The 72089-nt window shown below is 33.5% G+C and overlaps 1 protein-coding gene across 1 annotated transcript; it reads right to left on the bottom strand.

Annotated features, from left to right (window-relative positions):
* Positions 1-18657: 18657 nt before the first annotated feature.
* On the bottom strand, positions 18658-53791 carry Arp6 (Actin-related protein 6). Its single transcript, XM_076467679.1, has 11 exons — positions 53602-53791; positions 48389-48506; positions 42504-42572; positions 41612-41735; positions 40683-40818; positions 39280-39435; positions 38396-38516; positions 25450-25573; positions 24899-24974; positions 23628-23690; positions 18658-21988 (listed from the first exon to the last, which is right to left on the bottom strand). Exons 1-11 carry the CDS (start codon positions 53682-53684, stop codon positions 21859-21861), a joined length of 1200 nt encoding a protein of 399 aa, XP_076323794.1. The 5' UTR covers positions 53685-53791; the 3' UTR covers positions 18658-21858.
* Positions 53792-72089: the final 18298 nt, after the last annotated feature.

Raw genomic sequence — 72089 nt, 5'->3', positions numbered from 1 at the left:
AGATATCACCCGATCAAATCTCTCTGTAGACTCATTTCAAGTTGTAGTCCAATTGATTCTTTGTGACAAGTGAATGGACTAAAACAACTTAGTTTAGAAATACGTATATTTCAGCTTAGGTGACACTAAACATTTTTACTAAAGATGTGACTCGTATCGTATCGTGTAGCTGTGATACGAATGTATCCATACATCAACCTATACGATTTATGTATCTTCACGAAATTTGGAAAGCTTTCGGAAAACATAATAAGTCTTTTGTACAAAACAAAAATAAAATTTTTAATAAAGTGTTTTTGCTAAAAACTAATGACTCAATAACGGAGAATAAGTAGTAAGTACTCATGTTGTCTTTGTTTATTTTATCAAAATCGTTACACGCAACGTAACTTAACAAAGAAATTAAAAATAGATATACAGCAATTAACTTAGCGATGGTGACACCGTCCACCTTAGAAATGTTTTTACTTTTTTAAAGGCCATTAATCCTTTTCATGCTATTTAAGTTTTTTAATTTATAAGTTAGATGTTTTTTACTGTGATTCCCTTTTAAGAATCAAAGTACATCTAGTTCGGTACGAAATTAAAAAGTGGCTATAACTCGAAACCAGGACCGGAAAGCCCAACTTCAGGTGTCTAACGCTGATGTTTGAGCTACCCGCTAGTCATCCTGACGAGTTATAATAATTAAACATTTGCTACAAGTCTGGGTTTGTTTTGAATTTCGCGCAAAGCCACACGAGGGCTATCTGCGCTAGCTCTCTCTAATTCAGCAGTGTAAAAACCAGGGAGAAGACAGTTAGTCATCGCTACTCGCCGCTCCCTCTTGGATTACTCTTTTTTACCATTATAACACCCGCACGGATAAGATGGCGAACATGTTTGGACTTAGGGGGATTCGAACCCGCGTTTCTCTGATTACGAGTCAAGTGCCTTAATCAAATGACCATGCCAAGCCGCTGAAAGTCTTTTAAAACCTTTCTTACTTTATTTTCTGAAAACGGCCATAACGTCAAATAACTTAAAACCAGGACGGGAGGGGCCAACTTCAGGCTGATTTTTGAACTTACCCATTAGTCATCCTGGTTAGTTCTGATAATTACTGCTATGCTACAGAAAGTCCTTTACAACTTGTATTACTGTAGTTTTTCTCCTACCACTGTAGACGAGATGTAAAAATTGGATTTAATGTTATTTATGATTTTAATTCAAAAATTAAACTATGTTTTGTTTTAAATTAATTTCTTTTTATGAATTTTAATAATTTTAACTTTTTACCGGAGGTTTGGCGCAGATAGTCTTGTTGCTTTGCGCCATAAAACACCAAACCAACCAACCAGCTATTAACTTTTTTATTTTATAATTTGAAAACACACTGTAAACTGTTAAGTACTTAAATAAGGCAGTGTTAGTAATATAGATAATAAATTACAGACAAGTGTAACGGGATTTATGGTTATGCGTTGATTTTAATACTTACGTTTGTTTCAGCTTGATGCATCTGACGTATATAGTAGGATGTGTATTTCGCAAGTCCCACCTGTTCTCTAAATTTGTAGAAGATTCTCGAGAGTAAGAATCAACAATATTTTTTTACGAAAATGCTATCGTGTTTTCGAACATTGTTGAGCATTCAAGAATCTCGCCTTAAAGTATATAAACCGACGCTACAAGAAACAAAGACAGAATATTATTGGTCAGCTACAGTCAGTGTACTATAAGCCTCGAAAGCTATAATTGTAATAAACGCTTATTATTCGCAAAGCTACAGAATTTGATCAGGAACGTTTACAGATTTCGAAGATTACGAACCGTTTAACTTTAGAGAAATAACTTCGTATGAAGATATTAGATATCTATCTTCCCCTCTAAAAAGAAATCTTGTAAACTGCGCTAGGCCAAACAAGAAGAAAGCTAGCTAGCATTTCTGTCAAGCTAAGTGTTTCGGTGTTTCAACATAAAAGTAATTTGCGCCTCATGGAACTGGACCGTCGATACAATATTAAATACCAGACCAGGTAGAAGATTGAATATTGTTTGTGAGTTGGTAATTTTATATATATATAAATAACTATTTATATTAGTTACTTGTAATAACTGTTATTATAAATTATATTTGTGTTAAGAAAGAAAATTATGGGTATCAACCTTGTTAGCAAATATCATAAATTTCACATATATATTAACATTTAATTAATTTCTAAATGAAAATTAAAATTTCCGGTTATTTGAAATCTTAATATGTAACGCACGTAACATAATAAATTGAAGTCTCGTCTGAGTTTAATTATGATACGTAACACACTATTGTTAAGCGTTCTAATAAACAGTTGGTAAAACTTATATATCTGGATACGTATCGTATAGCGACATCAATACCAAAGATACATATTTTACCTACTACTCTAATGAGCCCTAGTTTTCACATACTTTGGTATTTTGTGTTCGTAATAGTTTAATGGGAAATAAAGAGAAATATTTTAGATTTAGCTTCGAAAATTTTATTTAGGGTCGTAAGTATGGTAAATAAACAAATAAATATTAGTGTTTATAGTAAAACACCTTTGTCATAATGTTGCCTTCCCTCTAGTCTTACACTGCTAAATTAGGGACGGCTAGCGCAGATAGCCCTTGAGTATCTTTGCGCGAAATTAAAAAAACAAAACAAACAAATACAAACTAATTATATTTTTCTGCTATTCATGTGCCGTCACCGAAAGTGGCGTCACCCACGTTTTTTTATGACGAACCAAACCAGAGGCGCCACTAGGCATTGATGCAGGAGACCCGTGCCCCGATTCTGTTTGTAAGTGCCTAAATCTTCAGTTGACATCTTGAAAAATCAAAATAGGAAACCATATCGATATAATACTGAAACGCTAAAAACTCCCGCGCTTTTGATCCCGATCCGCAAATCGTTTAAGCACCTAACTACTCCTCTCAATCAGACTTGCTTCGATTAGACTTCTGATCATTCTTTCAAAAATATTCGATTGAGATTATCAAGCCAACACACGTTTTAGTCAAAACGTGGCAGCTTCACTGTGACTTGAGGTCAGCTTCATCAGTATCGTTCGTGCTGTGTAACTGATAGTCTTATTAATGATAACAATCATTATTTGCACAATAAGAAACTGAAGACAAATTTTAGATACCTATTGTTTTAGTTATTATAAACAAGTGGAATTATAATAAGTTTTCACACGTAACTCAGCAACTTTGTAATATATGTACAAACATTGTTTTATCCATCTACTCCCGCTTTTCCTAATGACTAAATAAACTAATGATTATATTATGTTCCAGCATGTTAGACCTTAACTTATAACATACCAAAATGAGGTTTAGTTTTCAATATTTATTAGAGGGATACAATTTTAAACAATTTAATTAATTGTAGTGAAAGAAAAGTGAAAGAATATAGTAAATCCAAATTAGTTAGATCATCAGTTCCATTAATGTTTTTCTAGAAGTTAGAGCCTCTGTAACGTAGTATAAAAGCCCACACATTCAGGAGTTGATCCAGAGTTTTATGTAGGCAAATGGCTACTTATGACGTCTGAGACCTGTTTTCCCGGAAAAATTTTAGCCACTCAAAGTGACTGGTTAAATTATAAATATAGCTGGGGTGAGACTTAGTCTTTTACTTCGGCTAATTACCTATCTAGTCTCTGGGAGTAGTCCCTTACATTATATGTTTCATGTTTTAATATGGTTAGCCCCATCCGCCTGGATTAATGCCTGCCATTGTGTGTTTTATGTTCTAGTATGGCTACTCCCATTTACCTGGGTCAATCCCTGATATTCTATATTCCATATTTTGTTATGATTAGCTCCCCTATCAACCTGGATTAGTCTCTAACATTCCATATTTGATGTTTAGGTAGGATTATTCCCTTATTTACCTGACATTCTATATGTTTCCTTGAATCCATTGTGATCTGGATTCATCAATATATACGAAAACGCCAATTATGATAATATGTTAACTTGTGTATCGTCATCGCTTGTCACAGAATGTAACGTAAGCTTCTGCAGTATAACACTAAATACTGTACAATAGTTTACAAACCCTTCAACGTGCAGCTGTTATTCCAATAGTTCAGCTGTTTTAAAATCCCAAAAATTTAAAACCTCACTTCTCTCCTCCCTGCCCGAAAAACACCAGTCATTTCTCTACTTGGAAAACAATCAACAGATCCACCAAACTGACTTACTGACATAGAATTTTAGCATAAAAAGAGCACTGTTGTTGTTTTTTTCAATATTTAAACTATTCAATCTGTCACATTAGATATTGTAAAATTGGCATGTAGTGGAAACACTGATGTAGTTAAGGTGGTAATAGCCTGATATGTTATGCATGTCATGCTACTTACACCCTCTGGAATTATGTAACAGGGAATATTTTAGAGGAATATAAAAATTAGTCCTAACTGAGGAGAATATTAAATGGAATAAAAACGGGTTGAAGAACAAATAACTAAAATCTGAATTAAAAAATGAAGAAAAACAGTGACAACTGAAGACAGCTGGCAGTATTCACTTATTTAAACAGCCAAACTTATTTTCATTGCCATATAACCTGTCTGGTAGGTTCAAATAATCTATTGATCAAATGTGTTTTCTTTACAGGTTGACTAAACTGGCCGGGGTGAGTGACACACAAACTTGTAGATTTAGCCGGAGGTGCTGATTGGGAAGCCAAGAGCAAAGTGACAGATACGTAAGCTTTTGACTTGCCGTCTTCTGTGTTATCTATGTGGCATATTATATGGCTCATTTCATTGAAACACCACACGCTAGGGTTTTTTCGAATAACATACTTGTAACCGAACCATAAACTTATTTTAAAGAGTAAACCACTTCTGCTCATAATATAAATGGGGTACTGAGTATGACTAAGCCGTAACTATTCATGTTCCTGTGAGCATATCTAAGAATACAATCAAAATGTATTAGTTGAGCAAACACCTTAACACGCAATGTCACCTGATTAGACAGGGCATGTACAGTAAAGTGTAATGAGTGCTGCCTACCCTGCCATGGCGTAAATCCGAACAGGCCAAGAAACACTGATAGCTAGATAAATTACTCTGTTCATCTGAAAAATTATTTTGGCTCATCCAACACTTATCAATGACTTGTATGTTAAAGAAAAGTAAAATTATTTTCATCGTTACTTCGTAACTGAATGTTTATGTAATTGTGTTAAGTAAAAGTGGTGAATGTAGGTATATATAGGTGTCCTAAAATGGATATACCAAAAATAAAGTTGAATAACTTTATTGTTATTTGAAACAACAACAACAACATTTAAATATAAATGCAAGAAGTAGGTTTGCAGGTTTTATTTTATTTATGTTTGTTGTATCTACACATGTTACAAGAGTTCTTTATTCTACGACTCTTGGCTCGTTACAAAGAGCTATATTCCAACCGGATGGAACACCATCCCACTTTACTCGAATTGTTAAAATGGTTTTAAACCAAACTTTTTCATACATTTCGATTGGTAGGAGAGGACCTAACAAATGGCTTATTGGTTCGTCCAATTAAAACCCTCTTAGATTTTCATATCTGGGTTGTTTTTTTTAAATCAAAAGTCTGCCATAACAAACCAAAGACCTTGAAGAACTGAAACATAAGATTCGTGATGCTATCTTTTCAATCCCTACTGACGTGTTGGAAAATGTTTCATCAGAATTTGAACACAGAATTAGGTTAATTAAATCGAATGATGGAACACATATAGAGGTCAATTTATTATTACAATTAAAAATTACAAGCCTTTTAATTGTATTTATATTCAAGTTTTATTGTTACCTCATACCTCAAATAACAATAAAGTTATTCAACTTTTGTTTTGGCATATTCACTTTCTGACACCATGTATACACGTATTCGTTCATAGCGTATTGCATTAGGTTAATTGAACCTAATTAACATGCATGTCCGAAAATAATAATGACACTACATTTACCAAAATCATACCCCATGACGAACCTTCGGTGAATATATTACTGTATCCAATCGAACTTGATTAAATCTAGTGAGAACAATAACTTGAAAAATGTATGTAATTTCGAATGAACTTGTCCAATGCTGGGACAGCGGCAAGTCTTCGGATTTACAATGCTAAAATCAGGGACTCAATTCTCTTCGGTGGACATAGCAGATAGCCCCACGTGGCTTTGTTATAAGAAAAATACAAACACGCCGAGTGAACTTAAAAAAAACAACAACACGTTATCTGTGTGGGCAAGCGACATAGTATGAAAAAAAAATTCGACTTCATCAACCAGCTTATGTACTAAACACCAACATGTCTCAAACGATACATGGACATCTCTAAGACATGTTTAAACCTGTTGTAGTTCATTTTTCTTGTGCACTTTATGAAATATTGACATCTGAATGATACTTCATCAAAAAAAATTCACAAATGCTTTTTAGAATCAGAGGATATAAATTGTACTATCCACGCATAGGGTGGCTAATAAGAATAAACCAAAAGTTACTCAATACTTATATATTTCAAGGTAACCATAGCTTGTATATAACAAAAATGGGCTAAAGTTTTTTACATTACAGAATTAGTATAACACACACATGTATATATGTAATGGCTATTAAGAGAAATCACTCATCGTATATATTGATAATTTTAGCATTAGCATGTCAAGTTCTTATCTCTCCCTACTCCAAAAATAAACCTAACTTGAAATAACCTTGTACTAGTTTCTTCTTAAGCAATATACCTTTACCACATCACAAGTTACTTCAATCAATATACTTGAGGTATGTATAACAACTCTTCAGCACAAACTTTCTGGCACCATTTACATCAAAACCAAAAATAGAAAAGTGTACGAATAAATAATTTTTATGCAAATATGTAGTAAGTAATATTTAATGAACATGCATTTTACAAGTAGCAACTTGACTTGCTGTTCAATGATCACCATCATTGTTGCTCTCATTGTTACCATCATGAGACTCTTCGTTACCACACAATCTCTCACTGCTTGCACACAGACACTTGTTTTGTTAGAACAGAGCAGTTCATGCTAAGAACGAGTTTCACTTATTGACGTATGGGTCGCTCCCACAACCTGATCACACGAGGCCGTCCCACATCTTAGTTGTTGTCGGACCATCAAAGAATTCCTGGTGAAACATTTCTTTGTATCTGTACCATCCATGATCCTCTGGTTTAGAACTATCTGGGTTTGCTAGATGAGCAGTCATCTAAAAGTTGCATTTCTGAGCAGACCTTCTGGAGTGCTCAAGGTGCTGTTTCTGATGATGGCAACATATGCACTGGCACATAATTTGCTGCGAGTTTCTCTCGTAGATCATTCAGGTTTGTGTATGCCTAGTCATATCTCCTTTGGAGATCATACATGACGCTAAATGCCTTGGAACCAGAATAGTTGTTCTGATGTCATCAGTAGCTAATGTTTCAAGAATTGGACAATTGTTGTTAGCTTGCAGAGACTTTAGAGCTTTCCATGCTTTCTTCTTTCCGTAACTATAGAAACCTGATAAGCTGTCACAGCCAATCAGTACATTAAATTTTGTAAGATTTGTGCACATCTCTAGAAGTAGGTTTTGACATATGTCATGGATACTTTTGCATCTAGCTGAGGTTTTTATCTCTACCCAGAGCTCCTGGAGTTCTGGAAAGTAATGATCAGCTAACATAAGCACACAGGTATCTGGTACTTATAGCCATGCATGTGCTTTCTTCTGAAATACTCATCAACTTGCTTCACATGCAAAACTATTCTGGTATCAGCCTCCTCCTTTGTTGATGACAGCTATCATATTTCATGCCTGAAAACAAAATACATGCAGTGAACTTGCCACCTGAGAAGTCCTTCTCTAGCCAAGTAGAGTCATTTCTCAGGATTGTTTGTAAGTAAATTCTGTGAGACAGGTTCTGTTTGATGATAGTTCCATGAAGTTCGACTACTGAGGAACTAGACGTATAGCAATCACTTGGAATTTTTAGACCTCACCAGCAGCAAAAAGACGACTTGTCTTTTCTTCTGTTTTCAGGAAGTCGATATCATCATATTGATCAAAGACACAAATAATTGTATTGCACACGCTGACACAGCGAAGTAATTAATTCAGGTAGCCCTGTTCAAGGTTTCTAAACGTGCTACAATTTCCACCAAGAATATGCAGTTCAACCATGGTATCTCTAATACATACATTGCACTGTGCAGTATATTGCAGTGGTGCTGTTCTCTCGTTCACTGAGACTCTCGATTATAGGTTACAGTTTTGCTTTGGTGTTTTTATGTGGATCTTCGTTTTCATGGAAGAGAAGTGTTAGAATCGGCATGATGGAACAGCTCAACATGCGCTTAAGATTAGAACAGAATTGTGTAAAAAAAATAATACACAATGAAAGACCATCCTTGGATTGTTTGTTATCAATGTTTTCTGTCCCAAAACCTTGGCTACTATCTTCTTTTTAGCAGTTGAGAAGGTTTTCACTTTGGATTTAGGGACAGGCTAGTACATGCTTCGTTGTTCACCTGTGGAGAATGACTCACTGATATATTTTTACACATGATTTGTTCTTAGTTCAAAGGCAGACAACTTCTGAACTTCATTGATTGTGATGATACTGCTAGCAGTGTTTATTAGTTCTTTGTCTGGATGTTGGACAGGCCTGAATGGATGTGTCATACTGTTATTTACGTGTTCAGTTATCTGCTTCTCATTCTGCTTATCACACCTTAAGGCTGATGGGTGCGTTTGTTTATGCTCTGAATTTTCTTTTTGGCTGTTCCCACTCTTCGAATGTATGGAAGCTGCAAATTCACCCAGACTTTGACGTGTAGTGGCCAAACGAAGCAGTCCAACAATTCCATCGCAGCTCTTTGCATTACGAATGAAAGTTGACTCGATTCAAATTTAGTTTTTTTATGTAAACGACGTTTATACCCATTCAACACAATATGAGATAGTCTCATTCGCCAGTACATTTTTTTTTCAGATTTCGGTTTCAACTATGTATAGATAGCAATATTTGTGACTTAGCTATATCAAATTACGTGATCTTTTGAAGCAGCCATAATATTCTAGACAGTGGTAGCATTCAAATGTGCATATTTCCTAGACCGCATAAGAAAACGTGACAGCAATAGGCCTAAATATGCCCTAGAGATGTCCATCTTTCATTTGAGACATGTTGGTCCTTTTATACACAACTGGTTAATTAAACTCCTAAAATGTGGTTTCTTTTCAAGGTCTGCAGCTGGGCTTGTTGCACTTCACAACTTTCGTATCACCATATGAATCTAGTTTGCACTAGTAAATTAAGTAGATGTTCACTTTCACGAATTTTCTGAGAAATAAACTGTAAGCCCAACACTGCCCTTTGTGAAAACCTCTCTCTCTAGGTGTTTGGGTATGTATATTTGTATACCCAGGAGGGTCAGGTACACTAGATCTCTTTCTCCTTCCATTACTTTGTTGGAGTAGCCTGATTAATATATTACGAGTAAATACTGAATGGCTGGAATAATATGATAACTTTAGTCTGGTCCTTTTCAGGACAATGTCCATTTATATTGTTCTTTCATATTTTTTAATTTTTTAAATAAGTCTAGAGCGTAGGTGGCCTGGTTTATTTTAGTTCTATTTAATTATTACTGTTATTATTATTATTTTAAATAATTTTATCTTAATGATCTGATGTACAAGTTAAACGGGGAGAGGTGTTTAGGTCTCTCTTCATCATATGTGCAATATCTGTCTAGTTCGCATAACAACTCATTTTTTCGCCAATTTTTATCAAAATATTTTATTGTACTATGTAGAAGTCTATCTGTTATTGTTTGTGTATTTGTGTAATTGTGCATGAACTTTGAGGAAGTGGTTTAAGGTATTCTAACAGTTTGATTTGGTTTGTTTTGAATTTCGCGCCAAGCTGCTCGAGGGTTATCTGCACTAGCCGTCCCTAATTTAGCAGTGTAAGACAAGAGAGAAGGCAGCTGGTCATCACCAACCACCGCCAACTCTTGGGCTACTATTTTACCAACGAATAGTGGGATTGACCGTCATATTATAACGCCCCCATAGCTGAAAAGGCGAGCACGTTTGGTGTGACGTGGATTTGAACCTGCGACCCTCGGATAACGAAAGAATTTTGAAAGCAATCTAGTGTTTGTGTTGGCTTAGTGAATTCAACTATGAACTCTGTAAAGATATGTTTACAGATGTTGATAATTATATTTTGGTATCATAATGTGTTTAATAACAGCTGTACTTTGAATTTTGTTTTTAGCCTTCTTTACTGTTTTTACTTTATGTATCATTCCTCGTACTGTGTTACCTTGAGGGATTTGTTTCTGTGTTTGTCTGTATTCAGAGTTTTGTAAGATAGAGTGTATGTTTGTTTATACGTTGTTGTGCTGGTGGAGTCGTATGGTGTATTGTTGTATGGTGTGTTACATATTATAGCCCCCAGCGGCTCAGCGGTATGTCTGCGGACTTACAATGCTAAAACCGGGTTTCGATACCCGTGGTGGGCAGAGCACAGAGAGCCCATTGTGTAGCTTTGTGCTTAATTCAAAAAACAACAAAACAACAAAAACTACATATTATAATTTATATTGGACGAGTCTCCGATTTATTACGTTACGTGCACTACGTATTAAAATTTCAAACAGCCGATATGTATTAAATTTATGACATTTGCCAACAAGAATGATACACACAATTTCTTTTTAAACACAAATATTTGTTGATATACAAACAACAACAGAATTTGCAATAACAGTTATTACAAATGATTATTTATATATAAAATTATTACAAACCCACCAACAATATTGAGTGTTCTGTCTTGTCTGGAACTTAATATTTTTTCGACGGTCCAAATCCACAACGAGCGAATTAATTTTATGTTAATACACAGATACACTTCACTTGAGGGGAATGCTAGCTAGCTCTATTATTATTTGGTCTAACACTGTTTTAAACTTACTTTTCATAGCAGAAGATAGATATTTAATGTCCCCGTAGAAATAGTAATGTCCGAAGTGAATTATCTGACGTTGAACGGTTTTTAATGTTCGAAATCTATAAACGTTTTTGGTCAAATATCTGTAGTTTTCCGATTGATAAACGTTTATCGCAATTATAGCTTCCAAGGCTTATAGTATACTGACCGTAGCGTCCAAACAATATTCTATTACATTGTCCATCCGCGTCTTGCGATAGCTAGCTTTTATACTCATTAGGCGAGATTTTCGAAAATTCACTTGGCCCAACAATATTCAAGGATACGCTAGTGCTTTTGTAAAACATATATTATTGATTCTTACTCTCTGGAATCTTCTACAAATTTATAGAACAGGTGACATTTGCGCAATACACTTTTAATAATACGTAACATACATTAAACTGTAACAAACATAGATATTAACATAAATGTATAACAGTAAATCCGTTACAGGTGTTGTTTTTATCTTTCTCTCGTGTTTGATTTTCGATATTATAGAGCTGTGTTCTGATGAAAGTTTCATTTTTCACAGACTTTCACTGTGTGTGTGTTTTACCATAGTAACAGATTTATAAAAGAAGGAGAGTCTCTAAGGAAATACAGTGTTAAGCATTGGCGAAAACAATAAGTCAAAGGAAGGTTAGCAGTCCCTAATCCTATTCCTTACTATTGGAACAGGACTTAGTCTATGTGATAACCAGATGAAAAGCAAGGAATGAGGCCGGATCGGAGAGTTTTGCGCTTGTTTCCTTTGTATGCGAGTTTACAACGCTAGAAACAGTGTTTCGATATCTGTGATGAACAGAGCACAGAGAGCTCACTTTGTTGTTGTTTTTGTAGTTGATTGATTAATGAAAAAGGTTTAATTTTTCTACTTTGTATTTTCATTAAGTATTTAGTATGTCATTGCATAAATTCTCTCCGTTTTGTTTATTTCGAGTTTGTATTTAATCTGTTATAAACGGAGCAAGTAGACATCAGTATTAAAGGGTGTGTATTTTTATATTGTGTGTACTTGCGAAAACCTTGCTCTATGTTAGAGGTATTAATATATTTGCTACTGAAGGGTATCTTCGTGTAGATCTATGTTAATTAAAGGGTCCTATTGCATTTCACTTGCTATTAAGGTTTCGATTTTCTTTTTGTATTGTACTACGTATTGTTTAATTTAAATTATTAGGTTTTATTATAATATATTGCATTTCAATCTCCAATTATAAGAAAAGTTTTATATCATATATTTCATTTTGATTTATATTTAAACGAGTATTTATTGTAGTTTAATGTATTTGAAATCATTGTTAACAGGCTTATTTTGTTTCACTGTGATTTAGTGTGGTTCAGTATTAAGGGATTTTTTCGTCCATCTGTCGTGTACACGAGGAACAATTCAGTTGAAAATACCTAAGTTACGTATTATTACAACAAACGAAAAATGCTGAAAAAGTCTGTGTAAAAACGAGAAAATAGAAAACGTTTGATGTACTATATTATTTTGTTAAAGTTTCATGTACATGTTATTACATGTAATGTTTAATATATGTATACATATATGTATTGAGAAAGAGGGGTTTATTTATCTCTTTACATTTATTAAGATTAAATTGTTAGTAGGTGGATTTAGGAGTAACCTAAATTCCTAAGGCCTAACCTCGTGAAATGTTTGATCATCTGAAAATATCAATAATATCCACCTGATGATTTAGTACATTCTAATGATTATAAGTTCTTGTGTTGTTGTTGTGTGTAATTAAGCACAAAGCAACACAATGGGCTATCTGTACTCTGCCTACCTAGGGTATCGAAACCCGGCTTCTAGCGTTGTAAGTCCGCAGACATACTGCTCTACCATTGGGGGCAAGTTCTTGTGAATTATTTGAAGACATTGTATAGTCCAAACAAATCCGTTATGTAAAACAAGTTACCTTATGTATTAAGATACTTTTAGTTCTGATTGTTGCAGTTAGCTTACTTTGAACAGCAATTATTGGTAGTTACAAACAAAAGTTTCGATAAACCTCCTGAAATTAAAACCAAGTTTTATAATTTCAAGTATAAGTTTTAAAAATTAAACTCCTTACATAAAAACTCTATTTTTTATTGTCCTTAAGCCTAGTGATCTCACCAAGATCAAGCAGAGATTTTATGATCACACAATCACCTGGTAACGATAACAAAACATTAGTGTTTATGATTTAAAAATCCATTAAATTGTACTGAGTGTCTTCTCTTCAACAAGATTTACAAGCAAAAGTCATGCCAAATGAGGTTTACAGTCTGCAGATTTAAGCTGGCAGGATTTGAAGACTTTTTCCTCCTTGTTAGCAGTAATGAGTGGAGAAGATTCAGTTAACTGTTGCTACATCCTTAAGTCAGTAGAGTTGTTGGTTCACTAATGATTATTTCATGAATTTCTCGTTAATAAACACATTACTGGAGACGGCTCAACTGGGCCTCTTAACGACTTTTTTTTATATACCTTGAGGTACGCATCAGTCACTCGCCACAGGGCGATGATTGACCTTGGCTATACCAAAGAAGTACAGCAGGTCATAATATCTACTACTCCTTCCATCCAAGACTGGTTTAAATTAACTATGAGAGGGTGTCTAGAATCTGACTGTTCTGTGTATATGATTTGCCAGTTGAATAGTATTGTCTTAGTAGAAATATCACACAACAAGCGGTTGTAAGTCTCCCAGATTTAAGATCTTTGTTCAAAATCTACGCGTCTGACAGGCGTCCTGGTATTTCTTAAGGAAATATTTTGTTAATAAATAAAATAGATAATATCTATTTAGTTATTTTGTTGCTAAGCGTAAAGCTAGACAATGGGTTGTCTGTGCTCTGCCCATAGCTAGTACTGAAACCTGGTTTTTAAGTTATAAACTCCCAGACATACCGCTGAGCCGTCAGATAGCAACTACTATTGTTTGTTTCAGAAATGCACATAAAGCTGCACAAAGAACATCTGAACTAACCATCCCTAATTTTAAACTGGTAGACTGGAAGGCACATAATTAGGAACATTCAACATTAATTTTAATCACTCTAAGAACGCACAAACATCACCTAATTGCAAACTTCTATTTTGCGGAAATGGGACACGAACCTAATATTTTCACTTTCATAGGTCACCAAGCTTATCACTTGATCACGTTCGGCCCCGAAGAGTCAAGAGTGCAAATAAGATTTAGGAGAAGAATTTCAAATAACATGAAATATTTTAATTTGAACTTTAAATAAATTAATTAAAACATTTTGAGAAATACTCATGTTTTTTCGTTGTTGTTTTTTTGCAAACATGTAATATTGTGTGGCTGTAAATTGCTTAGACAGAAAAGTTTTAAAATCTTTTTTGGCTAATTGTTATGTTGTTAAACACATATCACCTGTGATTCACAAGCTGTAAAGTGTTGCAAAGTTGGATCCACCTAGCAGCAAACATTTGGCAAAATGACTTGTGACTTTCAGTGCCTACAGCAGTAATTTCAGAGTAATCACTGTTTCGTATTAGTATTTCTATCATACGAGTCTCCCATTTATTATGTTACGTATGCTAACGTATTACTATTTCAAATAACCGGAAGTTTTAATACCAATTTCGAAGTTAATTAAACGGTAATTTCTACTAAATTTATATTATTTGTCAACAAGAGTGATACACACAATTTCCATTATAAACACAAATATATTTTAATATACAAACATACAATACAATGGAGCTTAAAATTACTGTTATTGATAATAGTTATTACAAAGGATGTTTTTCGCTTCCTTGTTGGTTCTTTGGCATTATAGAGCAGGGAGTATCAGGTTCGCTTGGACATCTTCTTGCGTTGTGTTTTCTTATAGCAAAGCCACATCGGACTGTCCGCTGAGTCCACCAAGGAGGTACCCCTTCTTCCTGTCAGTAATGTTAATTTATTTGATGTAGGACAATAATGATGCAGGTCGGAGTCAATAGTTATTGCTTCTACCCTTTTCAGGGCAAATATTCAGGTTTGTATTAGTTATTTACTTAATAATAATTGTCAGAGGAATAAAATCCTTTCTTGGTATTTGGTGGCCTAATGACATTCTTATCCCTAAAATAGATATTAATGGGCGAGAGGTACTTAGGTCTAATTTCATCATGTACGTATTAGTATCAAGCTCACATTGTAAATCCTTTTTCCGTCACACTCGGTAATAACGGGCAATTTCACTTCCGATCACTTCCTTCTCTTGAAACCTACTCCCATCGAATTCGTAACTAAAAATATTTCTCAGGATACTCAATATTATTTCATATATACTGCTAACTTAATCGATTTTTAAATATATGATTATAAAATAAATACGTGCTTGATTTTGTTTGAATTTTACATTCTATACCTAATTGACATTTTAATATAATTTCTTCTGGATGGAAAATAAAAGTTTGTTCCTTTTCACATCATAAGTGCTCCAGTGATTTAGCGGATGTCTGTAGATTTACACTGCTAGAAACTGGGTTTCCATACCCGTGGTGGGCAGAGCACAATTAGCACAAGACAAAGAAAGCTTTGTCCTTAATTTCAAACACTTAAACATTCATTTCCATCACAAAAATATATCTGTTCTACCGCGGTTACCTACACAAACTCAATGAGAACAAAAGTATTGAAAAACAATGTGTACAGTTTACAGAGGTTTATCATGCAATCTCAGTTTTATTTTTATAGTTTTAGTTGTTTGCGAGTTACACAATGTGCTCATTCTGTCATTTTCTGAGACGGCTTTTTTAAATAAATAAAAGTTTTGTACGTTATTAAGACTTAAAATCTAAGCTACTGTAGATAGATATATATAATGGTTGCTTGCTTGCTTGCTTTAAGATTAATGGTGCAAAGCAGCTAAGCTATCTGTGACAAACAACCGTGAAAGAACTAAAACATTATGAACGATAAAAATAAAACAAATTAGTAACTAAACAAGTCCAAAAATCATGCAAAATATTAAACAGAATTAAAAACGGCCAATGGCTCGTAAAAATTCAAAACATATTCAAGCTGGACAGCGTCATCATTGTCAATAACACTGTCAAACTTCAAGGATAAACCTCGATAAAAAAAAAAAAAACACATTTAAAATGGAACCGCCATTAGCAATCGTAAAGAAAAAAAAATGAGTGCCCCTAAAATATTTAAAGTCAAAATTATTGCCAAGAATTAGGTGAGTATTTTGTTATAGCAAAGCCACATCGGACAATCTGCTGTGTGTATCGAGAGGTTTGGTTTGGCATTTGTTAGCGCAAAGCAATTAGGCTATCTGCGCCAAACATCCGGTAAAAACTTAAAAGTAGAATGAAATTATTAAAATTCGTAGAAAGGAATCAAGGTAAAACAAAACGAAGTTTGATTTTTAATTGAAACTTAAATAGCAGTAAATCCAATTTTTATATCTACTTTACAGCAGTAAGAGAGAAACTACAGTAATACAAGTTGTAAAGAACTTTCTGTGGCATAATTTTAATTCCCACAACTTGCCAGGATGACGAACAGGTAGTTCAAACATCAACATTAGTCACCTGAAGTTGGCCTTCCCAGTCCCGGTTTCGAGTTATTTGACGTCACGGCCGTTTTCAGAAAGTAAAAGTAATACAAGTTTAAAAGACTTTCTGTGGTATAATTTTAATTATTATAACTCGTAAGGATGACTAACGGGCAGGGGCGTAGATTTTTTATATCCGATGGGGGTAGGGGGGATGATTTTTGCAACCACTTATGTGGACTGTTCAATTTGCAAATTGGTAATCTCTGATTACGTAAACCTGAAAGCTGTAAACATGCAGTCACAAAGTAATCTTGTTGCCACAATACTTGCATGTATACTTAGGCCTACTGACTGATACTTATCACTTAGATCGAAGAGCTTAGAAGCACGCCTATATTAAAGATGTACATTTCGGCTACTGAAAAAGCCTACATCTAGGCCTAATTATGTAATTCGATTGGTAAGAACACGAGAATCACAAGAACAAACACACAATTTGTAGGCTTGTGATGCAATAAAACAATTCAACAGACCAAACTGTAGGGGGATGATAGTATGCACCATACTCCCCCCACATAAATGAAAAGGGGATGTATTCCCCCATCCTCCAGGATCTACGCCCCTGCTAACGGGTGAGTGCAAACATCAACATTAGCCAACTTTCGAGTTATTTGACGTTACGGCCATTTTCTAATTTCGTACCGAACTAGTTGTACTTTAATTAAGTACTTTTAAATACTTAAAAAGGGTGTAGTTTATGAATTAAAAACTTAAATAATGTTAAAAAGATCAATAGCCTTTAAAGACTAAAAACATTTGAAAGGTGGACAATGTCACCATCGCCAATAACACTGTCCAACATGGCCCAGCATGGTCAAGCGTGTTAAGGCGTTCGAATCGTAATCCGAGGGTCGCGGGTTCGAATCCCCATCGCATCAAACATGCTCGCACTTTCAGCCTTGGGGGCGTTATAATGTGACGTCAATCCCACTATTCATTGATGAAAGAGTAGTCCAAGAGTTGACTGTGGGTGGTGTTGACGAGCTGCCTTCTCTCTTATCTTATACTGCTTAATTAGGGACGGCTCGCGCAGAAACATCTGAGAGTTTGGAATATACGACCATACCTTGCAATTAAGATAACCTGCCTTGATGGTGGCAGATGGACACAGATATGTAAATGTTAAAATGAGGGCATTGACCGGCATCATAATTTCATCTTTGCGAATAAAGATACGTCTCACTGCAGAAACTCCTTTGGAGGAGAAACCAGCAAGAATCGGTGATGTTCTTCAAATCATTCTCAACAATAACTCATCTTGACGAATTAAAATTAGTATGAGGTGTAATCTCAATGGGTATATCCTCAACCGCCTTCGAGTGTAGGAGGAGTTCACGGTGTTTAGATGTGGATGTTTTCACCAGTATGCCAGTAAGCGAAGCTTTTTGACTGACTTTGTAGAGCCACAAAATTCCTCTAGCCCAGGGGTGGGTAACTCCATGGCCAGTGGATAGCTTAATTGAAGCCAGCTTGAGTTTAGAAATCAACTTTTCCACCATTTATTTTTATTGCAAATTTGGTAATCAGCAATTGCACTGCCTCGAATCATCGCTAACGTTGCGCGCTTCTTCATTGCCACAGACTCCGCCCATTTTGTAACGCCAGTCTGCTTTAGATGTTTGTTGTCGAGTATGTGTTGTTTCTCATGCGCTTGCAAACACATTTTTCTTGTGCAGCTTTCATGAGTTTAAATATATTTTGTTTTTAATCTCATAATATGAATAATTCGAAAACGAAAGGATCCAGATGATGGTGAACACTCAGAAAATAAAGACAATTTAATTTATTTTAACAGTACTGTTGAAAAGAGAATGACACGTGACTGGAAAAACGTGAATTTGATGAAAGTTGGGAGTTGAAATTTGCAGTGAAAGTAAATAATAATCCAGTGTGTCTTTTGTGTAACAAAGTTTTTAGGAATAATAAAGTATACAACCTTAAGCAACACTAACAATTTTCCCAATGAATTTGATGTAAAATTTCCAGTTGATAGCAAAAATCGTATGAATGAAATCAGCCGTCTGAAAGCACAACTTCATGAACACAAGGGAGGTCTGAAAATATTTTTATCAACGAAAACTCTAGTTACATTAGCTAGCTATAAAGTAGCTTGGATTCTGGTTCAAAAAAGGAAATCGTTAACTGATGCTGAACTAGTAAAAGAAATATTGATTGTGGTCATTGAAACTCTGTTGGAGAATTATGATTCAGCAATAAAAGATGATATTCTTCATAAGATAAATAATTTGCAATTAAGTCGAAACAATTGTCCGTAGAATGCTAGAGTTAGCGAAAGACAGAAAATCAGTTGTTTGAATAAGCAAAAAATTGTTTATATTTTTCTTTAGCATTAGATGAGTCAACAGATGTCAGTGACATTACACAGTTGATATTTTGGGTTCAATATATAACTTCAGATCTTCAAGTGAGGGAAGAAACGCTCGATCTTTGTGGATTACGGGTTCAAACGTGGAAAAAACATCTTTGAAAAATTTCTTGAAATATCAAAAAAATTCAACAGGAATCCACACCAAGGAGCCACTGAGAGGAATAGAATCCCTGAATTCGGTGTTGTAAATCTGAAGACTTATCGTTGTCCCATTGGGGAAAGTCGAGAATTGGAATATAATCATAATGACAACACTAAATCAATACATGGACAATGGTGGAACAATCCCACATAAAAGACATGGATGAGACAAAAAAAACAACACTCAAATGGAAGATACAGATAAGATGAATCCTTCCACAAAATAGTTCTATTGTTTTTAAACATATATTTACCATTATTTTCAATTCCTAGATTGGCCTTAAAGGGATTAATATAGTTTTTTAAGCTAAGTAACTGGTTTTAAATACTAACGCCCAAGAAACATTACCATTAAATATAAAAGTTAAACGCAAATAACAGGAAACGTTGACACTGAAAAACAAATCACATTGTTTTATTTTACCGTTAAATAATGACAGTAATTGTAAACAGATTTGTGCGTAGCAGGAACTTTTTTACACACACACTCAAAAAATATAAAAACAATGATTTAACCTCTTTAGGTGATAACACAAAGTAGATTTTCCATTCTGTTTTTCCGAACAATTTTCTTTAAAAAAACAAGACAGGAACTCTTCAAGATTGCACATTTCACAAAAAACAAACAAACATTTGGTGAATGTAAAATAATATACAGGGTGGCCCGTAAGTCCCTACCCATCCATATGTTATGTTATATTCAATTACGCAAGTATTATAAATTTTTTCTCTTTTTTTTCAGAAAAATATGGCCGATTTAAGCCCATTTACACTTGAAAATGTCTCACAAAACATGGCGTCGCATAATATCATGCAGCAGGAATGAGGGACAGCACACAGATACACAAGATATATGGATGGGTACGGACTTACGGGCCACCCTGTAGGGAATGGTAGTGCCAAAAAAAAAATACAAACAATGCAGGTGTAATATGAATAATCTCGACATTACTTCCAATATTACAATTTATTGTTACACTGTAAAATGCATGAAATACAAAACAGTTACGAAATAGATACATTCAACCAACCTGACCTCGTAGAAAGATTATAACAATCAAGGCAATTTGACTAAACATGGTTTTTCCTTGTACGTTCTTCCAAGGCTCTCCGTTACACTATACGAACGCCTACCACGATATGCCAATGATATTTGATAAAATATACAACGTCCAACTGCAATGATATTAAATTCAAGTCTGTTTTACAGTGTAGCATTAAATTTTAAACCATGTAGGTATGATCTACATATAGCTGTAGCATTCCTTTGTTCTTGTTTGCATTCTTCTTGGCACCGCCATCTGTACATTATTTTAGATTTACAAAATGTTTTATTACTCATCTTGAGATGTTTTACTGTTTTACTCCTGACTGAAAGTTAGTGCATTCTATGAACGTGTGTGATAAAATTATGTGTATTGATTTTTTTTTTACCCCTTCACATCACACATAATATAGGGGTTGGCTCCTTAAAGACACCAGTTGTATAGTTTACAAAGTATTGGTTATCTACAAGTTACCCACTGCTTTGTACACTGAACAATTTACATGTTACAGTCATCTCATACTTTTCTATCGTTGGCTGGAAATTCCTGTTTTACCATGTACTTAAGTTCTGAACACTAGATTTTTTTAGAAAAGCTAATATCTAGGAATAACATACTTACACTAGAATTATTTTTTTTAGTAATTACTACTAATTGCTATGACTATGTGATAAATTGTGCACTGCACAGAAACAAATAGAATGGATTTAGGTATAAAACTGATATTAGCAATAAAGAAGCTGTAGGGTTATCTCAACTGAACAATTTAATGGGTTGTTTTCACTTTCTTGTTTGGTATCTCAATAATGGTTTTATGGGCTTGTATGATGCAGAACAAATAAAAGTGAGAAGCTTTCAATTCTGCACTAGCCATCCCTAATTTAGCACTGTAAGACCAGAGAAAAGGCAGCTAGTCATCACCACCCATAGTCAACTCTTTTGTCAACAAATAGTGAGATTGACCATCACGTTTAAATTCCCCCACTGTTTAAAGGGTGAGCATGTATGGTGTGATGGGGATTCCAACCACATGGCCAAACTGGGCCAAAGTGAGAGGCAATCATCTTTAAAAGCAAAGTTCTCTGTCACTGTTGATGTTTTAGCATGGATGTTTGTATTATGTTTACTGAGTACCTTGGCCAACCCTATATGTATTTAATTAACAAAAATGAAGTTGTCTGGAATAATATTTAAATATCAACTAGCAAAGCATAAACATTTGATATATAAATGTTAAAGTTCTAGATGCAAACAAATTCATCACATCTTATCAAAATTTTATGTTATGTTTATTAATTACTAGTTCACCTCTCTCTCTCTCTCTGTGTGTGTGTGTGTGTGTGTGTGTGTACATACATACATACATAGATTAAAACATTGGTTTACTAAATAGATTTGTTTGTCTGATGGATATCATCACCAGTAACAAACATTTTCACTTAAAAGATCTTTTACTGTGGTAATATTCAAATATTTAATTCTTTGAAGGTACTGATACTTTACAAAATATCAATCAATTGATATAGATAATTAATATACAAAAACGTTTAAACTGCCACAGGATGGGCCTAACATGTAAACCATTTTAAGCATGAAAACATTTACTCAAGAAAGTTCTTCATGACAATGTAAATACACAATATAAATTACTATAAAAGGTATTTCGATTGTTTGTTTCAGATATCAAATTTTTCTAAGCAAAGGTTCATCCCATTTTCTTCATACATTTTTCGAGAAATAATCATCTTTGGAGCTTCATCACTTTCAGACAGCAAGCCCCCTCCATGCCAGGCAAAGGTAACAGGGCTAGTATTCACAACAGAAAGATTGAAAATTTTGTTGCAAATATAATAATTTAAAATCCAAAAACATACTATGTTTTGACATTGTACTTCAGTCAGTCAATAACTTGTTTGGGTATTTTCATTTGTTTCGTTTTTCTTTTCTAATTTAATAAATTATTATATTTAATAAATATAATAGAAAAGTTTTGGATTACTTCAGAAATTATAAAATCTGTAAAACATAATGATATATAATAAATATAAAAATAATACTTATAAAAAATATGAAAAGGATTTTAAAATATAAAAAATCAGCTCATACTACTATGTTAAGTTTACGATACGAATATATTAAAAAAAAACAGTTTATGGGATGTAATGGAGATGTAAAAAAGCAGTTTAATTGGATGAATAGTATTATAAGTGAAAATAAAAATATGGTATTATAAGATAAAATATTTTTTCAAAGATACAATCAACACATAATAAATACAACTATAACAAATGCATCTCATTCAAACTCTGAGACAGTATTTTTGTTTCACAACATGTATTTAAATTAACAGCATTATCGTAAATGGTTTAAAAATTAAAACATTTCTAGTGCTGAGAACATAAAATTTACATCAGAAAAATATATAGCTATATTGCCAGTCGTATATATTTACAGTTTATCCTTCCAACATGGAATGTTTCCAAGTAATTTAAATAGTATTTCAAATATACAAAGGTAGAATAAAAATGATATGGGAAATTATCACCTTATATCAGTTATCTGTTTTATCAAAATTATTGAGGTCAAGTTATAATTAAAATCATTTATAAAAAAACATTTTGGTTTGCTTGATGAAACACAATTTTATAGAAAACTTACATACTGAATATATTTTTTACATTCTTCCCAAAAAGTATAGGTCATTAGACAATAAAGGGACTAGCAATTTAGTTTTAAGATGTTATGATAAAAATTATAAAAATAGTTGTAAATGTAAATCAACTGAGAGAATAACAGTTATAAGTATTTGGAACTTTGTACTATAACAACTTAAAAGTAGAAATTACACTCAGAAAACATAAGTCAAATCTTAAGATTTTTAATTTTTATTAAAATAACAAGTGATATTGATAAATATAGGTCCCTGATTATTATGGCAATAATAACAATATGTTTAAAATTTTAAATCATATATTAAACTACAATATTTCTCTTGAAATAAAAATATTTTTATACTATTAAGTCAGGGATTTAGTTATATTATACCATAGTTCAAAAGAAATTATGCACAGGTATTTAATTATGTGGCTTCAAAATTACATAATTTACATAAGTATAAATAAGATGTGAAGTAAATTTTAATAAATATAAAAAATATTAAATAATCATTTACTTAATAATGAAAATGTAGAAACTTAGCAATATAGTTTGATAAAACTAATATACTAACATGTTAGTTTAACATCCTGTACAAGTTTTGGAGATATATAAAGAAAATTACACATTGTAACTTGTCCTTCTAATTATGTGTGTCATAATAAATCTTAAAACATGGTAATATTCAACATTTTCAACCTGACAGAACTACTCTGTCATACATAAAAATCTTCAACACCTAACCATTAAATTCCTTTTTAATCTGTATCTGTTTGTCATGCTTACTCACTTTTCTGGTAATGTGACACTAACATCATATAATTCTGGTGCAAAAGCTCGCACATCATTGTACCTGTAAATCAAAAATTGCCATAACTTTTAAACAATAAAATATAATGCATATCATCTAGTTCTCTATAAAAGTGAATAAAATGTAGGTAGTTAATTTTACTTAAACTTAGCCCAAAAAGAAAAGACAATTATAATGATTTTTTTCACTAAGCTTAATCATACTTGAGTGTTCAGGCCAGTAGTAAAATATGTATTCAATTTAGTCATTTAAAATAATTGAGTTGGCCACATGAGCAAAGTAGTAAACTATACATTCCACCACATAGTTTAGAGATTAATTGACTGAGCAGGTCTGTGTTACTAAACACAAAGGAACATGTAGCACAGAAGCAGTTCTGACTCCTTAATAGTGTATGATCAATTATTCAAGATATAGAAGAAATACCTTTTGTGAAGTGTTTAAGTAACAGTGTTAATTCAATATTTACAACTGGACCTACAATAACTGCACAAAACTACTAAGATATCAATAATTAAAAATCATTTATGTAAGCACACACATATGTATAGCAGTCGTTGTTGATGTTAATAGAGTAACATCAGAGCATTTTGCCAACGTTTTTTGAAATGAACAAACTAAGAACTTAATACATTGTCTTAATAAGCAGTGACAGAAGTTATCACAACTAATATAACCTCACCACACACACATAATCTCCAACACACAGTCCAATGTTTCTCCTGGAGCTTTATATTTTAATTTATTAAACTTCTTCACTGAATGAGTAATCAGTATTTTATAATGGATATTTATAACAAAACAGAAGAAGTTTAGTTTTTCCGTAACTTACAGTTAAGTAGAAACTAGAGCCAGTCAGGACCCATGTCACGCCCACAGTAACAGTTAGTAAGCTCAAAAATATATTCAAAAGAAATATTTACTTTCAAGTGGAGGTACATTTTGACTGTATAGATAGTAAAAGTAATGAGAAAGTTACTTAGTTTCAATTATTACTTTCAACATGGAAATTTTTTTTAAAACTACATCTTTTACATTTTTGAGAATGTTTGGTGACCTTCTGATCACCCTAGCTATGTTCTTGGTCACTTACCTTCATGGATGATATATAAATAAGTACAAATATGCAGTCCAAAATAATACTCTCTGCACAATGAATGCTATGGTTACTATATCAAAGTCAGGCATAAACTAAATGATAACACTACCTAATACACTAGCACCAAAATTCACCAGTTGTTAATACCTACACTCGTGTTTTAAAGAATGGAAAACAGGAATTTCCTCCTGTTAGCAAAATATTCTTATACAGATGAGGTTGGATTTCTGAAAATAAAAGCATTTCTCTATGAACTTGTGAAAATGAAAATACATAAGCAGTTAATCTTTACATAATCACATCTTATGTACCACAATTTACAAAATGTTTACTAATTACGTAGCTTGAACTTTCACAAAATGTATCTGGAAAATTAATTTCATAAATAATCATAAAATACATCTGTCAGATAAAGTTTTGAAATGTAATTCAGTTCTTTAAAATTTGATAATATTTACAAACTTTGACAATAACAACAAATATGTCTAAGCATTTGTTTAAATAAATCAACTAAATCACACACACACAAATATGTAAACACATGTAACCCTCTTTTCATCTCTCTTTAGTGGATCACATGTATAATTTGCAAGTGTTACAGGTAAAAAAATTAAAACATTTCATTATTTTATATGATTTCATCAGAACCATTGTTACACATAACAATCCTTACCTCTGGCTGTTACACATAACAGTCCTTACCTTCTGGAGTGGCCTGAATTGAATGTACAATAGCTTCTGGAATTCCCATTTCTTGCACTCCAATATCAGATGGATGGAACAATAATTCTGGTACCATAAATCTTTCATTATTCATTCTAATGATCTAAAAGACAAACAACCAGTGGCTAGTAAACCAATTTTATATTTACTGCTGTCTAAATATTAATAAAAAAAACTGTCAATTTTTTACTAACCCAACTACTGAAAGGAAAGCAATATTCTTACTTTAAACAAATGAACTAACAGTTTCAATAGCAGTGGTGCTGCCATTTGAAATTCAAAACAGATGTCTGACCTAAAGTCAATAGCTTCTTTTAATACAAACTTAACTTGTAAAGTTGCTTGTGCACATTAGTTAATGGCAATTTTTTAGGTCCATTTGACAATAATCGACAAAGATAAATTTTTTTTCAGTACACTGATTCAAAAAGAAGGACATCTGATGATGCTCTTGTTTGAAAACAGGTAAATATACTTTGTACATTCCTTCTCAATGTTTCAAAGCAGAAATAACATTACGGATCTGAATGGGTCAGAAAACACAAATTGCTAATTTATTGATTAGGTGCAATATAATTACCAGTTTTTTTTCTAAAGCTGCAAACAGATTAATTCTGCCTTTTTGTTTAATTTACTAAACTTAACACAGCAGCAGTTGGTAGTTCAGAAACTTGTTCAAATATTCAGAAGTTTTGAAAAAAAAAGTTTTATCAAATTTCCAGAATAATAAATAAGTCTAAATTTTATACATTAATCATTTTTAATAACATAAAATATCACTTAAAGTTGGGGATAAACAAGCACATATAGCCTATCAACTCTTAAAAAAAAAAGTGAAAATTCTAAATTTTAAATTGTATTAACTTGATATATACATGTTAAGGTCAGCTCATATCACATTATGATTTCTGTTAATAAGTTAAACCTTGGACCCGGCATGGCCTAGCGTGTTAAGGCGTGCGCTTCGTAATCTGAGGGTTGCGGGTTCGCCCAAGAGTAGCCCAAGAGTTGGCGGTGGGTGGTGATGACTAGCTGCCTTCCCTCTAGTCTTACACTGCTAAATTTGGGACGGCTAGCACAGATAGCTCTCGAGTAGCTTTGTGCAAAATTCCAAAAACCAAACCAACCAGTTAAACCTTGTTTCATCCAGTGTATGAACATGAGAAACAAAGAAAATAAGCATCTAAAACAGATAAATATTTTCATGAAAACAACCATTTTACTTTATTCAGAAACTTAAAGCTTGTTTCTTTTCAAGGAAGTCTAAAGAACTAGTTCCATCTATGCTCTTCAGTCTCAGATGAGATTAGGAATACTATGTAGCACTGGAAGAGGTGGGTGAGTATCTACTGAAAATATATTTTCATGTAAGAAAATGTTAACTTCTGAGATAATACACATCTCTTTGCGCAAAAAGCTAGAATCTCACAATAATGTGGTGGAAGGACTGGTGTGAAAGTAAGCTAAGTGAACTTTCACAGAGTGTGACACATAGTGGCAAGGAGGCTCCATGGGAACAAACTTGTGTAATACTGTATCTCACCTCTTCCATAGTACATTTTTGTCCAGATTGAGAGAGAGGGAAAAGTCAAAAAGCACCATGTGTTGCAACTACAGGCAGAATAAGAATGTGGCAATTTGAAGACTTGCACACAACAGATTGTAGGGCCAATTTGTGCAGCATAGCAGAAGCATGTTCAGACTGTACCAAGTGCTCATGCCAATATACTTACTGGGCCAAAACAGGCTGCAGGAAGAGAAACCAGGAATCATTAGTATTTGTTATTTCAACTCTGCTAACAGACTGATATTAACTGCAGGAGGAGGGCAAGGCAAGTTAATAAAGTACAGAAAAAGGGCACAAGTTGCTAGTAACAGCACACCTCAACTAAACAAGAGATGATTGCAGGTAATCAGTGAATTAACACTAGTCTGAAACCAGGTAGCCTTAGGTTCATAACTTCTGGTCCATGATTGGGTTCCAACCATCTTTATTTCATGAACAGAAAGCAAAAAAGAAAAGTAACCTTTGTTCCAACAATCAAGGCTATGCATGTGTGGAGACACAGTACACAACTAACATCAGGCACCCAGAAACCTGACATCCAAGCAACAGTGGGAAGGAATGAAATGATGATGGATCAATTCTGGTCCAAAACCAGGTTGTGTGTTGGGAATTTTTCATTCCATTAAAAACCAGTCTACTACCTCTGAAGGTTGTAGCAACATATTATAAGAACTGCTACATTCTTCACTCATGTTTTAATTCCACAAAAATTGGCCAGTAAAATGTGTGCAGAAATAAAAAAAATACTATTTCAAATTGTACTAAACTTTACTATTACTTTTGATAGTTTGAATCCAATCATGTTCAGAATTAATGACAATACTAACATATTGAAGAACTGAAGAATATTATACACATCTTACAAAGGAATGGCTGTTCTCTGAACTTTACTGATAATCTTATTAATAAGTACATTAAACATAAAATTTTCTACACTTAATTTGTATAATGTGCCAAAGTAAAATGTTGTGTTGGATATCCCATACATAAATATCATGGACTGAAAACAAAGAAAAAAATTAATAAATTTAATTGGATATATCTGTAATCACATTTATATTAAGGATGTTTTCAAGATCACAGTAAAGTAAAGAATCTTCAATGGTGCTATTCCTGTTTTAAATCCTTCAAAAGAAATGCAATTACACTGTTTGGCAACATGAAAATATATAGTCAACAACTAGTTATTTCTCTGATAAAATTTTAGAAAAAAAATACTTCCATAAAACTTGTTTCTACATCAAATATTAAAAAACACATCTTACAAAGCAGTGATAAACTTGTGTGTGTCAACAACTTCAGAATTACCAATATCAGCTGAGTGAGAGCAAATGCTTCAAGTTAAAAGAAATTCTGCTGATCATCTCACTGTCTTCTATGAAGAAAAAGGTGTCAGAAACAATATTATTATTTAATCTGTAGACCACTCAATGTAAATCACTGTAAATTTGTAATTGCAATGCTAGTTTTATATGCCTTCAAGCACTTTATCCAATTACAATTGTCATGAAACAAAAGAAAGGCTCAAACTATCCATGTGGGTAAAACTGGCTCAGGTTTGACTTGCATCTACTAGATTGAGATTGCAAAGTAAAACATAACATCAGCATTTTCAAATAATATGGATACATTAGGTTAAATTATTACAAACTCAAAAGATAAAACTTATCTGAATGTTAGACAAAAATGAAAGCTTAGATGCAATGGGCAAAAATTCTAGAACTTTCAAAGCCAATGTTAAATAAAATTTCAACACTAAAAAAACTACAACATAACATTAAAAGTGAAATTTGTACAATTCTTTCTAACCAGTAACAACACTTCAAAAATTTATCAATTAAGAAAATGATGAAATAATCTAAATAATTAATAGACATAGTTAATGAAAAATATAACTATCAATGACATTTAAATACATTCTATATCTGTTATGGAAAACAACAACAGAACAGCCAAAACCATCTTTAATGAAACGAAAAAGTAAATCTGTAGGAAGCAAAAATACTGAAAGAAATTTAAATGTCTTTACACAAAACATACAAAGAAAGAGGATCTCAGCCCAACACTCTGAAATGAATGAAAACCAAAACTGAAAGTCAGTATTTTAGCACCAACTTGATTTGGAAGTTACAAAAGATAATTTGATATTATTGAAACTCAGTGTTTTTTCTTTCAGTTAAAGAGGTGAATAATATGAACATATGTTCATGATGTTGGATATACAAGACTGTTTAGCATAATAGTTATTATTTAGTTAATTTTATATTTCATGAATATCCAGTTTTCATAACAAGAGAGTTGAAAGTTAATTATTTTAAAAGTAATAATTATAAAAAAACTTTATGTAACTTAGTAAAAGTCATACATTGTGTGTGTGTAGTTCAATTGTTATGGTTTTGTTGATATCATCTTTCTTGAAACCTCTAAGTTTGTATTGCTGTCTAAGTACTGTTACATCAGTGTTTCCCAGTTCGTAGAAAGCTCCAAGCCTCAGTTGGGTAAAGATATATACGACTAAGCAAGCACAAGTCAAGTTCAGCCAGAAAAAGAAAAGTTAAAAAATGTGAAGTTAGCCATCATGTGAGTGATTAGCATTAAAAGGTGGTGTCTTAAAGTAAGTTTCAAGTTTAATAGAAATAAGGGGGAATAATTTGTCTTGTCAAAGGGTGTTCTACAACAATCGAACCTGCCTGTGTGGACTTTGACAAGAAGGAAACAACTATTTAAAGTTCAGGATGCAACTGTGGTAATGTGAGTGAATTATTCACTGAAGTTATAGTGATGAGTAGAGAAAAATAATTCATCTTGTCATTTTGGATTCTAAAGTAATTCAATCAGCCTGTGTGGACTTTCAACAAGAAAAGAGAATTATTTAAAATTTTAGATAAAGCTGCAATTTCCTATAATGTAAAAAAATGTTTGTACATTCATTTTACTTATTTTGAATGTATATTATTTTAAAAGAGGTGGATTGTGTGCTGTCCACTAACTGTCTAGCTTTGTCACCAACAAATTACAGACACCTACTGTAAAAGAATCACATCACAGCTCATATACAAAACAATGGAATATTAGTGAGAATGAAAATTAATTGAAGTAGCCTCCTTTCATTTATTTTGAAATCTGATATAATTTTACTAAATATAACAAAGGCAGTTGTAAATTTCAATTATAATAGATTTGTTTAGCTTCATACATGTTAATAATTTAGACTCCTAAGGTGTATTTAGAGGGTGTTAGACCTCTGCTGTTCTCCTCAACTTTAATGATCACCTTTATTGAAAATGCTCAAGAAAGCTGTTTTTCTTATGACAACAAGAGATTTATAATAATGGGTAATTTTAATAGTGGACTAGCTTGCTTGCACAGTAGAATGTGAAAACCAAGGTATGTATTACGATGTTTAGGATCGTGGCAAATATACTAGACAATTGTGTTACAAAAGTAACAGTTAAAGGTTAAACAAAAATAGAATATTTTCTTTCTAATAGAAAGAATAATGGCTATTGTTTTAGAGTAAAACTAAGTATAAAGCTACAAAATGGTATATGTGAGCTCTGTCTGCCACAGGGATTCACACCCCAGATTTTGGCATTATAAAACCATAAATATCAATGATAAACTGGGGGAAGTATAAACAATGATATCTGAATTATACACTGCCATTTCTTTACAAACAATCTTACAGGTTTGATTGATTGATTGATTTAGTGTTTTATGGCACAAAGTAGTTAGGCTATCTGCACCAAACGTCCAGTAAAAAGGTAAAAATAAATGAAATGTAGTAAAATACATAAAAGGGAATGAAAATAAAGCAAAACAAAATTGAAATACAGAAAAAGTATAAAATCAATGTTGACACCTAGTCTACAATGTTAAGAGAGAAAGCAGAGTAAGAGAAGTTGTAAAGGACTTTCTGTAGCAAAATGGTAATGATCGTAATCCGCCAGGAACACTGACAGGTAAGTACAAGAACCACCGTCAGTCACCTGAAGTTGGCCTTTCCAGTCCTGGTTATGTTGTCATAACAGCCATTATCAAAAGGTAAAATAATAAAAGTTTTAAAAGACATACAGCAAAATCTTAATAAAAATTAGCCAAACATCCAGTAAAAAGGTAAAAATATATGAAATGTAATAAAATACATAAAAGGAAATGAAGGTCAACCATCATTGAAAAATAGAAAAAGTATAAAATCAATGTTGACACCTAGTCTACAATGTTAAGAGAGAAAGCAGAGTAAGAGAAGTTGTAAAGGACTTTCTCTAGCAAAATGGTTATGATCATAACCTGCCAGGAAGACTAACAGGTAAGTACAAGAACCACCGTCAGTCACCTGAAGTTGACCTTTCCAGTCCTAGTTCTGGGTTATGTGTCATTATGGCCAGTACTAAAAGGTAAAGTAATAAAAGTGTTAAATGACATGCAGCAAAAGTGTAATAACAACTCGCCAGGACGACTAACGGGTAGTTCAAACAGCAGCGTTAGTCACCTGAAGTTGGCCTTTCCAGTCCTGGTGTCGTGTTATTTAATGTTCTGGCCATTTCACAATGTCAAACTGAACTAGAGAAATTGAGACTAAAAAGGGAACCACAATTAAAAAGGTGTAATGAATAAATAAGAAATATTTAAATGAGGTTAAAAAGATTAATGGCCATTAAAAAACTAAAAACTTTATCAAGGTAGACAGTGTCACCATCACCAATAACACTGTCCAATGTCACAGACAAACCCTGAGACAGAACATGTTTAAAATAGTGCCGTCATTGAGAATCGTAACGATGGCAAGAAAGTAAAATGTGGCTTACAGTGATTTGAGTGTTACACAAACTACACATTGGTGCATCAGTTCCAGATAAAAGAAAATGAGGAGTTAAAAAACTGTGACCAATGCGTATTCTAGTTAGAACAAGTTCCTCCTTCTGATCCTTATGGAAGCCAGATAGCCAAAGCCCAATATGGGGTTTTATTTGAAAAAGCTTGTTGTCGCGTTGCTCACTCCAAGTGGACTGCCAGCTGGCATGGAGCCGAGCCTTGAATACAGGATCATAGTCCATGTACAGAATAGGCACAGTGGTGATAGTGCCAGAGCAGAAAGATTTAGCTGCCATGTCTGCAAGCACATTCCCGCGAATACCAACGTGGCCTGGTATCCAGAAAAACTGGATAGAAGTAGATGTTAATGAGAAATGGGCCAGTCAGTTTTGAATACCAGCCAACGTGAAGCGATTCCAAGGCCAGCAGAGAAATAAGGGAGTCAGTATAAATAGTGCAGTTGGAGTACTGCTCAGCTTCAATATGATCCAGGGCAAGAGATATGGCGTGCAGTTCAGCAGTGAACACAGAAGCTGAAGAGGGGATTCTGAGCGCAACCACTGAACAGCAACAAACCATGGCAGAGCCCACAGAGTCACCTGATTTTGAACCATCCGTATAAATTGGAATAGAAAGGGTGTTCGAAAAATGTTCAGTAAATAAAAGATGGTACTTCCAATAGGCAGTATCTGCCTTTTTCAGATGACTTAAAGAAAGGTCACATTTGGGGGTTGTAATAGGCCATGGGAAATGGGCTGACCAGTGGATTCTGCAATGTTTTCCAAGAATAGACCCAATTCATCCAATTACACCTGGATGCAAAGGCCAAAAGGAGCAATAGCAGATTGCCTTTTTGGAAAAGTAAGGCCCACTGAGGAAGGAGAAAACATCTCCAAGTGGGATGCTTTGGTAAGGAGCGAAGTTTCAAAGAATACAGTAAAGACAGTTGCAAACGGCAAAAGTGCAGAGAAGGTTTGTGAGATTCCACATATAAGCTCTGAACTGGGGAGGTGCAGAAAGCCCCAGTGCAGAGTCAAAGTCCTTAATGATGAATGGGGTCCAGCATCTTTAAGGCCAAGGGTCCGGCAGAGCCATAGACCACTGATCCATAGTCGAGTTTTGAACGAATAAGAGCATGATATATCTTTAACATAAAACATTGATCCGCTCCCCAACTGGTAGTAGAGAGGACACGAAGGATGTTCAGCGCTCTTGTGCATTTGACCCCTAACTGCTTTACGTGTGGTATAAAGGTCAAATTACGGTCAAAGAACGCAACGTGGTTCGAAAGTGTGGGATATCTACGGAAAGTATCCCAGGCCCGTTTTTGAGCTTTCCATGCCAAGAGGCAAGCAGGATTCCACCACGGATGAAGATATCGTGGAAGACATGTCAAGGTTTTAGGAATACACTGAGCAGCTGCTTGTATAATACAGCCAGTTACCGCTGCCACACAGTCATCTATTGACGGCTGATTCACGATGGCAGGATCAAGTTCTGCGAGAGCAGTGAAAGTGGACCAGTTTGCCTGGTCCAGCTTTCACCAGGGCACGCGGGTAAGGTGGCATTGACCACGGCCAGTCTCTCTCAAAAGTATAGGAAAATGATCACTGCCTAGTGGATTATTGTCAACCCTCCATGAAAAATGGGAAAATAATGAAGGGGAGCAAACCAAGAGATCAATAGCAGTAAAGGACTGACTAGGTGCGTGAAAATAAGTGGAAGAACCAGTATTGAAAAGAAAAAGATTGTGATCAGAGAGCGTATGCTCTACAGAGCGACCCCTCCTATCAATAACAGCACTTCCCCAGAGGGGATGATGTCCATTAAAGTCCCCCAGGATTAGAAAGGGAGACGGCAACTGTTCAACGAGAGCATCAAGGTCTGATTGATCATATGTCTCTCCAGGGGACAGGTAGAAAGAACAAACAGTGATGGTATGACCCAAGGAAACACGGATGGCTACGGCCTCCAAGGGTGTGTTGAGTGACAAAGACAGGGTGGGCACATGCTGATCAACCAATAGTGCCATCCCTCCATGTACTCGTCCATCACACAGCCTGTCATTTCTGTACAGAGAAAACTGCCAAATGGTGACTGTATCAGCAGGTTTTAGAAATGTTTCTTGTAAGGAAAGACAAACAAGATGGTAGGAAGCAATCAGTGTTTTGATATCATCCAGATTAGAACGTAAACCTCGACAGTTCCATTGTATAAAGGTGGCCATTTTTAATGACGGGTAGGCAAAGTGGCTGGAGAACCCTTCTATTTACGACCATGTCTTTTTTCCTTACTGTCCTTATTCGGAGGAGGTCTATCGACCTCCATGGATCCTGCCCTGAGTCGATTGGGCAGGTCTTTGTTGTTGGAAGGGGATTCCAGTGACTAAGGATGCGAACAAATGATTGTTTTGAATTGTGGGGTTGGAGAAAAGGATGTATCAGAAGAACTGTCTGTATTTGAAACCGAAGGATGTGGATCTTGAGATTTGTTGGATTGTATGGGAGGAACAGAGATGAGTGTAGAAGTCGATTCATCAATCTCTTTAACCATGGAGGTCAAAAGACTTTTCATTTGTTTTGAAAACAATTCTTTTTGAGGTACAGAGATATCTGTCTGCACTCCCACTGTAGTTGTGGAACAAAGTGCAGCAGCATATGTCCGAGATGGAGTGGCGGAGAGCAATTTCCGAGCCTCAGGATAACTAATATGATGGGTAGTTTTCAAATGCTGAACCTCTTTTTCCTCCAACCATTTTGGGCAAGAACAAAAGTAGGAAGGGTGGGAACCATTGCAGTTGACACAATGTGGGTCCATGTCACACTCATAGGCATCGTGGTCCTTGCCACTGCAACGAGCACATGTCAGGGAACCACAACAGGACGTCTTTGAGTGGCCGAACCTCTGACAGTGGAAACATCGGAGAGAGTTTGGAATGTATGGCCGTACCCTGCCTTGATGGTGGCAGGTGCACGTGATGATGTAAATGTCAAAACGAGGATATTTGTTGGCAGTGTAATTCCATTTTTGCAAGTGGAGATGCGCCTCACTGCAGAAACTCCTTGAGTGGAGAGACCAGCGAGAATCTCTGACTAGGAGATGTTCTTCAAGTCCCTCTCAACAATAACTCCTTGTGATGAATTCAAGGTAGCATGAGGGGTAACCTCAATAGGTACATCCCCAATTGCCTTTGAATTCAAGAGGAGTTCACTGTCTTGGGATGTGGATGTTTCAACCAATATGTCTCCAGATCAAAGCTTCTTTACTGACTTTGGAGAGCCAGCAAGTCCCTCTAGTCCCTTCTGAATAAAAAAAGAGAGACATTTGCCCTGAAGGTTTTTCTGAAAGAGAATGTAATATAAGAAAATGGGATACAGGTGTCACAGATGTTGAAGATTGCTGCTAAGAGTCTTCAAGACATGGTCGTTTACTTATTGACTGTTTTTTCAATATTTTATTTAAATTTTTTGTTGGAGGATCCACAGGAAAAAACGAAAATTTCAGTACCCACTGACCCCACCCACCATGGAGCCCTAAGGGGATGCACTACAATGTCATGCAAGGACATTGCAGCTATGCCAGAATTTCGTGAGCACTATACCCAAACACCAGCATCAGACACAATGTCCACAACACCCGTTGAGAACTTCCAACACTGATACTTGGTTGACTCTAGCCCCCAGTGACACAAGGGAAGCCACCCAGCTGAGTTGTGTTAGGGTTGGAATCGCCACGCACGGCCACACCAGAGAGGGCAATCTTACAGGAGAAATTAGTAACTCATAGAATGTTTCATGATATATAGTCATCAACTGGTCATTAACTGATAGTTCTTCTCTCTTAAAAGAATATAATTAGAGATTTCCTTATGTTGAAAGATGCATGTGAAGGTTTAATTTATGTTTTTAAAGATTTACCACACATTAATGCTAAATGAAGATAAAGTAATGGCAAGAAGAGAATGTTTAATTTGTTTGAAGGATAGTAAATTCAGTTGGAAATCAATATCCTAGAAAAAATATTTCAAAGAATAAGCCAATGAACAACCAATAAAAAATATTTCAAAATATTTAGAAACCTTGTGATCAACATTAAAATAGCATGTTACATTAACTGATGATGAACCTGATGACTCATCAGAACTACTGATGGTCTTATCTCACCAACCAAGTTAAAAAAGAAATTGACAATTTTAAGTATGGAAACTGTGGAAAACTAGGATTATTTGCACGTACATATATATACATCTATCTATTTTCAGTTTAGTGGTTGTGAAGAAATGACAAATTGGTCTTCAAGGAGGATGACAAAAGGATAGAGGATGTAATGAACCAAATATGCAGAAAGTAAATGTAAACAATTATTTACTGGTTTAATTTTATTACAAATGAAAAAATACTATAACCAAATATCTTCAAATGTTTCACATATATAACTTATATATATAGTCTGTAGGTAAAACATTTTCAAATGTGTCAAATTAAATGGGGTTCATTAGAGTCTGAATGCATCAGTGTAAAATATGGTATGCAGCAGGGTCCACCTTATAATATTATTTTTAATTTTTTATGAAATATTCTTCATTTAGAAGATGATGCAGTAATTCTTTGTTATCTGTAACCTAGCCTGCCTTCAGACCTGTAATCACATGAGAGTTGGAGACACAGGGATGATACTAATCAGCTTACCTAAGAACACAGGAGTGACCTAGCAAGCCACTGGAGGATTTAATACTTAGTCTAAAAACTTGAGAATAGTCTTGGAACAGAAAAACCCATAGGACAATCAAGGGTGAGATGGTGACAAAATATTGAAAAATAATGTAGAAGGTAAAGGAAAAAACATTATACCTGAACAGGAGTGTATAATAGTTTTATGAGGTGATGTAGCAGAAAGGCCTTTAAGCCTAACAGGAAGATGATGAAGATCTTTGCTGTGCCAATCATGAGTACTAAAACCCAATATTCAGTATTATAAGCTCACTGACTTATCACTGAGCCACCATGGGAAGAAAAACTAAAAATGTTATGTGATGTTTGTGAAAAAAACCCAAAAATGATTATGCACTAAAAGATAACTAAATTTATAGCAATCATTATAAAGTACAACAACAACCAGTCCCCTTACACATTCAGTATATTTACAAATATACTTATTTAAACTTTATTATAAACACAGGTAGGAATATTATATCAACTAAACATTTCAAAAATAAAAGGAGGAGGTCTTCAGATTCAAATCATTCCCATATACACATCCAAGTGAACCCCTTTTGGATAAAGCATGAAATCTTCAACATTACTTTACTTCTGACAATATTTTACTCTTTTGAAACTTAACTGACATACAACTTAGAAGTTACCAAAAACGTTTTCAATAAATGTTTAAAATCATCACTTTATGTAAGGTTTTCAAATTGTAATGATATTCTTCTGGAACTTGAAATACATGGTACAAAACTTCCACTGTTAAAAATCAGTGGAAGATGTAACAAAGATGATTGACTAATGACAAATATACTTTCCTTGAATAAATTCTGCAATAGTTTAGATATAACTAAGTATCACTCTTATGAAAACACAAGTTTTAAAATCATATAGTAATGAAACTTGTGTTTTGATGAAACATGTTGTATGAAGAAAATCACAAAATGATGCAGAACTAAATTTTTTTTATTTTGCATATTCCATCTTTCTTCTCATTATTGAAAACTGAAACAGGAAGATGATTTGGTGAAACACCAGATCTTGTTTGAGCTGTGGAAATGCAGAAAAGGAATCAAAATGCAAATTTTGCAATTTATACCTTATAACTGACAATGGTTTTATATCATTTACAAGCAACAGTTACAAAACCTACTGTGCCTTATACAAACCATTCCATTGTATAAGTAGGAATATTTTATGCAACCAGTTCAAATAAATATAATATGCACAATTATATGGTTATCTTAAATTGTAATTTTCTGGGTGTCAAGAAGATAAGAAAATCCACATTTGTAGAAAGTTCTAGAAATTTGCTTTTTTTTCCAAAAATAAATAGGTTTTTATTATTAACATACATTTTTATTTGAAAAGTATTAAGGAACTAGTTGACATAACAATTGAACACAGACAGAAGACCTAGGACATGCAGAGGAGGTAGCATAGGAGTCAAATCCAAATTTTATCCCCCATCAGGGGACCCCTATGGGTACCTTCTAAGTTCATAACAGAATCAGTCCATCAGTTAGATTTTAAAAAGTGATATGATATTTGTTTTGTAATTTTAACTACCCTTTTGTAGTGAGATTTTGAATTTTTCAGTTTTTTGTAATTTTTTTTTACAAATAAGTTGTTCATGAAACTATTATTGCTACAAAGGTCTGCTAAAGAAATTCTCAATACATACATTTTATGAAACTTATTTTCTTTTTAGTAGGTTCCCCTGGTGCTGCCCAAAATATAAACATTTCATAAATTTATAAATCATTACATTAATAACACAAACATTCACAATTAAATGCAACAACAGACAGGGTAAGAGTGTCTAAAGAAAAACTACCTGTTCATTATCTTTGGGCTTGCCCGTTGTTTCTTCCAAAGGTCGAACATAACCTCGTTTTATAACAGTGTAGTCAGGAAGAACATAATCTCTCATGATGGTATTATCTTTCCCCTTTTTTCTGAGAAGACAAAAACTGGCAATATAGAACCTATTCAAAGTCTTATGTAGTAATACTATAAAACAATATTGAACCTATTCAAATTATTATGTAGTAACATTCCACAAGAACAATACAGCCTCACCTTGAAATTTTTGCATATCCCAACTGAATAAAAATACAGCCTTACCCTAAAAGTCTTATATGTCATACTCCCTTATCGATATACAATCTATTCAAATTCTTATTTAGCAATACTACACAACAATATAGTTTTCATTTCAAATTCTTAAGTAGTAATACTCCACAACAATATAGTCTGAATTTCAAATTCTTATATATAACAACTCCATAGCAGTATAGAACATAACCTTCTAATAAAAGTTCCTGATTTTTTTTTTTAATTTAACAAAAACATGCATTTACAAAAAGGTTTTGACCCTTTTAATCATAATCTGTATAACCACTGCACATTACTTACTGTATTTTCTCCTAAACAAAATATATACATAAAAATCAAAAATATTTTAATTATTTTTTACAAATATCAAAGACATAAGTTACAAAAAATTTAACTCAACTGTAAATTATAAGTTTAAACACCAATGACAATAAATAGTTCTGTAAACTACAGATTTTTAAAACTGATCATATGTTTCACTAAGCTTTCTAATTAAAACTCTTAATTAAAGATAAATTCATGTTTGTAACATTAAAAATTTAAAGTGGGATCAAACTACCGTACTTTCAAATTTCATTTATGTAATTATTGTTGAATTATTACCGTGCAAGTGACATATCATGGTCAAATTCAGTAGACACATAGCACACATCTTCTTTTACTTGATTCATGACATATGTTTCATCCATTACGTGAAGCTGTCGATATGAGATGATGTCTTTTAAATGGTTGGTTAGAGCCTTCCCACCAATATTTATTCTGAAAATCATGGAATAATACATTGAAAATGTTTTTTCATGTTACATTAATTTATGCATAAGTCTTGAATCCTGAAAAAATAAAGATAAGAGGATGATATGAAATATTAAGTATTTAATAGATAAACAGAGAAAAATTATTTTAAAAAATATTTAAAAATCACTCAGATTTTCAAACAATACATCAATTCCCACTACTTTCAAACATGTGTCCTGTGATTTTAAATTTTAATTTGGGGGAGGATTATCTTTGAGATCTAATACTATTTATACATCTTGATTAAAGATTTATTAAAGATTTCTTGATAGAACATGTTTTAATCTTTTATGAATTCTTACAGGTTATTAGTTACAAATTTTAATATATTCTGGTATAAAAGTAGCTAATATGATAACAGGAAGACAATTATCCTTGTTAATGCTAACAAAGACACCAAGAAGGGCATTTGCAACATTGTCTTCATGAGGATGGTGCACAAACATGATACTCATGCTAATCAAGGTTCCACAGTAGCAACATGGAGAAGGGGATTTAAATGGCTGTAAAACTTTTAAGCAACTCTGATACCTAGAGTTTAATGATGAAATAAATATGGAATAGTTGTTTTGCTTTTCAGTTTTTTCTGTGAATAAGAAATTTAAATACAACCCCACAAATTTACCATATACACATAATGGGTTGAGTATGTTATATTAAAATTATTTTGAATAAGTAAAACAGTAAGTCAAACCCAGTATAAAGTCATGGTGAAATGGTATGCATCAAAACAACGACTACCTCTGAGTAGAGTACGTAACAGTATTCACAAACTCAGATCATATAGATACATTCAGATAGACTATTTAATACTTCAAAGACAGAGATATCCTTTATACTTAATGGCATTAGAAATTAAAATAATGTGGATGTACCTAGAACAAGTTGTACCCCAATCATGATAAGCAAAGTGTGGCATTTTGTAACAGGTAAAAAACCTACAAACTCAAAGTTTAGTGGTAAAAGCTGTCCACATACCCCAAGCAAGAGTATGAAACATAATTAAAAAAATATCTCTGTCTGAATAAGTAGCACAGGTTGCTTCAAATGACATATTAATTTAACTGTCAGGTATACTTGCTATTCCATATGAAGACACGCTGAATGAAACGGAATGTACAAATGTGGTGAGACACCAAAATAATTTTCATATAATCATCCTATGTATGTGTTCATGCATGCAGGTACATACTGAATTATATCAAACTCACCTCCTAATAGCATTTTTTAATTTCTTTCCCTTAATGTAAGGTACTATATGGGTAAAGGAGTATCCAGACTCCACAACAAGACAGCAAAGTTCATCTGGGTTCTCTTTATGATATTTGTGAGCACTTAATGTTCCCGCTAAGTAAGAAGAAATATTAAAATATAATTATACTTTGCTTACCTGTTGTTTGAGACAACATTCATCAATGAATACCAAAAATCCTGCAACATCAATATGAATGCACTTATTATGCACATGTCACAATGATACATAAAATAAAAAAACAGAAAAACTATTTCCCTTTCTATATAGTCAATCTACAAACAAGTTAATTACATACAGGGTATCCCAAAAGTCTGGACCCACATGAAAAAATACACAATTTATTGTAATTTTACTTATAATTCAAATTACATGCCATTAACAGTCATACACGTATCAGTTCTTGGTATACTGTGCCATCAGGATATCTTTGTTCCTGAAATATGTACAATTGACATTAGGAATGTGTTTGTTTCATTGTATGTTAATAAATATTATTCAATGAAAAAGGCAAGATGACAATATCTACCAAATTATCTTTCTTGTGAACGCTTATGTAAACACTACAAAAAGATAACAAAGAATACCAAAGATTCATGAAAATTCTGAAACCAAATAATAAATATAATTTTATGCCTCAAAATAAATTATCTGCAAAATTTGGTATCTATCTATCTATTGTGGTTTATTTATATCATATATGTTGATATGTTGAATGAAAACATCAATATTTAATGAAAGCTGGATAAACTCTGAAGTACTAAAAACTCTTGTTTTTAAACAGAAAAGGACAAGTAACCATCACAATTTATGAAATTACAAGTAGTTTTAAAAAATTTCAACTCTAAGCTAATAACACAACAAACATAATAAAGATAAAATTTGTACCATTAATACGAAGAAGTGAATGAAACTGGTATTCTTCAAAAAGAATTTCAGTCATATTTTCTTGAATGGATGTGAAGTTAAAGTATGGCTCAGTCACTATCAGGCAGGTTTCTCCAAAGTCTACCTAAAACACCAAGGTTACACTAAGTTCAATGAATGTAACTGGATGCCAATGGTAAACCACAGGTAATCTGTATGATCATGTTATATGGAAGTGTATGCTTTTTACTGGTTTGAGAATTCGATTTTCTTGCTATCACACATCAAGCACATTGTGTTCTTATACTTTGGTGAATTTTATGGCTTTATTAGTTATATTCTGATCACCTGAATGAGTTTTAATTTTAATGAGGTGTAATTTCAAAATACTACACTAATAGATTTAAAAATTGAAACAAAAATGAATTTATTTTAATGTTAAAAATCATAAAATAAAAAAAGAAGTGATGTAATAAAAATTAGAAACCTGCTTTATAGATACAAAGAAAAAGTTCCTCAAACAATAAATTTACTAGAACATTGATAGAGTAATGCATTTTTCTCTATCAGCTGGCCAAAGATTATATGAATTCTGAGATATACAGTTAATATTAAGAGAACAGTATAAATCTTTATAAGTCCAGTTTTTTCCATTAAATAAATCAGAGATTAAAATAATACTGGTTCTTTATATCCAGGGAAAGGAAATAATAACTGACTGACCTTCTGGCAAAAAACAACATTAAGAACTTGCTATGGTAATTTATCTAGCAACTAACTAAAAGTTTAGATTTTAGAAATACTTTCCCTCTTTCTTAGCTTCTCAAACTTAATTTTAGAATAATGATTAATGAACTATTAGTGTTGAGCATTTTTGCATACAGTAGTGACAAATAAAAGAAATATAACTTACATTAAACACATCTTGGCCAAATGTATAATCCCAAACTTGCTTTTCAACCTCCCAGTTGACCAGATATCCCTTGAAAAATGAAAACATTCCTTTTTACTGGATATGTAATACAAAATTCCATACTAGCAGAATAACACACATACAAAAAAGCAACCAGTCTTGAAAGCAAGTAAATACTATCATATATACATCAACATACTGTACAGTAACAATAATAACAAGTTGGTCACCAACTGTCCTTATGAGCAATCACACTATTTATATATGTGCTTTGAACAAATAATTAAACTGTGTACAAATTTATTTATTTACTTATAAAACTAAAACTTTTTTTCACAATAATTTTTGGCTAACAGTTTTTGTCTTTTATCTCAATTTTAATGACCTGCTGCTGAAGAGATTCAAAATTTATGTTTACAACTCTGTTAATTTTTGGACAGAAATAGCTCCATCTGCATTCTTGTGTTATTTTGACTTGTGTCACTGTACACCAATGTTACTTGCAATATATTTCTATTAGCTTTTATAATGACTTATAATTCCTTGTTTCTTATATCTCGAATCATTAAAAGCTTGGAGATGGTTTTAAGAAAACTTTATTATAAATGTACAACAATTTGACAAAATTATGTGATCATCAGATAAACGTAGTTTACACAAACAGAGGAATATATATATATACAGCATGTAATAAAGAAGCCACATGGCTGATGATTGCTTAATAGCTTAGTAAAGGTACCTAAGGAGTTGGTTTAGAGTAGGGCTGTTTTGTTCAATTGTTGTCCATTCATATTAAAACTTTCTTCATAACTCATTCAAGCTGTCTCCTGAAAGCATTCCTGTTATTTAAGGGTAATAAATGTATTTTGTATAGATGTCTTGAGAACACTTACAGAAGTTCTACTTTGATTAGAATTTCAGGCTTATTGACTTGTGCATTCAGCAAGAAACATGATGTTTAGCTAGATACTCTATATAATTTATGAATAGATGACCACATTAAGTTTATACTGCATGTAAAAAAAAAGACAAACTGTAATATAGTTTCTTGTTTTGTATAAACTGGAAATCTCTAAACTGTTTATGCTTTTCTAAAAAAAACTGATACATTTTACAAAATTTTATATCAAGTCATCTATCAATATTGATGATGTCCTTGTGGTGTTGATATATTCTGTGTTTCACTTAACTCTCATATACCAGTCTGTTAAAGTACCATTCACTAATAGTGAGGACCATATCATACTGAGGAATTTTATTTTCGCCCATCACAACAACCAATGTGAATAATTAAAAAAATGGTAAAAGTATCGACTTTCTAAAGAAAATAAACATAGGAATCACAAACAGTAATTAATGGGATTAATGCAACATCAATGATACTTTTATTTATATACTTGTGTGGCTAACTAACCCTATAAAAAGGTTGATGGCTCACAAACAATTTGGTGCATAAATCACTTAAGCAAAATGTATTTAAAAGTACAGAGGGTCCTCACTTCTAGGATTAATAAACAAATATTCATTTTACGACTGATAATATATTGAGTCTTAAATTAGTTGTTGTGTTTACATGAGAGTTATTCTTTGAATTACTAAGAAGGGGTGTGAATCTCTTTGAACTTAATTTGTGCAATATAAAATAAGTTAGCATTTGGATAGCTACAAAATATTAAACAAAATTTAGGATATCAGACAGGATAGCATCATATTCTGCCAATCGGAATTACTTCTGAAAAGTAAATAGTATCAGCATTCACATTAATCACAGTCTCAGCTATATTAGTAACACTTACCTCAAGCCTTTGGAACATGTATATATGGTACAAAGCAATACTATAACATTTACAAAGTATGTCCAAGTGCAACAAGATTTTGAGGTTTATCTCTTTATTTTCTTTTGGTGGCTTTCCAATACATCCAACAATATATAAGTTGGAAAAACTTTGAAAACATAAAATGATAATTAACCATAGATTTTAACTAAAACTTGACTTGAAATATTTTGATCATAACAGTAACAAATATGTATAAAAGGTCACTATTAGTCAACTCTCATTTACATATATATATATATATATATATAGACACACACACACAAACAAGCATACATATTTACCTCTACTCTCAAGATTAAGATCTATAGATCACCAACAATTCTTAATGTGTGTATATGCAATACAAGTCTTAATAATAACCAGGACAGTTTGGCAGGCTTTTGAATAGTGATTGTACTGGAAATAGTTGGATATAATATGATGTTAAGAGACAACATAGGATCTATTGGTCCATCTTGGTTGTCTCAGCCTCCAAAATTAACTATTAATTAAAAATAAAAAAATATTAAAGCCACACTTTATCATTCATATAGTTATCAAGCTTTATTTTAAATTCACTCAAATTTACTTTCTCCACGACATCCAAAGACAACTCATATCAAAGGTCAACCATTCTATTAGAAAAATAAAAATTTCTTACATGAAGATAATTCCCACCTTGCCAAAACTTGCACGTCTTCAATTCCCACTATTCTGTCTAGTATAAAACAAGACAATGCATCAGCACTTTCAATTCCCTTTACAATCTTAAATATTTGAATCAGATCACTTCTAAGGCATTTTTAAGATAAAACAATTTCAAAGATCTCAATCCTCCCTCATATCACCAACCCTCCATCCCACGCACTATTTTAGTAGTCTTTTTTTGAACCTTTTCCAACAATTCAATGTACTTTCTCAAGGTAAAAGCCCAAGAATGAATACAATGCTCCAAATGTGGCCTAAACAGTGACCTACACAATGATATTATAATTTCTTTACATATGTATTAAATATTTCTATAGATACAACCTCAAATTCTATTGCCCTACCATTAGCAACAACATACTGCTTGGATGGTTTAACTAATCAACCATTACACCAAGATCCCTTTTTCTCATAATATTGTTAATTAAGGTTATTTCCATCCAAATTACACTTATAATTCAACTGATGATAACACACACACATACACACACACATTATATCTTACATTTATTATAATTAAAACCCATCTGCCATTTATTTGCTCAACAAAGTACATGATCTAAATCCTTTTTTAAATCAGCAGCATCTCCTTCACAGCTAGCAACACCCAAGACCTTAATATCATTTGCATATTTATTAACCATCTCTTCATTTATGTTATTTATGTAAATCAGTAGAGTAAATGTTCTAAGACTGAGCCCTGAGGTACCCCAGTGGTGCCATTAATTCAGTTTGATTCAAATTTGTTTATAACCTTCTGCTTTCTCTCATCCAGCCACTCTTCTATCTAATTACAGTAGAACTTCAACATTAAGAACCCTTCTGACTGCATCCAAGTGTCCTCTACAGCAAGGTGCTCTTAATATCAATGATGAGACACACAATGGTGGATTCCATATTGACCATACTAAGTTCTGAATGTTAATGCTGCCCATTTTGTTTAGCATATGCATATAAAGCCATTTTTGTTACACATAACTATAAGCAGTGTCTTTGCTTATACTGTAAAAACATTAAATAAATGGAACAAAGAAATATTTGCTTATTTTATTATTTCTATTCCATAGGTATGAAAATACACATACTTGTAAAATGTTACCATGCATTTGTACATCACACACATTAGATCATCAGCACAGATACATGTAGAGAAAGCCTATTCTTTACATCATTGTTTGTGTGTTCAGTTTGTAAACTTTAATAGATGATTGTCACATTTACACTGGTGGTGTTGCAGTTAACTGTCCACAGTCATGACAGTGTTTAAAATGTCCAGCACACCTTGCTCAAGTGCAAACTGTTCAGGTCAAAAGTCCATTGTTGTGCTTGCACAAATGAAGTGATGTTGGCAGATGGTAGTTCTGACTCAGACAAAAGGGTTGGCTTATCATCATCCAGAGAGATGTCATCACTTGAGAAGACTTTTCTGCAATTTCATCTCCAATTCGTTACTCCCAACTCTCTTCAAGTTCTTCTGTAGTTGGAGCATCTTTGTCCAAGTCTACAAACTGTGCAACAGTAAAAAACTTCTTGATTTCTAGTTTTCTCTGACAGAAATATCATTGGTTCATTCAGTGCAATGTTGTCTTCCTTGTCATCTCCAAGAACTGTTGGAATTTCTTCATTCATTTTTAATTCCAGAAAAATGGAAACATTTCTGCATATAGTTATAAAATCCTATTTCCCTCTCAGCAAACTTAACCATCAGCCAATAAATACTCTTTATTCACAAATGCTTAAATTTTACTTGTATTTATTAAAATATAGAAGAATAAATATAAAAGATACTTTGAAAAGCAAAGGTTTTTGAACACTTACAGTGTTAACAGTAACAGTAAAATCATTTAACCCTTTGTCTATGAGCAATCAAGATAATGGCTTGTAAGTTTTGGTCTGTTTTATGATCAATCCCACACTTTGAATGCCTTGTATATTCATCACTATAAAACTAGAACTACTTCCACTAATGAAATATCTTCAATCTGAGTGCCAATTTGATAAAATAAAAGCATGTTTCAACAATTTATGCAAGTGTCCAACAAAATGAATTATATAAAATATTTGTTTTTATTTTTAAGAAAGATAAATGGTAATCAATAAAATCATACTTTTAGCATTAGTAGCATAATCAGTATGCCAAAATCATTCTGGTTCGCATCTCTGGGACAGCATGTGAAATGTTAGTTACCATGCTGCAAGAAACAAACTCTTTTACAAAAGAAAAGGTTGTTGGAAAGTGTTTACAAGATTTAAATACCATCTAGTAGATTACCACATTCACTATTCAAAGAACCTAATGATATAACACATAAAATAAGTACCATTTAATAATGGGATCAGAATTCTAAGTAATTGCTTCGTGAAACAGCTTAATCCCTCACTAGAGGTACAGTCAATGTGACTGATCTTATAACTCTAAAGCAACCATTAAAATTTCCACGCCATAATATTTTATACATTTTGTGTATTCTCAGAAAATGTGGAAAATTTTCAGTATATACTAGGAGTCTTTTGTAAACAAAAACATACAATTTTTAATTATGTATTTTTATTAAAACTTTGTCTATGAATATATGGAGCTAGAGCATTGACTTCACCAAGTGCAAAGTGATTTTCATAATAAAATTAAAAATACCTTCATCTGAAAATAGGCAAATTTCATTTCAATAATTTCTAAAACCTCCTAAATAAATGTCAAATGTTTTTGTTTTTTTTTTTGTTATAGCAAGGTTAAATTCACATTTTACATCTGTGTAAAATAGAGTAAAACCAGTATAAAAGGCAACTGGCTCTTTCCACATGGAAGTTTCAATATGGCTACAGTCAGTTACACCTTCTTCTTGGACTTTCCTCTATTATCCTCAATATCTGTAAGATCTGTAAGACTGTGACTGCCATTATCAACAATTCTGAATATACCAGTTCACAATTTAAACTTCTTGAGTGGTAGAAAGAGATTAAAGCTCAGTAAAAGATTTTTTTCAAAGCATCTAGCATTCAAGTGAGGACTTTTTAAAGTTAATTAAAGGTCCTCTTATTTCATCTTTCCTTTGCTCTGATAGTTCTTACCAAGAAGCAGAGAAATCATTTGGGAAATATCTCACAAGGAATATCAGATACAAAAAAACATTTTTGGAGGAACTGAAGACATAAATCATTAGCCTCCACAATAATTAGCTTCCATTCAACATCAGCAACAATTTATCTTGAACAAAATAAGCTTTATTAATTCAAATATAAACCTAAACATAAGTATTTTACAAAATGAACGAGAAAGTCGAAATTACTTGACCAATAAATATTAAACCTAATCTAAACAAATAGAACAAACACATTTCAATATTTTTTATTTGTACATACCTTTTGAAAAGGCAGAATGTAGAAAAGACCAGAAATGTCTTTACAGTCATCTATTTGGTCACCAATAAATGGGCGCCTTCTTTCACTTTTAGCCTTTGTAATGCAATTTGGAATAATCCTAAAACATAAAGGTGTTAGTTTATGTTTGAAGTAAAAGTAACAAGTGAATCAAAAACTTATGTTTCAATGCACTGCAAAAATAAAAATAATTATGAAATAACTGTAGTATATTTTTAGTAGTAACTCAATCTATAACAATTTATAATCACAATTTGTAATGTATATATGAAGTCCAATCTATTATTCAATTCATGTACTGTCAAGTTAAACTGATTTGAGGGAATTACACTCCTTATCACTATTTTAAACTAAAGTGAACCTACAGTTATCCTGAACTTAAAGAATATGCTTCTGATTTATTCTTCGAAACTAATCAGCAGACAAACGTATTTAAGATAGTGATAAGAGGTAAAATCCCCTAAAATTGATATAATTCAGTGACAAAAGGTGAATCAAATGGTAAATCAGGCTTCATATTTCTTTTTAATATATTAAATTTTTCTGTATGAATTGGTCAATGTGATCAACCTTTTAATCTTAATGTGACCATTAGAAATAATTATTGGCAATTTGTGAAAGAGAATACAACAGATTTACTAGTTAATAATTATGTAAACAAATGAGAATGAAAGCTATAAAATTAGACTTTGCCTCAGTAATATCTGTATTATAATGAGTAATTTATGATAAATGCTGTACTTAAGAAAAGGGGTGGTAAGCAAATTAGATGAGAGAACATGCCATGATTCTCATACTAGGTGGCATTAAAAATTTATTTAAATATTTTCTTATAAAATTAAGATATTTAAAACTTATATCGTATTAAAATATGATTAATTAACTCTTGTTTAGGGTAAGTCTATTCACATAAACTGATAATATGGTAATTTCATATAATTTTGAATGTAACTCTGTAAAAGGTTGTGGTATGCATATTTTAACCAACCCATAGTGAGAGAGTCAAATAAACTGTCTGTTTAATAATTCAGAAGAATAAATTAATAACATTATCACTACATATTCTTTATATAATATACTCTTTACTAAATAAAAAATTGCAAATATTAAGTCAAAATGTTAAATTACTCAGAAAATAATCCACATAACTTATTTTCCATTTTAAATGTGTCATAACAACTATGTTTTTTTCAACCAATCACCATATAAAAAAGTTACATTTGTTCAACCTTCATTCTCATTTTTCTGTCATTTTAAAACAGAAAATAAAAGGAGCCATAGCTAGACTGAATATTGAAGCTCAAAATTTATAAACCATTCTGAGATGGACAAACCAAAGATAAGTCTTATTTGATACAGGTACATCCATAAACCCAAAGGAAATACTCACCTCAGGGTGAGAAAAACTTCACAGTAAACCAGGGCAGATAAAAAAAAAACTGTTGAGACAAGATAAATCTATCATCGACCTCCAGTCCCTGGTTTTTTTGGGGAAAAATAGAAAGTTGGGAATAAAACCTGTTAATGGATTAAAAATAAGTTGGATAGCCTGCTGAAATAGCAGTTCCAGTCAGAAACTGACTGGTAACAGAAGAGGGAAGAAAATGAGACATAGGAGAAAAAAAAGGTCAAAAATCCTTCTCATAAAACCTGAAGAACCCATTCAGCCTCAACAAAGGAATCCCAGCAATAAAGAAAATCATCAAGCTGAGCTCTAGAACCCAATGAGTTGTAGCAAATATTTTTGGTGACATAAGATCTGTTGTCAAAAAAATGACGAAAAGAGGCACCCAAGTAGAAGGGACAGGTAATGGTTGGGAAAGGGAAAGGCAGGAAAGAGTAACAGGTGTCATATGAAGCTCCTACCGAGACAAATGTACAATATTGGCAAAGGGGTCATTCCATGTAAAATCATCCAGAATTTAGAAAATTTTCCAGGTAACCCCTCAGAATGCCTTGAAAAAATTTGCATGTGCTGATCTACTCATATAATGAAAAACTGCCAAAGATAAGATCAATATCTCTAATAGTTTCTGATTTACAGCCCCATAAAATTTAATTTTTTGTTATTTTTGGCAAATTCATTTTCGGGCAACTTTGGCTGCTTAAAGCTGCAAGAGTAATAGTGGTAGAAGGCTGAAATTTGATACACTGACTGAATTAATCTCACAGAATTCAAAAATGGTCTCAAACCAAGTTTACCTCTCTTAGGATTTTCATAGTGAGGCTGTAAAATCAGCTGAAAACCCAAAATTGTAAAAACATTGGTTTATTTAATAAGCCATAGCTCTAAGACTTAATATGATGTAAAGCTGAATTTTGTTTTTCAAATTTCCTATAACATATCAGTTGATAAATCAGCAATTGTTGTAATTAAAAGTCTGTTAGGTCTCCTTTAAAAAATTTAACTGCATGCAACTTTTATGATTTAGCTAAAAATAGCCCTATATCACCAGTTATTAAGCCTTTTCAGATTTTTACCATATATTCTTACATCTCTGAATATGATCTACAAAAAAAAAATCAAGATGGTGTTCAACCTACTTTTTGAGTTATAATTTTTTAAAGCATCCCCTGACCATATGCTTTTTACTTGAAAAAAAAACTTCAATTTAGATGTGTTACTGTGTGTAAATATATCCATATAATTTTGAAAAAAAGTATGAATCCCATTGAAATATTCTAATCAGCCTTTACCATATATTCTTACATCTCTGAACATGATCTTCAAAAAACTCAAGGTTGTGATAAATAACAAATTAATAAGTAGCCTAAATAAAATAATTTATTTATTTAAATTACATATTTGTAAAAATAAATTGGTTGTTTGGAAATGTTGAGATCTTATTTCTGCATTATGGTCCTATTGATTGTTTTAGTATTACTGAATGTTTTACAGAAAAATTCACTTCAACTGAATATATAAATGCAATAAAGCTCAATGGAGAAAAGTACCAAAAGTATTTGCCTATAGCAAGCTGATATTAGTTTAACTTCAGATACACAATACATCTGCAATATTTATTTAATTAATTATCATATACTGTCACTTGTTTTCTTACATCATCCTCAAACATTAGAAATCTGTCCAAACACATTTGGTTACATTGCACAAGAATGGCTAGATACTTTAATAATTGAAGAAATTTTGATGATGACATACTCCTAATTTATTGCACAATAATGGATCAGTATAAAAGCCAGTGATGTAATCTCAGGGGTCATCAGATCATTATGACTACTGAGATGAAGGGGATGCATGATTTAACTGAGTGCAGTATAGAAACTCATTTAGCTGATCCATGTCACTTAAAGAAGTATTGCCGTCAAACTAGACTAAAAAGAATGGATTCATTTTCCACTGAAGAAATAACACTTTTAACCTGGAGTTCAGATGTTCAACAGAATATTATTGATTCAGTGTTTATATGCAAAAACAGCTCGCTTGGGTTGAGAAAATATTTACATATAAGAGCGAACAACGTTTCGACCTTCTTCGGTCATCAACAGGTTCACAAAGAAAGAGGTAACTGACCGGAAGCTGACCACATGTTTGAAAGGGGTTGTGTAACTGAGTGTCCGACACTAAATTTATTTACAGGAGATCTAACAGACTTTTACAACAATTGCTGATTTATCAACTGATATGTTATAGGAAATTTGAGAAAAAAAAATTCAGCTTTACATCATATTAAGTCTTAGAGCTATGGCTTATTAAATAAACCAATGTTTTTACAATTTTGGGTTTTCAGGTGATTTTACAGCCTCACTATGAAACTCCTAAGAGAGGTAAACTTGGTCTGAGACCATTTTTGAATTCTGTGAGATTAATTCAGTCAGTGTAGCAATTTTCAGCCTTCTACCACCATTACTCTTGCAGCTTTAAGCAACCAAAGTTGCCCGAAAATGAATTCGCCAAAAATACAAAAAAATTAATTAAATTTTACAGAGCTGTAAATCAGAAACTATTAGAGATATTGATCTAATCTTTGTCAATGTTTCATTATACAGGTAGAAGAGCACATGTGAATTTTTTCAAGGCATTCTATGAAGATCACCTGCAGCCCTCTGGATGATTTGACATGAAATGACCCAGGGTAGCTTGTTGTTGGACCAATGCCACATATGATTCTAATGTTTCTGGGATCACGTTAAAAACATGTTCCTGGAAAAATAAGGCCATAGGTAAATCCTAAAGTTAACTCGATGGTAAACGGACACAAGTCAAAATCATGTCATAACCTAGATACTCCTAACAATAAAGAAACTACATATGCAAAAATAAAGTTGAAGATGACAAATGCACCAGTGTAGAAGAAAGAAGGGAAAGGATATCCCCAGAAAACCCTCCAGAATTTCTGTAAAGGACCCCAGAGAAAAATTATACAAAAGAAACAGACTATAAAAGAATTTTAATGGTAAGGTGTATGCAAGAATATGATGCATGAGACAGACTGACAGAAGATTCAGGAGCCATAGCCATTCTGTTGTTAGCACTTGGTAAGTTGCTATGTACATCATTATTTGAAATCATATTGTACAACACAAAGATTATAAAAGTGCTAAATGCTATTTTGGTATTATGCTATTAGTACCACTTGTAGATATTCATATCCAAAGCATACAAATTGTATTACTTTTTACTGCAGTAATGTAAGTCACATTGGTACATGTAAAATAATGTCATAATATATTACTAATGGAAAAGAATAATGCATGATTAGAACAGAAGATTTATAATATATACTTGGCAAGGTGTATCACCAACCCAAAAATATGTTTTATTTCTTTAGGATGCAAATTTTCTTAAACACCTTGTTTTTATAGAAAATTGTGGGTGCCTTCATAAGGTACACAATGGAATCACTAACACATCTACTTTAGGAAACTCAAGAGAATAGGGCGCAATTAAAACTCTGAAATGAAACTTAATGAGAAGAGTGAGGACTGAAGGCAAACGATACTCATAAGTTGCTTAATTTCCAAAAACGTTTTGCGGGCAGCACTTAACCGGTTTTAAAAGTTTCAAACGGTACAACTATTTTGCTTTTCATACGTCAATTATTTTATAAAAACTGGGCACAATTAGACTACTATTAATATTTGGTAACCTGATACAATTTCATCATCGTTGTTAACATCAGTGTTGTATTTAGTTTACAACTACTAGCAAAAGTACAAAACAATATTCTTACCTGGGTTCTGCTTGGGTGCTGTACCCACATTTTTCTGTGTAAGCTCCATTATCAAGCACAAACGTTTTTACATTGAGTGCCATTACATACCCGATATATAACAACTGGGATTTATTAACCAACGAAATTTTTCTTACATGCTGGGTATCCCTAACTTTAGTTATAATAGGAGTTCAAAAAATAAAAGCGCCATCTCTGCCATCCATAGTTTAGATAAATTAATTTAATTTTTCAGACAGTCGGAATGTATTGGTAAAATACTTGACTGCTTAATTTTGAAAGTTTTGAAGTTGATATCAATGAGGAGTTGAAATTTAATCAAATATTAAAATATACAAATGATAGATATGTATACGTTGATTCATAAGATTGTTGAAAATCTAGAGAAAAATTGTCTTTAATGTGTTAGTGGCGTCCTCTGTGGTGATTGGATGCACATGCAAAGACAAGAAAACGTCGCATTACTGTGGTATGGTATATTAGGCATAATAATATTAGTAGAAAATAATTGTCCATATTATCAAGTTAAAATATAATTTATGATGATTGAGTCATGGCCCAGTACTGTGTTAGTTAGCACTGCAAAATGTTTGGAGATAAAGAAATGGCTACTAACGCGAATGATTCAGTGTCCTCTGTCCAAATGCGATCGATTTACGGGGGCTTGATAAATAGAACAATTCAGTTGATATATTCTACGTATCTCCAACCGTTACATTGACGTCTGAATGTATCCAGTGTCGAAACATGTCGAACTCGAACAAATAGTATAATATATTTTGGGTGGAACCGTGAGAAAACAATAGTAAAATGTTGCCTTCCCATATTATGCTGTTATGACTATGAACCTATTTTTTGTTGTTGTAAAAGATTTAGAAGTCACTGTTTGCTAATCTTTCAAAGTAAACTTGTAGTTTTTCTACAAACTGAATAAGTTCATTAACATCCATTTCATAAGAAAAAACAGGAAACAACACCGGATGATTACATAAAATTTACAGTGGTTTTCAGTAGTCACTTGTTCAACAGAGAGCAGTTGGCGGATTTTTTTTATTAATGGCAAGCTTGTGGTCAAGCAAATAATGTAAAAAGTTATTATATTAAAATGATTTTAGAAACTCGACAAGGGATTATAAACCATGTCGCCACATCTAACATGGCCTATCTGATAATTGTGTACCTTTACAATGTACCAGCAAATTTACACCCTTGTGGAAATTAATTGAAACAAATGGTCATTTTACAATATTTTCAGCATGGCTGGACCCGCTGATTTCCTTTAATAGTCATTTTTTCACACAGACGGCGTCATTAGCTGTGTTTTGCAGTATGGTCGATCTATTTTTGTGATATATGACGAAATTTTGAGGAATATTACGTCATTCGAAATTGCGTTAGACTTTTCTAAAATATGAGGCTATTTGTTTTACTGCTAATCGGTCGTCTTTCAGCCGTCATACACAATGGACGTGACTCTTAGAAAGCGTACAAACATTGTGACAATGCACGAGCACACCGGCATGACTTACAGGGAAATCGCGGACGTTGTTGGTGTTAACCTATCGACCGTCAGCCGTGTGATCGAGGCCAAGGTGAGTACCGGATCTATCAGTCCGAAATGTAAAGGAAGATGTGGCCCAAAAAGGAAAACAACGCCAAGAGACGACGCGTACGTGGTTAGGGAGAGTGTAAAAGATTCACGGAAAACAAGTGACGCCATAAAAAGAGATTTGGAGGTCAAAGGAATAAAAGTCAGCTCTTCAACGGTTCGTCGTAGACTTCTTGATGTCGGTTGAAGGGCAAGGAGACCAGTCAAAAAACAACTTCTTACCAACTCAATGAAAAAAAAAAAACGGTATCAATGGGGTCTGAAATACAAGAACTGGGCGCAAGAATAATAGAGGAAGGTGTTATTCAGTGACGAGACTCATTTCTTCGTACAGGGTAAAAAAAGTCTGCATGTTCGCAGATCTCCAGGTGAGAAACGTCGAGAATATCACATCAATCAGTTCGTAAAACATTTCTTGAAGAAGATGTTTTGGGGCTATTTCAGCGAGGACCACAGTACATCAAAGTTTTGCAGAGAAAACTCGTTCCAGAATTGAAAAAGAGATTTCCAGATGGATCTGGCATTTATCAGCAAGATCTGGCTTCGTGCCACACATCGAAACTTGTGAAGAATTTTATGACTACAACGCGAATAAAGGTGCTGGACTGGCCTGGAAACTCTCCGGACTTAAATCCTATTAAAAATCTTTGGGCGATTTGTAAAGAAAGACTTCGGGGAAAAGACTGCAGTACGAAAGATAAGCTAATTCTAAAACTCTAAAATTGGGATCCAATTCTCCTCGGTGAACATAGCAGATATCCCGATGTGGCTTTGCTTTAAAAAACACACACAATAGCCTTCCTCTGAATTCTTCTTTACATAAGACCAAAACTAGATAAGAATTCCAATGAGGCTTAACTATTGATTTATATATAGGTAGTTACTTCTTTTGAATTGTAATCAGTATCTCAATAAATACACCCTTTACATTTCTACTAGATTTACTTTGTTTGTTTGTTTGTTTTTTAATTTCGCACAAAGCTACTCGAGGGATATCTGTGCTAGCCATTCCTAATTTAGCGGTGTAAGACCAGAGGGAAGGCAACTAGTCATCACCACCCACCGCCAACTCTTGGGCTACTCTTTTACCAACGAATAGTGGGATTGACCGTCACATTTAAACGCCCTCACAGCTGAAAGGGCGAGCATGTTTGGCGCGACGGGGATGCGAACCCGCGACCCTCAGATTACGAATCGCACGCCTTAACACGCTTGGCCATGCCAGGCCCACTAGATTTACTGCCAAAACCAAAGTACAGCTTCAATGGCTTGGGTGACTTATCCATCAATATGCCAATATCCTTGTCTTCAGGCACGCTTTGAATGAGTACCCATCACTATCAAACGTGTGGTGACCCAAATGTATTACCTTGTATATATTATAGTAAATAGTCATTCGCAAAATGTCACACTAAATTAATAACTGGCCCAAGACTCTCTGTAATACCTCAATATCAACAATGAAGCTAAAATTACCAATATTTTAATTTACCACAAGCTTATAATTTATTTTTACTATGATCATAACAGAATCAAAATATAATACAATACACGTTTTTCATTTTGATCAAATTTTTGGTAATCAGATATTCCTAATTCAGCATTTATGAACCAAACTGATGAAATAATAAGAGTGAGATAGATAGAATAATCAAGAGTTAAAAGAATTAACGATTTGTATCTAAGCTGCAGAAAGTTTACAAATGGTTGTGATAACCTACTCATGACTACAGCGTTATTTCAATTTAGGCGTCTGCTAGCTTCATCACTTTCTCTAAATATGAAAGGCCGGTGTTTGTAAAAACACACTTTGCTGTGGATTTGTCGTAAGTGTTTGTTTCTTACATTCACACTAAACTGTGGAGATATTTTTATTTTTTGCGACAACTGTACATGAGCTACTGATCCTCTGGTTCTCAGTTTCTAACCAACAAACCATGCTCAGAATCGCCATAATAGTGATTGAGTAGACGTAATATTTAATATTATCTTGGAATTATTATAACAAAACTTACAGTTGAAGTCAGAGATCTGATTTCACTTTGTGAGTTCAGCTGAGATTCTAGTTGTGTAAATAAGAACAGTTGAATAGTCTTCTTCTGATTACTAAGCCTACTTTGGTTTCACATTAATATACGTGTATAACAACAAGGTTGACAACAAGAAATAACATTTGGAAACAACATCATGTTGGATTGAATGGAGTGATACCCTCTGACAGATCAGCGGTAAGTTTAAATTGAAATGTTAAAATTTAGAATTCGAATCTCGACATTGGACAGAGTATATATAGCCAATAGTATAGCTTTGCGCTAGCAAGAAATAAAAATATGAAGTGAAGAAAGGTACTATACCAAGCAACAGTATCTAGTTTTACTAAGAAAAAAACTATTGTCACAAAAAAACAAAAAACAATTATACAAATGTTGTAAGCAAAATGGGAATGATCAGACTACTGAGGAACAAAGTAGTTGTTTCTTTTGAATTTCGGGCAAAGCTACACGAGGGCTATCTGCAATAGCCCACCCTAATTTACCAATGAAATACTAAAAGGAAGGCAACTAGTCATCACCCCCCTCGCCAACTCTTGGGATATACTTTTACTATCGAATAATAAGACTGACCGTCAGATTATAACAAATCTACGACCCTTAGGTTGGGAGTTAAGCGCCCTAACAAACTGTCCATAGAAACAAAGTAATGTAACGACAACGAGAAAAACAATAACTGAAGTTTAAATTTCCTTTAATATAATCTACAAAATGAAAACTTATCAGAGGTATTTACTGTTGGGGTTGTGCAGTATGTACATTAGGTAAACAAGCATCGAGAAGTTTATTTGGTTTCTTTAATCCACCAAAAACTCTCTTGTATCAGATGCTCTTGTCTGTTTACTCAAGGCGTGCCCGTACCTGCATACTGTTCAAAATGTTGCATACGAAATGATTCTTTGGCTTAACAAAATTCAAGAAACCACAAGCTGACAAAAACAATGTATAATGTTCGAACAACTCTTACAGTTATCGATATTTTGTATTCCAATATTAGTATATATAGATAAAAGCAAAATATTAGTTATCCAGTGTCAGAACAAATATTCACTTTACTATACACAAATAAATGCTGATGACACAAAGCATTAACAGTTTCTACTGTAATTATGCAATGTGTTTCGGAAAGTTGAAAACTAAGAACAGGTTTTCACATCTATAACTATCGATTTACAGGTACGTTTTGTTCTTTGAACAACAACGTTAGAGTTGACCTCCAGTAGCGTTAAGCGATCAATATACTTTTCGACCTATCACGTTAACTACAGGTAAGAACAAACCTTGCAGATTATTGTAAAAGAAGAGAAAAAACTCCGTACATTACAATTCTCTTGTAAATCTCGTCTTAGCTGGTAAGTATTATTTTATCAGATGTAGCGAAGTCACACAGAAATGTGCAAATCTCATGAGAATTCGTGCACATTTCTGATGTCAAACCTTTGCTACTGTTAGTAAAATGTACGAGCTGACAGCGAACTGTTGTTACTGTTATCAGGAGAATAATATCATTAATAAATTCCTATTGCAGCAGATTATAACAACAGGAACGTCGTAATATAAGTGTCCGTAATAGTTAAACTAACTAATAGGACGACCCAGCATGGCCAAGCGTGTTAAGGCGTGCGACTCGTCATCTGAGGGTCGGGGGTTCGCATCCCGGTCGCGCCAAACATGCTCGCCCTTTCAGCCGTGGGGGCATTATAATGTGACGGTAAATCCCACTATTCGTTGGTAAAAGAGTAGCCCAAGAGTTGGCGGTGGGTGGTGATGACTAGCTGCCTTCCCTCTAGTCTTACACTACTAAATTAGAGACGGCTAGCACAGATAGCCCTCGAGTAGCTTTGTGCGAAATTCAAAAAAACAAAACAAAAACAAACTAACATGATTATGAGAAATAAAAATCAATTATTTGAAATTAACATTTCTCTCATAATGCAGTTAGACGAATTACTTACTCATATTGTATTATCTACACAACTGGCCATATATACTGCACAAGTCGTGTTTAAAATAAATCTTTATTTATTTTCAATGAATGAATTAATAGGTTGAAAACATTTTTCATCTTTTCTTCGACCACCTACCTCATAAACAGCTTACTACCGTGTGTATTTTATCTCTTGTTTTAATCACACCCGCTAATAATGAACACTGCCTCAAACTCTCACCGAAAACGGCTCTTTATCGCTTGTATTATCATAAAATCGTACCCCGCTAGTACAGTGGTAAGTCTACGGATATACAACGTTAATATTAGGAGTTCGATTCCCCTCGGTAAGCTCCACAGATAGCCCAATGTGACTTTGCTACAAGAAAACACAAACATAATACTATAAGATCATATATGACACGTTATTTCCTACTAGTCTTATATAGAATGGCTTTTTAACTGGTTTAGGTGATAAGGCGGTAACACTGATTTTTATTTCATGAAATCGTTTTGTGTAACAATCTGTTAAAGTCAGTGCTGTATTTTCTCCTAATAAGTGACAAGCTGAGAGCAAAGTAAACAAAAATGAAGATTTTTTTTATTAAATACGAATAACAGTCTTAAGGATAAAAAGGCAGCTAACCATTGAAAATACACTGGGGGGAGTGAAAATTAATATTACCATTTAGTTTAGGCATCTCTTCATATTACTGAAGATCTTTGGTTTATCTATAACAAAACCAGATTTTAAAGTTAAAAGTATTTCCACGTAAAAAATAAAAGAGTTTCGTTTATGTTGTTTCTAAATGTTTATTTCATACATAGTGTTGCCATATATTAACAAACCTTAATCAAAGACATGACTACCACTTGAGTTTGAGAATCACATCTTCGCTTACTTGAAATTCAGTGGCAGTTTTGGATATGGCGCTTTTCATATTGAATCGTGAGTTCATACTGAATGTCTTCAAGATAAACTGGAAATTTCTAGAACTAATGTCAGAAAAACAAAAGTGACGACTGACAAAGAAATGTCTTTTCTGTAACAGTTTCATCTGAAATTCTACTGACAAAATTTCGACAAATTTATTAAGGTGATCAGGAATATTTTGACTTGTACTTTAATGACATTGGAGTTTTCAGTGGTATTGTTTTTATGCTCTTCAGTGATGTTGGTTAGACTCTCTACCGTCTTTTATATGTGTATGTATGTGTGTAAAACCGGTACAATAATGTCGTCAGGTGCATGGTTAAGAAGCCATAGTAATAACCATTACTATAAATTGTATTATCGTTTGTATATTAAAATATATTTGTGTTAAGAAAGAAAATTATGCGTATCAGTCTTATTGGAAAATATAAATTTAATACATATCGACGTTTAATAAATTCTTATATTAAAATTTCCGGCTATTTGAAATCATAAGACGTACATTTATGACAGAAAGTGATCGTACCCCTGCGTCGTGAGTAGGTTTTTCCTTATAACTTTAAAAGTATCATGATTAGGACAATGAAAGTACAGTATATTATAAATATTATACTAACACACATCTATATAAATTTTTATGTAAATTTAACGACAAATAAACTGTTTATAAACAAATAATCAAACATAGGAGGAGCAGAAAGTGTTCTAGCATCTACTTTAATGGTCAGTTATGTAGCCTTTCAGGTGAATTACTTGGCGCAGTCTCTCCTCATAGCCCTCCATGATCGATTGACAGTACTCGACTGGTATTTTCTTCCATTCTTCTGTACAGACGGCCTCCAACTCTTGCAAGTTTTTCGGATGACGCTGATGAACACTGGTCTTCAATTCATGTCAAACGTTTTCAATTGGGTTGAGATCGAGTGACTGCGATGGCCACTCCAGAACGCTCATATGGTTTCTCTGCAACCAGGATTGCACATATTTCGATGTGTGCTGGAAGATCCAATGACGCCCAAGCCGCAAGTTTCGAGCATCATTCTTGATATAAGTGCCTAATATACCAACGTACTATTCTTTCTTCATGGTTCCGTTGACGCGGTGAGGGATGCCTACACAAGAAGAGCTGAAGAAACTCCATAGCATGATCGAGCCACCTCCGTATTTAACTGTAGGGACAGTGTTCTTTGGAAGATTTCGTTCCCCCTTCTTACGGAAAATATGGCGAACATCATTGTGGCCGAAAAGCTCGATTTTAGTTTAGTCTCACCAAAGAATACTCTTCCAATAGGTAAAGGGTTTATCTACATGCTTTCTTGCACGCCTCAATCGTGCTTCTAAATAAACAGGCTTTGAACCCAGAAGAGCGCAACATGCTCGTAACTGTAGAGGTGCTTACTTCAACTCCAGTTTCCCTTACCAGTTTCTGTATATCATTACGTGTTAAACGAGGGTACCTACTAACTTCTCTGAGAATCTTCCTCTTGGTTTTCTCTGGAATTTTGGTGGGGCGTCCGGAACGAGAGAGGTTAGCAGTTGACCCTGTAAGCTTAAACTTGGCAATTATGCTTTGAACAGTAGGTTTAAATACATTAAGCTGTGTAGCAATACCGGAAAGAGACACAAGACTTGTATTTTACAATAATTCGTTTTTTTTTTTTTAAATCACTGAACAGTTGTTTCCTGTTCGCCATGATGACCAAGCAGATAATGACGGAGACTGCGCTAAATTGCCGGAAGTACATTTTTGGCCGGCTAAATTCCAATAATTATGAACCCAGCGTCTAGTTCTGGAATGGTATAATGTAGTTTATTCGCCAAACTAAACAAAATTTTTACGGTAATATCAGTTTTTACGCACTTTCTGAAATGTACAAACACTTTCTGCTCCTCCTATTTTTGGTTATTTGTTTATAAACAGTTTATTTGTCGTTTAATTTACATAAAAAAATTATGTAGATGTGTGTTATAATTTATATTATATTATACGTCTATTAGCCTAATCGTGATACTTTTCAAGTTATGAGCAAAAACCTACTCGGGGCGCAGAAGTACGAACACTTTCTGTCGTAACTATGACTTACGTAGCAAATGTGACGACAATGAAACCTCAATTACATAGCCTAGTTCAATAACCATTAGAAAGCTATCTGCTCAATTAATACCTGCCATGATTAGGGGGGTAAGAAGCTCTCAATTTGTGGATCGCAGGTTGAATCAAATCACCGAATTTGTGCAGGGGATTCGAACGCGTGACCCTCAGGTGACAAGTCTCACGCTCTAACCACCTGGCCATGATTTATTTACAACTCAACTAGTAATAGCAACATTATTTGAAAAATGCTCTCATTAGACAGAGCGTTGTATATCATTATTTATATTTCAAACTATAGTCTTTACAAATTGATTTGTGGCCCGGCATGGCAAAGCGCGTTAAGGCGTGCGACTCGTAATCTGAGAGTCGCGGGTTCGCATCCCCGTCGCGCCAAACATGCTCGCCCTCCCAGCCATGGGGGCGTTATAATGTGACGGTCAATCCCACTATTCGTTGGTAAAAGAGTAGCCCAAGAGTGGACGGTGGGTGGTGATGACTAGCTGCCTTCCCTCTAGTCTTATACTGCTAAATTAGGGACGGCTAGCACAGATAGCCCTCGAGTAGCTTTGTGCGAAATTCCAGAACAAACAAGCAAACAAACTGATTTACCGAGGACAGTGGTAAGTCTATGAATTGACAACGCTAAAATCAGCGGTTCAGTTCTTCTTGTTTTGGCTTTGCTATAAATAAACAGTTAAACACTGATTCACTGAAATTAGATTCCCTTATGAAAACCGTACACAACCATATAAAAACCACAAATATTATTATTCAAAACAACCATGTTTTTTCTTAAGTCAGCTTTGCCATTATACTTTTATCATAATAAAGTCAGTTGTGGTTATTTTTTAAATGGTAATTTTCAAACTAAACACCAGGAGTTATATATCAGTTACATTTTGACAAGCGTTTCCAATGTAAAATAATTTCTCTGATGGCTACCATTTCTTAACTCATGTGAAACATTCTGTTTTCTTGTAATATATTATTTTGTTAACTAATTTTCTCCTCTGCTAATCATAGCGACTGAGTTAATTCATCGGCCGGGGTATAATGGTATCAGTATACTGTTTTATAATAAGTATGAATTGTGATTACTTAAGAATCAGAGAAAGCTTGAGGTTTCATGCCAACTAAGAACTACCTGGTACACTTTTAATGGTTTACTGGTTTGGGTTTTGGAGTTTATTGGCGCAAAGTAAGATGAATCTCTGTGACAACATTTTCAACAGATTGATTACTAAATATTTCCAAAACCCATTACCCTCTTAAGGTGTGATAAGACATGTTTGTAAAAATATATAATTTTGCTGTAATAATGCAATTTTATGATTGATAGAAAACTTTCAAAATCAAAAGAAGTTGTATAGTTTGTTAACTTCAACCGTTATCAAACAAGGACACTTTGTTTCTAGTTAATTATGTGACAGTTTCACAGCTAACTCCTCAGTATAAACATCTTTATAAAGTTTCTCAATCTTTAACTCTTTTCAACAAACTTGTCACCAGACGTTAAATACACAAATAAAAGGTCAAAATTTAATCTAAAGCACAAATAGGCAATTACACGGTCACTAGTCGCGTGTGGCCAGTGGATAGCACAATTGTGGCCAGCTCGGGTTTAGGAATCAACTTTTTCCATCATTTATTTTTTTGTCGCAAACTTGGTAATCAGCAACTGGCCAGGTGGGTTAAGGCGTTCGACTCGTAATCCGAGGGTCGCGAGTTCGGATCCCCGTGGCACCAAACATGCTCGCCCTTTCAGGCGTGGGGGGCATTATAAGGTGATAGTCATTCTCACTATTCGTTGGTTAAAGGGTAGCCCAAGAGTTGACGGTGGGTGGCGATGACCAGCTGCCTTCTCTTTAGTCTTACACTGCAAAATTAGGGACGGCTAACGCAAATAACCCTCGAGTAGATATGCGCGAAATTCTAAAACGAACATAATCAATTGCACTGCCTCACGTCATTGCTAATATAGCGCGCTTCGTCACTGCCACAGACTCCGCCCATTTTGTAATGCCAGTCTGGTTTAAATATTTATCAAGTACGCGTTGTTTTGCATGCGCTTGCAAACATATTTTTCTTGTGCAACTTTCAAGTGTTTAAATGCATTTTGTTTTTAATCCCATAATATGGATAAGTGGATAATTCGAAAACGAAAGAATCCAGATGATGGTGAACACGTAGAAAATAAAAACGATTTAAGTGCTTCTAACATTACTGTCGAAAAGAGAATGACGCGTGACTGGAAAAACGTGAAACATGAATTTAATGAAGTTGAGAGTTGAAATTTGCGGTAATTCAAGCAAATAATAATCCAGTGTGTCTTTTGAGTAACAATGTTTTTAGGAATAATAAAGTATACAGCCTTAAGCAACACTTTAACAATTTTCACAACGAATTTGATGTAAAATGTCCAGTTGATAGCAAAAATCGTATGAATGAAATCAGCCGTCTGAAAGCTTTACTTCATGAACACAAGGGAGGTCTGAAAATATTTTTATCATAGACAGAACTAGTTACGTTAGCTAGCTATAAAGTAGCTTGGATTCTAGTTCAAAAAAAAAAGAAATCGTTAACTGATGCTAAACTAATAAAAAAATATTGATTGTGGTCATTGAAACTCTGATAGAGAATTATGATTCAAAAATAAATGATAATATTCTTCAAAAGGTAAATAATTTGCAATTAAGTCGAAGAACAATTGTCCGTAGAATGCTAGAGTTAGCGAAAGATATTGAAAATCAGTTGCTTGAATAACTAAAAGATTGTTTGTACTTTCCTTTAGCACTTGAAGAGTCAACAGATATTAGTGACACTACACAGTTGATATTTTGGGTTCGATATGTAACTTCAGATCTTCAAATGAGGGAAGAAACGCTCGACCTTTGTGGATTATGGGTTCAAACGAGGAAAAAACATCTTTGAAAAATTTCAACCTGGATTTTAAAAAATTGGTTTCTGTCACAACAGACGGTGCTCCCGCCATGAATGGAGCAAAATTAGTTGTTTTTTTTTATCTTTGGAAGCAGTATTTAATTGAAAATAATGTGAAGTCCACTCTGCCATCTTTCCATTGTATTTTACATCAGAAAAATTTATGTGCTCAGATGTCTAAAAGTGATGAATTGCAAAATCTGGTGAACATTGTTATAAAAATTGTGAATTATATTAGATAATTAGATGGATAAACTTTCTTATCCATCGACAATTTGTTGAGTATTTGAAAAAAAACAGTAACTGTACTTTTGATGATCTTACTGATTTTGCAAATCTAAAATGGTTGAGCAGAGGAAAAGGTCTTGGAATGATTTACTTTCTTTATTTCTTCAAATAAATGAGTATCTTGTTGAAAAAGGTAAGATTAAAAATTTCCTCGGAATTGAAACTTGCGTCATGGTAGTGTGATTTGCACTTTGTGTGCGACATAATGGCTCACTTCAATAATTTTAATACGAAGCTTCAGGGAAGCGAGCAATCACAGTTTATTCATGAATTTCAATTAAAGCTAAATCTCCTTGTGGAACAATTACACAAAAATAATTTAACACATTTTGCAAAGTTGAATAGTTTTCTAGAAAATAATACAGATTATAATGCCTCTGATATTAAAGATGATCTCATTGTAAACTGGATCAAGAATATATCTCAAATATTTGAATCATGTTTCTCCAACTTTAAAAATTTGAAATTGATATTTGAATTTTTGCAAGATCTATTTCAATTTGACTTAGGAAATTTCATTAAGGAAATTACATCTTTTTTGTCTTTGGATAAGTGTGGATTTGAAGACGAGATGTGCTTACCTTGCAAAGTGTAAAACACATAAAAGATAAACAAAAATGTTGTATCAGAGGTGCGACTCAATATTCTGATAAATGAGTCTTTCAAATTAAAAGAAAGCAAGTTCAAAATCATTTTCTATATTTGGATCCAATGGGTGTGTGAGTCACCATTTTCTACGCTAGATTTTCTCAAGTTTAGATACAGATCTCGGTTTACTGACATAAATTTAGAGGCAGAGCTGAGATGCTCATTCAACTTAGATATTAAGCCAAATTTCGCGAAACTTGTTATTGAAAATCCCCATTAATTTTCACATTGAAGGTTAGTAAATTCAGTTATTTTGATTAAATTATCATATTTCGTATTTTTTAATAGTGTGGCCAAAGTTGTTTTCATTAGCCACAGTTGTGGCCACTATAAAAATAAGCCCCCTCCCCGATCTGCAGTGATGGTTCGGGTGAGGTTCAAACATAACGTGTCAAAGAGTGAATCCATGGTTCGTAAATTAGCTGAGGAGGGTACTGGTGACTACTTTTTCCATCAGTTCAGATTTGGTTTGTTTGTTTGCAAAGCTCCACGAGAGCTTTCTGTGCTATCCGTTCCCTAATGTAGCAGTGAAAGATTACAGGGAAAATAGCGAGTCATCATTACCCGCCACCAATTCTTAAAGCACTCTTTTACCGTTACAATAAAATTCTCTCGTAGCTGAAAGAGTGAACGTTTGGTGAGACGGGAATTCGAACCCGTGATCCTCAGATTGTGAGACGTGCATTCTAACCACCTGGTCATGATGGACGTTATCGGAATTACATATTATTAACGTAGATGGCCATTCTATAGCTTTGTGCGAATATCGGACACAAACAAAGAGAGATGGTATTATAAGCAAGTAGAAAATTCAGTTTTTATTGTTCAGATCTTGTAGTATGTTTAATACATATGTCAACATGTCAATGGAGCTTGTTTCATTGCTCGTTGTTTAGGCTAAAGATGCAGCCTCGCTATATTAACTAACATTGTCCATCAAACGATGAATAACTAAACCTCTTTGACTTTGTATTTCTATCTACTTTTCGTATATACGTTTCAGTTGTATTTTCATTGCTCCAGCTTTTATTACAGTGTGGAAACAGTCGCTCTTGTTGCTTTTCTTTAAACATCGCCAGAATACACAGACTTGTCAGTCCTGTTCGGCTCTCTTGCTAAATTTTGTGGATAAAGCTTCCATTGTTTGGCTTATTGATCGTTATAGTTCGTGACTTAGGTTATTGTGAGCCAACTTCAGCATTGATATCCAAGTCATCTACTCTTTTTATACGTCTAATTGATATCAACAAAGTTGGTGAATCAAAATGTCTTTCGCCCAATGATTTGAAAATTAATAAACAGCCTCATAAACATATTGTTTTGTTGTTGTTGTTTGTTATTTTGAATTAAGCGCAAAGCTACACAATGGGCTATATGTGCTCTGCCCACCACGGGTATCGAAACCAGATTTTTAGCATTATAAGTCCGCAGACATACCGCTATGTCACTTGGGGGGGGCACTGTTTGGTCACAGCTTCCTTACTCCAATAAAAATTGTATAATACTCATATAGGTAGGTATTCAAGAGACAGGGTTTCAAAACAGCAGTTAGAACTTGCGACCTGCAACATTTCGCTAAATATGTTTGGTAATTATGATAAACAAAAATCTATCTTTTTTCATTTATAGCGTAGCTCTATGTCTAGATCAAAGTGAAGTTTCTCAGAAATTACCAGAAGATAAAATGCTAAATTTAGTTATTCTCCCTATTTCATTTCTACTGGTATTTCAAATTGGTTTAATTGACCTATGATTTATTTATAAGATATGAATTCTATTTAATATCTTCTGATATTTAGCATAATTGTCTAAGCCAGTAACCCACATATTTGAGCATATTTAAAATGTAAGAATGTTATACACATTTTGTATCCAACTTTTGGATGCAGAATTTGATAATTACCTTAACAATAAATCCTGTTTGTATGTAGTTAAGTACAACGCTACAAAATGGGTTGTGTGTCCTCTGTGTGTATCGAAACCTGGTTTCTAGCATCATAACTCTATCGACACAGTGTCTTACCACTGAGAGAGGGGTACTATTAAAGTCACAAAAGAGTCACGAATAAATTCCAGTAAATGTTACCTCCAGCCCACAAAGAATTTTTATCGAGCTGAAGGTAAGTTTGAAAATAAGATTCAGTGAGGCAAATGTTAGCTGTTTTAGCAAAACTGTACTACAGCTTCTAGTTTATCACAAAGAGAATGTTGTTAATGGTAGTAACAGAAGCACGTGGTGAAATTTCTCCATCGCATTCGGAGTATGTGACAAAACTGTAACTGAAGCACATGTTTATGTTTAAAATAATATCATTTACAAAATGCATGAAACTACACGAAACTCCGATCATAGTAAATCCGTAAACTAAAGGCTATCAAAGCGGATGATGTTAAATGTTTCTAGTAACAGTCTGTTAAGCGATATTTTTTGGCCTTTCCTGTAACTAAATACAGAACATGCAGCTTGTTGCGAAGGAAGATGGAAGACAGGAAAAAACAACAATTCATTGATGATTTTTGGTCAGTTTCTTTTTGTTCTTTTTCGTTGCGATCACATTTTCCATGTTGTTAGATGAAGTGTCGTCAAGTCACTGACTAAATGAAGATATTGTGTTGTTAGATGATGTGTTGTCAAGTCACTGATTAAATGAAGATATTGTATTGCTAGATGAAGTGTCGTCAAGTCACTGATTAAATGAAAATATTGTGTTGCTAGATGAAGTGTCGTCAAGTCACTGATTAAATGAAAATATTGTGTTGTTAGATGAAGTGTCGTCAAGTCACTGATTAAATGAAGATATTGTGTTGCTAGATGAAGTGTCGTCAAGTCACTAATGAAATGAAGATATTACGTTGTTAAAAGAAGTGTCGTCATATCACTGATTAAATGAAGATATTTTGTTGCTGGATAAAGTATCGTTAGGTCACTGATTAAATGAAGATATTGTGTTGCTAGATGAAGTGTCGTCAAGTCACTAATTAAATGAAGATATTGTGTTGTTAGATGAAGTGTCGTCAAGTCACTGATTAAATGAAGATATTGTGTTGCTAGATGAAGTGTCGTCAAGTCACTGATTAAACGAAGATATTATGTTCATAGATGAAGTGTCGTCAAGTCACTAATTAAATGAAGATATTGTGCTGCTGGATAAAGTGTCTTCATGTCACTGATTAAATGAAGATATTGTGTTGCAGGATAAAGTATCGTTAGGTCACTGATTAAATGAAGATATTGTGTTGCTAGATGAAGTGTCGTCAAGTCACCGTTTAAATGAAAATATTGTGTTGATAGATGAAGTGTCGTTAAGTCACTGATTAAATGAAGATATTGTGTTGATAGATGAAGTGTTGTCAAGTCACTGATTAAATAAAGATATTGTGTTGTTAAATGAAGTGTCGTCAAGTCGCTGATTAAATGAAGATATTGTGTTGCTAGATGAAGTGTCGTCAAGTCACTGATTAAATGAAGATACTGTGTTGCTAGATGAAGTTTCGTCAAATCACTAATTAAATGAAGTTATTGTGTTGCTGGATAAAGTGTCGTCATGTCACTGATTAAAGGAAAATATTGTGTTGCTAGATGAAGTGTCGTCAAGTCACTGATTAAAAGAAGATGTTGTGCTGCTAGATGAAGTGTCGTCAAGTCACTACTTAAATGAAGATATTGTGTTGCTGGATAAAGTGTCGTCATGTCACTGATTAAATGAAGATATTTTGTTGCTAGATGTAGTGTCGTCAAGTCACTGATTAAATAAAGATATTGTGTTGTTAGATGAAGTGTCGTCAAGTCACTTATTAAATGAAGATATTGTGTTGCTAGATGAGGTGTCGTCAAGTCACTAATTAAATGAAGATATTGTGTTGATAGATGAAGTGTCGTCAAGTCACTGATTAAATGAATATATTGTGTTACTAGATGAAGTGTCGTCAAGTCACTGATTAAATGAAGATATTGTGTTGTTAGATGAAGTGTCGTCAAGTCACTGATTAAATGAAAATATTGTGTTCCTAGATGAAGTGTCGTCAAGTCACTGATTAAATGAAGATATTGTGTTACAAGATGAAGTGTCGTCAAGTCACCGATTAAATGAAGATATTGTGTTGTTAGATGAAGTGTCGTCAAGTCACTGATTAAATGAAGATATTGTGTTGCTAGATGAAGTGTCGTCAAGTCACCGGCTAAATAAAGATATTGTATTGCTGGATGAAGTGTCGTCAAGTCGACGATAAATTAAGATATTGTGTTGATATATGAAGTTTCGTTAAGTCACTAATTAAATTAAGATATTGTGTTGATAGATAAATTTCGTTAAGTCACTAATTAAATGAAGATATTGTGTTGATAGATGAAGTGTCGTCAAGTCACTGATTAAATGAAGATATTGTGTTGATAGATGAAGTGTCGTCAAGTCACTGATTAAATAAAGATATTTTGTTGCTGGATAAAGTATCGTTAGGTCACTGATTAAATGAAGATATTACGTTGTTAAAAGAAGTGTCGTCATATCACTGATTAAATGAAGATATTTTGTTGCTGGATAAAGTATCGTTAGGTCACTGATTAAATGAAGATATTGTGTTGCTAGATGAAGTGTCGTCAAGTCACTAATTAAATGAAGATATTGTGTTGTTAGATGAAGTGTCGTCAAGTCACTGATTAAATGAAGATATTGTGTTGCTAGATGAAGTGTCGTCAAGTCACTGATTAAACGAAGATATTATGTTCATAGATGAAGTGTCGTCAAGTCACTAATTAAATGAAGATATTGTGCTGCTGGATAAAGTGTCTTCATGTCACTGATTAAATGAAGATATTGTGTTGCAGGATAAAGTATCGTTAGGTCACTGATTAAATGAAGATATTGTGTTGCTAGATGAAGTGTCGTCAAGTCACTACTTAAATGAAGATATTGTGTTGCTGGATAAAGTGTCGTCATGTCACTGATTAAATGAAGATATTTTGTTGCTAGATGTAGTGTCGTCAAGTCACTGATTAAATAAAGATATTGTGTTGTTAGATGAAGTGTCGTCAAGTCACTTATTAAATGAAGATATTGTGTTGCTAGATGAGGTGTCGTCAAGTCACTAATTAAATGAAGATATTGTGTTGATAGATGAAGTGTCGTCAAGTCACTGATTAAATGAATATATTGTGTTACTAGATGAAGTGTCGTCAAGTCACTGATTAAATGAAGATATTGTGTTGTTAGATGAAGTGTCGTCAAGTCACTGATTAAATGAAAATATTGTGTTGCTGGATAAAGTGTCGTCATGTCACTGATTAAATGAAGATATTGTGTTGTTAGATGATGTGTTGTCAAGTCACTGATTAAATGAAGATATTGTGTTGCTAGATGAAGTGTCGTCAAGTCACTGATTAAATGAAGATATTGTGTTGCTAGATGAAGTGTCGTCAAGTCACTGATTAAATGAAGATATTGTGTTGTTAGATAAAGTGTCGTCAAGTCACTGATTAAATGAAAATATTGTGTTGCTAGATGAAGTGTCGTCAAGTCACTGATTAAATGAAAATATTGTGTTGTTAGATGAAGTGTCGTCAAGTCACTGATTAAATGAAGATATTGTGTTGCTAGATGAAGTGTCGTCAAGTCACTAATTAAATGAAGATATTACGTTGTTAAAAGAAGTGTCGTCATATCACTGATTAAATGAAGATATTTTGTTGCTGGATAAAGTATCGTTAGGTCACTGATTAAATGAAGATATTGTGTTGCTAGATGAAGTGTCGTCAAGTCACTAATTAAATGAAGATATTGTGTTGTTAGATGAAGTGTCGTCAAGTCACTGATTAAATGAAGATATTGTGTTGCTAGATGAAGTGTCGTCAAGTCACTGATTAAACGAAGATATTATGTTCATAGATGAAGTGTCGTCAAGTCACTAATTAAATGAAGATATTGTGCTGCTGGATAAAGTGTCTTCATGTCACTGATTAAATGAAGATATTGTGTTGCAGGATAAAGTATCGTTAGGTC

This window comes from Tachypleus tridentatus, chromosome 11, assembly GCF_004210375.1.
Source record: "Tachypleus tridentatus isolate NWPU-2018 chromosome 11, ASM421037v1, whole genome shotgun sequence".
Classification (NCBI taxonomy): Eukaryota; Metazoa; Arthropoda; class Merostomata; order Xiphosura; family Limulidae; genus Tachypleus; species Tachypleus tridentatus.
This window is presented reverse-complemented; position numbering and strand designations above follow the sequence as displayed.

What these genes read in the sequence shown, in the direction of transcription:
- Arp6 (XM_076467679.1), bottom strand. Translation starts at nt 53,684, where the DNA reads ATGGCACTCAATGTAAAAACGTTTGTGCTTGATAATGGAGCTTACACA. An exon ending in TTCACTTCTTCGTATTAATG is followed by an intron (nt 40,819 to 41,611) that starts GTACAAATTTTA and finishes CTTCTTACTTAG; the next exon opens with CGGGAACATTAAGTGCTCAC. An exon ending in AATTCAGGCCACTCCAGAAG is followed by an intron (nt 24,975 to 25,449) that starts GTAAGGACTGTT and finishes TTTTATTTTCAG; the next exon opens with AAATCCAACCTCATCTGTAT.